This window comes from Acipenser ruthenus, chromosome 5 (genome assembly GCF_902713425.1).
Source record: "Acipenser ruthenus chromosome 5, fAciRut3.2 maternal haplotype, whole genome shotgun sequence".
In the NCBI taxonomy this organism is placed as follows: Eukaryota; Metazoa; Chordata; class Actinopteri; order Acipenseriformes; family Acipenseridae; genus Acipenser; species Acipenser ruthenus.
Window position 1 is genome coordinate 4,054,317 of NC_081193.1, and position 72,089 is coordinate 4,126,405.

Consider the following 72,089-nt stretch of genomic DNA (forward strand, 5'->3'; position numbering starts at 1 on the left):
AAACACACAACCCCGAGTGAGTGAAACGTGCATCTATATATACTGTTGTGCCAGGATTCAATTACTAATTAATTATTCACTTGAATCCCAGCATGTGAATTAATTATGTGCAACCTCGTGCTCACATATTAAATACTTTAAATGCACGTGAAGTGAAGTGCAATCCCCGTGCCTAAATACAATTATACATTTTAAGTAACTCGTGCTGCACAGACCCATTTATATCCCGTGCAGCCATATCTATACACCAACATTAACACACGTAACATACAACATATAACACACAAATACACACAGGGCGGGGCACATTGCCACAGGGACATGGAGAGATAAAGAAACATGTGTGGGGACATGGAGAGAAAGGGGAGTGTGCAATTTATTTTATTTAAAAAATCTATCAATATTACGACCTCACTGTGAGACCATTTTAAAGAGCAGTGGCGTGTATATACACAGATAATACAGTGTTTAAATTATTTTAATTTCAGATGACATTTTAGTGCAACCTAATCAACTAATTGCATTTCTTCTTTGATCAGCCAATACAGAAGAGAGGAGTCACAGGAAAGTATTTTATGAAGCATCCTAGAGCACTGTACACCAAATATCAAATCATATCGTGGGTTGTAGCTGTGCTTTCACCAAAGCTATCCTCAGTTTTTGAAAAACAATGTAAATGTTAAAAATCTAGCTAGAAGAATCTGATTGTTTAACTGCTTTTCCTGGGACCCAAGCTGTTTCATGCTAGCTTTTATACAATGAATGTACTCCTGGGACCCAAGCTGTTTCATGCTAGCTTTGATACAGTGACTGTACATTGTATTTCAACTGGTGCAAAAAGAACACAAATTTGACCCCAAGTAAATACCTCATATAGTAACAATACAGAAAAGACCAATGCGAATCAAGCAGTACCCTTGAAAAATGATGACGAATCCAGCCTGATGATGAGAAACTAAATTGAAGCATTGCTGTACTGTACCTGACGCTAGGAAAAGGTCTCAATCCAGACTAGGGATAACCAAGTGAGAAGGACATGCTGCGTACCCTTTATCAGGATAGATAACATACAGTAGACCTCTGAGATATCACAGTGGTCTGTTTACACCACTGACCATATTCTATTGTCTGGTTCATCTCTGAAATGGTTTCATTTCATACCTCCTCCATTGCGATTGTGTATGTTGCTGTTAGAGATGTTGTTCTCTTCAAGGTGTGATTGTTTTCACAGTTCAACGGGTTTGTGTCTTTCTTTTACTTTGGTCTGAGGATTGCCACATGTGTCTGTTGTCACAGACGGTTCTGGCACGTCCATTTTGTGCTATAAGTCATTAGATCCTTTTGCATGGAAGGCAAGGGTATGCGGTTCTTTGATGGACCCAGATTCAGTTAAAATGTTTTTTGCCCACTGTGAACAGGCTGGCTGTAGGGGTGACGTCAGGCCAGAAAGAAACACACAGGCAGACAGGCAGTCCTGTGGTTGAAATTTAGACACTGTGGCGCTCAGTATGTTTAATGAAACAAATAAAAGATTTAAACAAAAAACAGCACACAGCACTTGACGCCAAAATAAACAGACAAACGAAACGAACAGACACTAACAAACAGGGCATGAACACTAAACACAAAACAAGTGTGGTGCTGGAGCTTCCAGCACTCGTAGCAGTTGTTGTTATTATTATTATTATTATTATTATTATTATTATTATTATTATTATTATTATTATTACATTTACCTCCTCTCTCTCTCCCGAACTTTCGCCCTGAACACACAACCCCGAGTGAGTGAAACATGCATCTATATATACTGTTGTGCCGGGATTCAATTACTAATTAATTATTCACTTGAATCCCAGCACATGAACTAATTTGCAACCATGTGCTCAATTATTATTAAATACTTTAAATACACCAACATTAACACACCACACGCAACATATAACACACAAATGCACACAGGGGCAGGGCACATTGCCACACCCACTAATGATGGGAATGAGAATAAGTACATAAGAACATAAGAAAGTTTACAAACGAGAGGACTTGCTCGTTTGGTTGTTAGTAGCTTATTGATCCCAGAATCTCATCCAGCAGCTTCTTGAAGGATCCCAGGGTGTCAGCTTGAGTGTAGAGATGGGAGCCCAGTTATTATTTATTTTATTTATTTCTTAGCAGACGCCCTTATCCAGGGCGACTTACGTTTAAGTTTTTGCAGGTATCAAGTAAAGGCCCTGGTTGCCCACACCTCTGATGTAAAACACTGGATGCACAGGCCTGTCGTGGTGTTCGCAGAACCAGTCCGAGCTGTGCCTGGCGCAGAGTTCAAATCCTGTTGGGAATGTGCTGAGTTATTAGACATGAATTGGATGATTTAAACTAACCTGCATTGATTGAAATAATATGATATACTCTTTGCCAGTAATTATAATAATATTGAATATGTTCCTTTCAAAAAGATCTGTATACACAGTAGAAAACAATGGATAGCTGTTGTGTGCAGTCTGTGAAAGCACCTGCTGGAAGGAGTCAAACTTGGCAGGCTCTTATCATAAGTCCTTGTTAACATATTCCAGTTTATGAGAAAGTAACTTCTTTCATTACTTTACTTTCATTACATCAACACCAAAAAATTGGCAAAAGGCTAGGATGTCTTAACCTGCTTCAGCTGGATTTTGTATGAACAGAAAAAGGGGTCAGACTTAATTCAGTAAAATAATATTACAATTTCTAGGAGCTGAATTGAATTAGAACTACATGTTATAAAATCATTTAAACTGTTATACAAATAACTATTATTGTTGAAAGAACATATTAGTTAAAAACGAAAGAAGTTCAGTACTAACTGACACTGTCAGAATATTGTAATAATTGTACTGCGTTTTAAAGAATATGAAACCAGCATAAATAATATTGCAGCAAATTCTGAACAGGTTACAATGATTTGAACTAAGAAAACTGAACAAGTGTTAATGTTAGAAAAAAAGCTTGACTATGTGCACATTAGTGCACATACACTTGTGGAAGTCTGTAACCTTGAAAGAAGCAGGCATCGGGGAAACTAAACACGGAGGCTAGGTATTGCAAATTAGCAAAAGGGCAACCCTTTTTAGACAGAACGATATTTGAAACAAAAAAAACCTATTTGATTTGATTTTATCATGTTGTTACTAAGCATAGAGGTTTTAAATAAAGTATTCTGATCTAATAATAGTGACAAAACTCTCTGAAGAGAAATATGTTCAAAGTATTTTGATCTAATCAGAAACATACTATTTAAACTAACAAGTGTTTTTGCTTGTTTAAGGCTCTACTATAACAAACAGACTGTAAAAGCAGGAGTGAGCATTTAATTTAATCAGTTGAAGAATTAGTTCAGTTTATTTCTCCAACTAAACAAAAAATCTTTTAGACATTACAATATCCATTAAATTAAAGAATATAAATGTTTAGTTTATATAAAGGTTTTACTGCAATAAAAAACAGGAACTGTTAGGTTGGAATATTAGACAAATAAAGTGTAAACTGTATTCAATCATTTTAGTACACAAAAAAACTACAGAAAAATGGCCTTGCCCTTATTTGCTTGCAAGCAGAGCAGTGCTAGATATGGAAGGTTCTTTTTGGCAGTCAAAGTGAGATTTACTTGTAGTCCGCAGTTTTGAATCCAAGGTCTGTCTATAATAAGAAAACCTTGTAGTAGAAGGGAGCATTCCACGAATTAGGGGAGTTGTGTCCAGTCACAGTTCTTATCTAATAAGTAGTGACTTTCTTTGGGAGAAAACTGACTTCATACAGTGAATTTGGAGAAGTGCTTACAATGGTGTTTCATATTAATCAAAACAATAGTCTTGGCAAGAAGACAGGGTGTCTGAATCCTGCTTGAGCAGGCAACTTTTAGAAACAGAGAGAGGTCAGGCATAGTCAAAGAATGGCACAGTTAAACAAGACTGTCATACTTCACATGTTTATTATAGCTTAAATGAAAATAATTGAACTGACCACTGTATGCTTATTCAAAGGCAGTCTTTGTCCCATACTTTGTTAACACACATTTGTATATGAAGTTAAACTGGCCCATTAACAACACACTGAAAAGGTAACATAATATGCGGCTAGGAGGGTGTGACAGGCTGGCTGCAGGGAGGAACTCAGACCAGAGAGAGAAACCAACAGAGAGACGGTGGTGATGAGAAGCTGAGTGCAAATGGTAGCACTCAGCGTTTATTAACAAAGTAAAAGGTTTAAACAGAACACAAAAACAGGACACCGCACTTCACGCCAAAATAAACACGGTGAGTTTTAATTATTATTATTTGTTTATTTAACAGACGCCTTTATCCAAGGCGACTTACAGAGACTCGGGTGTGTGAACTATGCATCAGCTGCAGAGTCACTTACAACTACGTCTCACCCGAAAGACGGAGCACAAGGAGGTTAAGTGACTTGCTCAAGGTCACACAATGAGTCAGTGGCTGAGGTGGGACCTGAACCAGGGACCTCCTGGTTACAAGCCCGTTTCTTTAACCACTGGACCACACAGCCTAAATAAACAAGTATCGTGCTGGTCCTACCAGCACGTAATAGCAATTGATATTTAAACTTTAGCTTTTATTTCTCCTTCTCTCTCACCCGTTCTCCACTCTCGAACACCCAACCCCGAGTGAGTCAAACGTGCATCTATATATACTGTTGTGCTGGGATTCAATTACTAATTAATTATTCACTTGAATCCCAGCATGTGAACTAATTCTGTGCAACCCCGTGCTCACATATTAAATACTTTAAATGTACGTGAAGTGATAGTGCAATCCCGTGCCTAAATATAATTATACAATTTAAATACTCGTGCTGCACACACCCATTTATATCCCGTGTACCAATGACTATACACCAACATTTAGCACACCACACACAACATACAACATATAACCCACACATGCACACAGGGGCGGGGTACATTGCCACAGAGGGACATATATATTTTTGAGCCAACTTAATATAATCAAATAGAGCTGGTGTTACATATTAAAAACATCTCTCATATATACACATATACTTGTATTATATTATAGCAAGGATTCTGTGAACTTTGGTCCACCTGACTTTTTAGAAAAAGAAGGAGTTGGAAAAAGAGAGCAATGAAATCATGTTCCAATATTTTCTGGCAAGAAGTTATATCCAATTAGTTTTGAAAAAGGAATTGACCAGATCCTTCTAGAATGTATAATTAACTTAAAGATAAGGAATGTCAAGGCCAAGTGACGATTAGATTTACTTGGGACTTTTGATGTATTCAATGGAGGGAAAATCCTATAAAAACCAAGGTAAAACCCCAGTCAAGTATCGCACGATTTGCTAACTACAAGCTGTGTGATCCATGCTCTGAGGATCTCTGAAAAACCGATTGCTGTTTGGTCGTATTCACAAGTCTCTGCCTTTTGAAGACAGTTCTTATTTTTCAATATATCCTACACTACACTTCCATATACAGGAAGGTAAGCATATATTTGAATTTAATATCTCTTTTATATTGATGCATTGCTATAAGGTATAGCAATTATGTTTTAGTCTTAAGAGAGTGATGTATATATATATATATATATATATATATATATATATATATATATATATATATATATATATATATATATATATATACATATATATATATATATATATATATATATATATATATATATATATATATATATATATATAATGTTCTAGAATTTAGCAGTAGGCGTTTTTTAGCTTTTTTCATTTTATAGCCTAGGAGCTAAATATATGATAACCATATTCGTATTACTGTTTGGTAGTACTAATTCTGTTAAACCTGTAAAGCACTGGATCACCCAGACTGTTTTTTACTTGGGATTTACGGTGGTCTGCGCAACCAACCAATCCAATTTTTAAAGCATTTAATAAACTGAAAAGAGCACTACTACTGTATTGTCTGAAAATTCATTTCAGACAATAATACCTAAATTAGATACAGGTTTAGTTTAAGATGTTTGTAGACCATAAACTTTTCACAGAAACATACATGAGTAAAATATTTCCTTAACATAATTAAGTCAATACACAACTATTTTTTGCAAATTCTATTCAATAGTACTCTGTATAACAATCATAGTTACATCGTATTCAGGACTATTTACTGTGCTCTGTCACTGATAAAAGTTACTTATTACACATAAACATGCAAATACCTTGCTTCTTTTATTTTTATACTTCTGATCTAGATACATAATCCATCAAGGCGTTGAAAGTTTAAATTACTTTCATGAACAACATTTAGTTGTCTTTTTTTAGGAGAATTAAATCTCTACTACAGTACTATCTAGTCATGTCTTAAGCCACCTGGACTCTAAAAGTTTCATTACCTTCTCTGAACAGCATTTTGTTCATTCAGGAGATTTAAGTAAATATTGTATAGGTTAATAAGATGCCAATGGTATCATATGAGCCTATTTCATATTCAGATTAGTAGAAATACAAGTTACATGCTAATTGGTTGCTATATATATGTGCGTCTTAACAAACATATTAAACAAATATTTTTTTCTTTTTCTGTGCAAGTAAGTATTTTATCTTTAATAATTTAGATAATGTTTATTTATTACATTTTGTGAAAGATTTCACTGGTTAAGGTTCTTTTGCACCCTTTAAAATCAGACGCAGACACAGAACTGTACTTTTTAAAGCAATGTCGTGCAGTTTTATTATTAACATAAATAAAATAAACAAACAAAACCCTAACTCCCACATGGGGTACTAAACAGTCCCAGCTTCCCTGATGAAAGAAGGAAGGGCATTCCATAATTTAGGAAAAAGTCCTTCCTCCAGTGTTAATTTTGTTGACCCTAGGAACAACCAGCCCTGCATCCTGTGATCTCAGAGTGTGGTTTGGAAGATACGGGGTCAGTAACTTCTGCAAATAACTAGGTGTTAATCCATTCAGGGCCTTGTAAGTTAACAGCAAAATCTTAAAATCTATTCTATACTGCACAGGGAGTCATTGTAAGGAGGCTAAAACGGGGTGATATGCTCACTTTTCCTGGTTTTAGTCACAGTTCGAGCAGCAATATTCTGAATGAGCTGTAAGCGAGACACACCTTTTGGGTTACCAGAGAGATGTGCTTAACAGTAATCAATTCTAGATGAAACAAAGGCATGCATTAGTGTCTCAGCATCAGATACAGAAATAATTGGTCTAAGTTTGGCTATATTTCTCAAATGGTAAAAAGATACTTTCGTAATTTCTCTAATAGAAGTCTCACATGATCGCTCAGGATGAAAGATGACCCCCACATTTTTCATTAAGATTTAATGAAAGATTACTACGGTCAAGCTCCTGTAATCCCACATGTTTTAGCTGGTTCTGAGAGCCCACTAGCAAACCTCTGTTTTATCTGAATTTAGCATTAAATAATTCTGAGACATCCAACACTTGATATCTGCAAAAAAAGCAGCAAGTAACTCCCCAGGAGAAGTATTTCCTGGCTTTAGGGACAGATATAGCTGGGCATTATCTGCATAGCAATGGAAATTCACTCTGTGTGTGTGGATAATATCACCTAATGGTACAGCATATATAATGAAAATAACAAAGGACTATAGAGCCATGTGGAACACCACAGACAACTTCAGACCTTTCAGATTTTGCCTCCCCAACAGAGACTAACTGAAATCTATCTGAAAGATAAGATTTGAGCCAGGACAGGACAAGGCCAGACAGTCCCGCTGTGTTTTCAAGACAATTCAATAATATGGAGTGGTTTACAGTATCAAAGGCAGCAATTGGATCTAAGAGAATTAAAACTGATGGAAAGCCCAAGTCAGAGCTTATCAGCAGATCATTTACAACTCTGACAAGGGCTGTCAAGATGCTATGTTGTCTCCATGGTTTACATACAGTCTTGTATATCACAGGACTGCTACTGAACACTTTAACATTTTGTTTTAATGTGTAAGCATGTATAGCCCACTGCATAGCAGCACCAGTCTTTCAGAGCCTGTTGGATCCCATGAGAAGAGGGTTGCGTCTAGCGCCTTTGCCGTGATAGCCAGAATGATGGAGATGCTTTCTGACTGCTAACAGTGATATGCCTGCAGTTCATTCTAGAATTGAAGCCTATGGAACCTGCAGATCGGAAGCATGTTTACTGCCAATGTGTTTTGTGAATGGAAAATAACATAAGATGTTAACATTTTCCTTTTTGCTATTGAACTGGGATGAAACAAAACAGTGCAGTTTCCTATTCCACTTCCAGCTTTGGCCGTCCTCCTTTTTCCTTCACATACAGTAATAACCTTTGATAGAATCCGTCTTCTTAGCAGGCGGAGAGCTCTGGCTGCAGAAATAATGACACTTTGACAGAAAGGTAAGGATAATGGAACCCTGCTGAAAACACCAATACAGCCCCTCTTGGAAATCATTCTCACTTCTTTTGTGTTCTGAGAGCAGGATAAAAGACTGATGTCACCTGTAGATGTTTTATTATGGCCGCACTGCATTGGAAATCATTCCAGCTTATGGAGTTTACTACAAGAAATGACATATATCAAGAAAAATAAACTTAATGGCAGTAAAACAAAATACCAAATAGAAACGGGCCAACTGGATTTTCAAAGCATTTATTTACTGTTTTCAAATTTATAAAAAAATATAAATATTATTAATAAACCAATAGTGGTATATATAAAAAAAAAAAAAAAAACACTGTAGAAACCATATTAAGGCAAACTGGGCAGAATTCGTATTTTGAATTTTAGTGATTGTGGACAGGCTGGCTGTAGGGTTGATGTCAGGCCAGGAAATGAATCCACAACACACAGCAACTGCAGGCAAAACAGAGATGCAAAGGCGCTCAGTGTTTTAATAAACAAACAAATAAAAGATTTAAACAAAACACAGAACACTGCAGACAAAACAAACAGGGCATTGGCCAAAATAGACAGACAAAACAGACAAAACAAAACCAAACAAGTACCTTGCTGGCCCCAAAACGATAAAATTGTTATTTTCTTATTAGTTTACTGTCCTCTCTTTCTCTCCCATTCTCCTCTCAAACACACACAACCCCGAGTGAGTGAAATATGCACCTATATATACAATTGTGCCAGGATTCAATTACTAATTAAATATTCCTTGAATCCCAGCACGTGCATTCCCCATGCCTAAATACATATTACAAATATACATTTTAAATCACTGATGCTCCACATAGCCCCATTATATCCCGTGCACCAATACTTATTCACCAACATTAACACACCACACGCAACATATAACACAAAATACGCACAGGGGCGGGGCACATTGCCACAGTGATGTATTACTTATTATTATTCATTTGAATTTCTTTGCAATTGACTTCAGCATATGACATTAATTAAATTGCCATAGAACCCGCCACTCTGTGAAAAGGCCACATACTGAAGATATTTTTCTAGTGGCACAAGGCATTGGCTTACAGGCATGGGGTGAATATGACTTAATCTGGCAACTGAATAAAAATAATCACTTTCAGTAACATTTTATGTCTGGAAGGGCAGTGAAAACTCAAACGTTCTGACAATGGAGTAAAAATAGTGTTTAAGTAGTATTGTTGTCAATCTGTAGAGTACCATTAGGGTTAAACAAAGTGTTGTTGTGGCGTCTTAAAAACAGGCCCACTGTAAGTAAAAGTATGTAAATACAAAAATGAATAAATCAAAAATACAGCCCTGCAGCTATAACCATTTTTCAAAGCAAAATATTATTATTAGTTTATTTAGCAGACGGCTTTATCCAAGGCGGCTTACAGAGACTAGGGTGTGTGAACTATGCATCAGCTGCAGAGTCACTTACAACTATGTCTCACCCGAAAGACGGAGCACAAGGAGGTTAAGTGCCTTGCTCAGGGTCACACAATGAGTTAGTGGCTGATGTGGGATTTGAACCGGGGATCTCCTGGTTACAAGCCCTTTTCTTTAACCACTGGACCACACAGCCTCATGTCTTTAGAAAGATAGAAAATCTTCTTTGCTATAACGCGGGTCTCGGGGAACACAATATCAACGAGTGTTAAACAGGAGAGGTGGTGGGGGGCACCGCGGGACACATAACGACACACATTTGTAATACAACTCCCTCTCTGTAATGCACATATAGTGAAGCAAAAATGTAACTTTTTCTTAAGAACATAAGAAAGTTTACAAACGAGAGGAGACCATTCGGCCCATCTTGCTCGTTTGGTTGTTAGTAGCTTACTGATCCCAGAATCTCATCAAGCAGCTTCTTGAAGGATCCCAGGATGTCAGCTTCAACAACATTACTGGGGAGTTGGTTCCAGACCCTCACAATTCTCTGTGTAAAAAAGTGCCTCCTATTTTCTGTTCTGAATGCCCCTTTATCTAGTCTCCACTTGTGACCCCTGGTCCCTGTTTCTTTTTTCAGGTCGAGAAAGTCCCTTGGGTCGACATTGTCTATACCTTTTAGAATTTTGAATGCTTGAATCAGATCGCCGCATAGTCTACTTTGTTCAAGACTGAATAGATTCAATTCTTTTAGCCTGTCTGCATACGACATGCCTTTTAAACCCAGGATAATTCTGGTTGCTCTTTTTTGCACTCTTTCTAGAGCAGCAATATCCTTTTTGTAACGAGGTGACCAGAACTGAACACAATATGCTAGGTGAGGTCTTACTAATGCATTGTAAAGTTTTAACATTACTTCCCTTGATTTAAATTCAACACTTCTCACAATATATCCGAGCATCTTGTTGGCCTTTTTTATAGCTTCCCCACATTGTCTAGATGAAGACATTTCTGAGTCAACATAAACTCCTAGGTCTTTTTCATAGTTCCCTTCTTCAATTTCACTATCTCCCATATGATATTTATAATGCACATTTTTATTGCCTGCATGCAATACTTTACACTTTTCTCGATTAAATGTCATTTGCCATGTGTCTGCCCAATTCTGAATGCTGTCAAGATCATTTTGAATGACCTTTGCTGCTGCAACAGTGTTTGCCACTCCCCCTATTTTTGTGTCGTCTGCAAATTTAACAAGTTTGCTTACTATACCAGAATCTAAATCATTAATGTAGATTAGGAATAGCAGAGGACCTAACACTGATCCCTTTGGTACACCACTGGTTACCTCACTCCATTTTGAGGTTTCTCCTCTAATCAGTACTTTCTGTTTTCTACCTGTTAACCACTCCCTAATCCATGTGCATGCATTTCCTTGAATCCCTACTGCGTTCAGTTTGAGAATTAATCTTTTATGCGGGACTTTGTCAAAAGCTTTCTGGAAATCTAAATATACCATGTTGTATGCTTTGCAGTTATCCATTTTCAATGTTGCATCCTCAAAAAAGTCAAGTAGGTTAGTTAGAAACGATCTCCTTTTCCTAAACCCATGCTGACTGTCTCCCAGGATATTATTACCATATAGGTAATTTTCCATTTTGGAAAATAGTTTCCATAAGTTTACATAAAATAGAAGTCAGGCTTATTGGTCTGTAGTTATCTGGTTCGGTTTTGTCTCCCTTTTTGTGGATCGGTATTACGTTTGCTATTTTCAAGTCTGTCGGTACAACCCCTGAGTCTGTTGCATGATCTTGGTTAGCGGTTTGTAAATAACTTCTTTCATTTCTTTGAGTACTATTGGGAGGATCTCATCTGGCCCAGGGGATTTGTTTATTTTAAGAGCTCCTAGTCCCTTTAACACCTGCCTCTGTTATGCTAAAGTTATTTAAAATTGGATAGGAACAGGTCGACATGTGGTGCATGTTGTCCGTGTCCTCCTTTGTAAAAACCTGTGAAATATGATATGCCCAGTTCATTCATTACAATAGGCAATATTCATTTAGGGCATTTTTGTTTATCAGTACTGGTTGTGTGTAAGTTTACCTACTGGCCTACAATATACTGTCAATTACTGATATATTATTATTAATTTCCTTTTTGATTTTTTATTATATAATCACGCACCTGACTGCACTTAGGACCCAAGGTGGGGTTCTAATAGCTGTGGCACCGGGAGTGAGACTACAGAGCGGTGGCAGAATGAATGAGCTGAACACGTATTATATTATTACTGATTAATATAGTAATACTCTTGTGCATTGCAAGCTTGGAATAGCCTTATGAAAGCTGGTCAGATTTAAGAAATGAGAATACCTACTGGCACAGCGCCAGGACGGGCACTGGAGGCTGGGTAATGCACAGAATAGCGCCATCAGGGCTGGTGCATGAAAACGGGAATATGCAGCCAGAAGAGAATGTGCAAGTGTAGTATAAATCTCCCCCTATAGCCGGAATGTAGTGTGGAAATATACCTCTGCATTGTTGCTGGTGTTAACCGCCTCACATCAGTGAGTGCTGTTTTGTGGATTGTATTTCTTCAAATACTTTTTGTATTTCCTCATCCACAAAAGCAAAACTTTTGTTACAAAAGATATTTCCTATAATTATTTGTTTTCGAGAAATTTCTAGAAAGTATACATTTCCATTGGGGTATGTAAACTTTTGACTACATATAATATATATATATATATATATATATATATATATATATATATATATATATATATATATATATACAGTGTCTTGCATAAGTATTCACCCCCCTTGGACTTTTCCACATTTTGTAGTGTTACAACCTGGAATTAAAATGGATTTAATTAGGATTTTTACTATTTGATTTACACAACATACTTAACACTTTGAAGGTGTAAAATATTTTTTATTGTGACACAAAAGTTAATTAAACAAAAAAAAAGATATTTGTTGGTTGCATAAGTATTCACCCCCCTGAGTCAATACTTGGTAGAAACACCTTTGCCAGGAATTACAGCTGTGAGTCTTTTTGGGTAAGTCTCTACCAGCTTTGCACATCTGGATCCTGCAATTTTTGCCCATTCTTCTTGGCAAAATTGCTCAAGCTCTGTCAAGTTGGATGGGGACCGTTGGTGAACAGCAATTTTCAAGTCTTGCCACAGATTCTCAATCGGATTGAGGTCTGGGCTTTGACTGGGCCATTCTAAGACATTCAGGTTCTTGTTTTTAAACCACTCCAGTGTAGCTTTGGCTGTGTGTTTAGGGTCATTGTCCTGCTGGAAGGTGAACCTCCGCCCCAGTCCCAGGTCTCTTGCAGACTGAAACAGGTTTTCCTCTAGAATTTCCCTGTATTTGGCTCCATCCATCTTGCCCTCAATCCTGACCAGTTTCCCAGTCCCTGCCGATGAAAAGCATCCCCATAACATGATGCTGCCACCACCATGCTTCACTGTGGGGATGGTGTTCTCAGGGTGATGAGCAGTGTTGGCTTTGCGCCACACATAGCGTTTTGCGCTAAGGCCAAAAAGTTCAATTTTGGTCTCATCAGACCAGAGAACCTTTTTCCACTGTTTGCTGTGTCTCCCACATGCCTTTTGGCAAAATCCAAACCTGGATTTGATATGGGATTTTTTCAGCAATGGCTTTCTTCTCACCACTCTTCCATAAAGCCCAGCTTTGTGGAGCGTCCGGGTTATAGTTGTCCCATGGACAGTTTCTCCCATCTCAGTTATCTCCAGCTCCTTCAGAGTTACCATTGGCCTCTTGGTTGCTTCTCTGACTAATGCCCTCCTTACCTGCTCACTTAGTTTTGGTGGACGGCCTTCTCTAGGCAGAGTCGCGGTTGTGCCATATTCTTTCCATTTTTTAATAATGGATTTAACGGTGCTCCGGGGGATGTTCAAAGTCTGGGATATTTTTTTATAACCCAACCCTGATTGGTGCTTCTCCAGAACTTTATCCCGGACTTCTTTTGATAGCTCCTTGGTCTCCGTGATGCTGTTTGTTTAGATATGCTCTCTAACAAACTCTGGGGCCTTCCAGAAACAGGTGTATTTAATCTGAGATCATGTGACACTTTAAATGCACACAGGTGGACTCCATTCAACTAATTATGTGACTTCTGAAGGTATTGGTTGCACCAGAGCTTATTTAGGGGTGTCACAGCAAAGGGGGTGAATACTTATGCAATAAAGACTTTTCAGTTTTTTATTTGTAAATAATTTTGAAAAATATGTAGATTTTTTTCCCCACTTCGACATTATGGACTATTTTGTGTAGATCAGTGACAAAATATCCTAATTAAATCCATTTTAATTCCAGGTTGTAACACTATAAAATGTGGAAAAGTCCAAGGGGGGTGAATACTTATGCAAGGCACTGTATACATATATACAGTGCCGGAGAGGGAGGTGCTGCCAGTCCGAGTGCCAGAGAGGGAGGTGCTGCCAGCATTGCCACTGCTGACTGCACGTCCGGAGGAGCCGGTGCCAGCATTGCCACTGCTGACTGCACGTCCGGAGGAGCCGTGCCAGCATTGCCACTGCTGACTGCACGTCCGGAGGAGCCGGTGCCAGCATTGCCACTGCTGGCTGCACGTCCGGAGGAGCCGGTGCCAGCATTGCCACTGCTGACTGCACGTCCGGAGGAGCCGGTGTCAGCATTGCCACTGCTGACTGCACGTCCGGAGGAGCCGGTGCCAGCATTGCCATGCTGACTGCACGTCCGGAGGAGCCGGTGCCAGCATTGCCACTGCTGACTGCACATCCGGAGGAGCCGGTGTCAGCATTGCCACTGCTGACTGCACGTCCGGAGGAGCCGGTGCCAGCATTGCCACTGCTGACTGCATGTCCGGAGGAGCCGGTGCCAGCATTGCCATGCTGACTGCACGTCCGGAGGAGCCGGTGCCAGCATTGCCACTGCTGACTGCACGTCCGGAGGAGCCGGTGTCAGCATTGCCACTGCTGACTGCACGTCCGGAGGAGCCGGTGCCAGCATTGCCACTGCTGACTGCACGTCCGGAGGAGCCGGTGTCAGCATTGCCACTGCTGACTGCACGTCCAGAGGGGCCGGTGTCAGCATTGCCACTGCTGGCTGCACGTCCGGAGGAGCCGGTGTCAGCATTGCCACTGCTGGCTGCACGTCCTGAGGAGCCGGTGCCAGCATTGCCATGCTGACTGCACGTCCGGAGGAGCCGGTGTCAGCATTGCCACTGCTGACTGCACGTCCGGAGGAGCCGGTGTCAGCATTGCCACTGCTGGCTGCACGTCCGGAGGAGCCGGTGTCAGCATTGCCACTGCTGACTGCACGTCCGGAGGAGCCGGTGCCAGCATTGCCATGCTGACTGCACGTCCGGAGGAGCCGGTGCCAGCATTGCCACTGCTGGCTGCACGTCCTGAGGAGCCGGTGTCAGCATTGCCACTGCTGGCTGCACATCCGGAGGAGCCGGTGTCAGCATTGCCACTGCTGACTGCACGTCCGGAGGAGCCGGTGCCAGCATTGCCATGCTGACTGCACGTCCGGAGGAGCCGGTGCCAGCATTGCCACTGCTGACTGCACGTCCGGAGGAGCCGGTGTCAGCATTGCCACTGCTGGCTGCACGTCCGGAGGAGCCGGTGTCAGCATTGCCACTGCTGGCTGCACGTCCGGAGGAGCCGGTGTCAGCATTGCCACTGCTGGCTGCACGTCCGGAGGAGTCAGTGTCAGCATTGCCAGGGTTGGAGTGCACAGCATTTTTGCTGCCGGAATACCTTGCCCCGATGTCAGAGGTGAGGACACCCCAGCAGAAGAAGGAGGAGGTAAGGAGACCTCCACCAAAGGCCCGATCACCAGCCCGCCGCCAAGGATCCATGAGGGGAGGGGGCTTGTGTTTTAAGGAGGGGAAGTGGCTGATTGCAGCCATGTGTTGCATTGCACCCTGCTGACTTTTTGAGAACAAAAAGAGACTAAGGTGGGGGCAATGTAACGATCTGTGCGTGTGTGTGCTGTTCTGGTTGCCATGGTTCCTGTGTTCTTGTGTTATTCTAAGCGACTTGAGATGTGCAGGTCTGCACATGATAAGGTGCTATATATAAATCAAAGTTGTTGATTCCTGTGAAGCTGACAGAGCTGTGGTCTCTGTGTGGGTGCTGAGATAGCGTCCAGAGAAATAAAGAAGGGATTTGAAAAATATACACACACTGTACACTAAGTAGAATTTGTAAGTTGTTTACATGCTGGGGCAGATTCTCTAGGGATTTAACGGCTTATGGCCCATGACACTTTTCAATTTCAAAGAGGAATGCTGTGAATGCTGTGAATTATTTATTTAGTTTGTGTTCAAGACTTTGACCTTCACTGTAAGGTGGTATTTATTGACTCACCCTGATCTAAGGATTGAAGTAACACAGTGTGATGATTTAGTATGAGTTGCTATTCAAGAAGCATTATTTTGCATCAACTGCAGCCTGCTAAATGAAGCTGTTCAATGAAGCATCTAAGGAGACAACAAACAGAGAATTGCAATAATCCACCCCAGAGGGGAGAAAAGCATGAATCCACACTCCATGTCAGATTGAGAAAGCACAGGGCTCAACCTTGCAGTGTAACATATCTTCATATCTGTCAAGCATGAGGCAGGCTGAGAGGAAGCACAGGACTTGTCAGTGGGTGTACCAACTGAGGGGCTCTTTTGTTTTCTGTGTTTAATAATGTGTTGCGTTCAGAAGGTGAGACATGAGAGGACAGGAAATAACTCAATCTTCCTGACTGGACCCGAGTTTCTTATGTTATTAACATTTTGGGCCTAAACTTATCTAGGTGCATGTTTGCCAGCAGAACAAATTGTGTTACTGACTATTTGGAATTAGCAGATTTGAGAATCTAGCTAATGAGTCTTATATAGTAAATGTCAGTTATTGGTTTCCTTATACGTGAAGTATACATTTTTAAGTAAAGTATGTAAATAAATAAAATAAAATACAGCGAAAGATGGAGAATTTTCTCCTCGGGGAAAATCGTAAATGGAAAATTCTGTAGTTTCCTGACTCCTCACGGAACTCTTCCAACATTCAGCACTTTTTAAATGTACTATTATTACCAGATACTTGGGAGGCTGGAAACATCTGCATCATTTGTGCAATATTATATAATACTAACATTTTGGAGGGTTTAGCTAAATAAAACAGATAATGGAGCTAATGTAAAATCAAATAAAGGAAAAATTGTGATTTACTTAATGATGGTAATATAAATTAGGTAAGATTTACTGGAATTGTTTAGTTAGCATTCTGTACCGGTACATAAATAGAAATGATTAATAAAACATATTCACAATCTACAAAGAGTTGGGCCATTTATATTGTGTGAATGTTGAAAGCAAGTAAATGCTTCATCCAAGATACTACGTGATCCAAGCTTTGTATACTGTACCAGCAAAATGAATTTCAAACTCATTCCAAGACTCATTATAATTATAAAATGGACGATCTGGGCTGGCTGTCTTTGAGGAACTGGCATGACATTTAATTATCTATAATTAGAAAAGTAATACATCACAGTTTCCAATAATACGGGTAAGAGTATCTGCCTTATTTATTTCTTGCATATACAAGGTTTTTTTTTTTTTTCTTAATTATTTCACTGGTCTCTTACAAGCGCTTGATTAGTGCAGAATAAGGGGGATTTAATTTGAGGAACGGGGGTGCATATGTAACATGGAATTAGAGACATAAAGCTGGACAGCTTGAGATGAGAAGAGCTGGACAAGACATACGACGTAAAACACTCTGAACTCTCACGTCTCACCGGGTCAGTGCAGCATCCCCAGGCAGCTTGGCTGGCAACTGAGCGGCGTGGAGAGTTAGGATAAAGAGTCTTGGTTCCGTGTTGGAGAGACAAAAATAGAGAACCCCCCCCCTCCCCAGGGGCCCGGCTCGGCAGGTGGGGACTCGGCCAGCCAGAAGGGGCAGAAAGGTGCACGGACCTGAAAAGAAACTAGGTAGATGGGATAGCAAGGTTGTGGCCTTGGTGAGGCTAGTGCATGAGCTGCGACAGGATAGTTGTGGCCGGGGGCCCCTCTAGCCAGCAAGGAACCGCCGGGGACGGCAGTGACTTGGGCAGGAGGCCGACCCGGTCGGTCGGGGGAGTGAAAATCACTTTCCCCCCCCCCCCCAGAGGGATCCCTGTGCGGACGGAGTGGTATTAGAAATAAGAGGAAGTGGAGTAGGAGGGAGGAGGAGGACAAAAACAAACACTTGATTGAAACTGAACTACAGCGCCCTCCTCAACGTCCACCGAATTACACCTAAAGGTTAACATGTAAAGAAGTTGACTGGTACGTGAACTGCAAACAATACAGTTCAAAGATGAACACCTTACCATTTAACTAAAGAGCAAGCTCTGTAGTAGAGAGGTCAGTACTCGTCCTGTGCTGATGTCAGTATTCTCAGTATTATTAATTGTTTACAAATCCAGTAGACATGTTTAAAACATGAAGCTATATGCAAATTCTGTTCAAGCTGAGAGGGCTCTCAGGTTCTTAGCTGCTGTGGATATTTTAAGATGCTGGTGTTTATCCCTGTTAATTATTTCTATTATTACTGGAAATCTTAGCGATTAGAGGTTAATGTGTTCTTTTTTAGCACTGCCAACGTTCTCTCGGATAGATATTTTTCATTAAATAGACCAACAATGCAGAACTGTTGCTTTTGGAATGCTTTTACATAATAGGCCTACAAACTTTTAGTACCAGTATTAATATTTCTCAAAACTGCCAGGATTTGTAAAAACTTAGTGTATGTGGCCCACAATCTACAGTGTGTGTATATATATATATATATATATATAGAGAGAGAGAGAGAGAGAGAGAGAGAGAGAGAGAGAGAGAGAGAGAGAGAGAGAGAGAGAGAGAGAGAGAGAGAGAGAGAGAGAGAGAGAGAGAGAGAGAATAATACATTGGCTTCAGTAAGTTACAGGAAAATAATTCCATCTCGGGTTTACGGCCTCAAAGTTTATGACGTCACATAAACCCGAGATGGTATTATTTTCCTTTAACTCACTGAAGCCCATCTATTATTTTTTATAATACATGGAGATTATCTGTGATAAAAAAAAGACAATAAACAGTGTTAAGGTTCAAATTGCAAGTACTTTTAATGAATAATAGTAATGTAAATTAAGTCAACCTTAAACAATCTTAAATATAATTTTCTTTTTAATAATTTGGGAATGGTGAATTAAACTGGGTAGATAATGAACTGCAAAAAATAACATTTTTAAGGAAAAGGTGTTTCAGTGGGGTATGCTTTTATTTTATTTTTTTAGTCGCTGTCAGAGTCGAAGATTATTTGTCTCGTTCGCTTGGTTGGTGCTGCCGTTGGTGGAGGATGATTGTAAATCTTCACAGAGACAGATTTGTTAAAAGTGCCTAAAAACACGAATTGTGGGTGTGGTCGAGTGATTTAAAATGAGACATTTTGTTTGAAAGTGGTCGGGGTGCACAGGAGTCAGATATGGGTCAAAGATCAGAATGATTCTTGCAATCGTTAACCAAGGGGGCGTGATTGACGGTACATAAGGGGACGTAGCGAGGTGATCTGTTCCTTTGTTATGGTTAAAGCTGAACTGGAAGGAGAACGTAACTGTGATCATGAGTGTTTTGTCTTGTCTAAAATCGACTTGTTTGTTGTTATTAGACAGATTAACATGATCTGGAGCTGTCGCTACAGGCCAGCACAAACCCGGACAACACTGCACCTGTTCACGATAAATTGTATTTTCACCACGAGTACTTAATGATTTAGATTCTGGTATAGTAAGTAAACTTGTTAAATTTGCAGACGACACAAAAATAGGAGGAGTGGCAAACACTGTTGCAGCAGTAAAGGTCATTCAAAATGATCTAGACAGCATTCAGAACTGGGCAGACACATGGCAAATGACATTTAATCGAGAAAAGTGTAAAGTATTGCATGCAAGCAATAAAAATGTGCATTATAAATATCATATGGGAGATACTGAAATTGAAGAAGGGAACTATGAAAAAGACCTAGGAGTTTATGTTGACTCAGAAATGTCTTCATCTAGACAATGTGGGGAAGCTATAAAAAAGATGCTCGAATATATTGTGAGAAGTGTTTAATTTAAATCAAGGGAAGTACTTTACAATGCTTTACAATGCATTACTAAGACCTTATCTAGAATATTGTGTTCAGTTCTGGTCACCTCGTTACAAAAAGGATATTGCTGCTCTAGAAAGAGTGCAAAGACGAGCAACCAGAATTATCCCGGGTTTAAAAGATATGTCATATGCAGACAGGCTAAAATAATTGAATTGGAGATTAGATAAAGGGGCATTCAGAACAGAAAATAGGAAGCACTTTTTTACACAGAGAATTGTGAGGGTATGGAACCAACTCCCCAGTAATGTTGTTGAAGCTGACACCCAGGGATCCTTCAAGAAGCTGCTTGATGAGATTCTGGGATCAATAAGCTACTAACAACCAAACGAGCAAGATGGGCTGAATGGCCTCCTCTCGTTTGTAAACTTTCTTATGTACTTTTATTCTTATGTACTACAGCACTCACTTTGGACTTGTGACCGTGTTTGTGTTAACTGTGTGTGTTTAAATACTGTGTTTATTGTTTCAGGACTGAACCCGTGGATTTAACTGAGCAGTACTGTGGCGGAGTGCCCCACCTCTTTGTTTATTATTATTTATTTCATGATTTATTTGTAAATATAATTTATGTAAATGGCAGTGCTATTTGTATTGTATTATTATTGGTGGTGGTATATATGTATTGTGTTTTGTGCAGACGGACGAAGGCCATCCGTCATTGTTGTTTACTATTTGAGACCGTTGAAAAAGCCGTTCGCAAAGTGTAGCTGGTGTGGATGGGGTTGAATCCCCTTCCCGGTAAAAGCTTGTGGGAATGTGGTTGGCGCCTTAATAGGGTCATTGTTTAATGGGCAATTAAGGCGCCAGCCACAGATATAGAAGACCCACTCCAAGCTCATTATTGGAGGGGTGTCCGACAGTGGAGAACAAGTGAGGAGTTGGAGGTAAAAGAGAATTCAAAGTAAACAATTGCTATACTTGTTTAGTTCCATTTGTTTGTTTGTTTGGCCAACGTACACTTTTGTTTTGTGTTTGTTTAAATCTTTGTTTTATTATTTAATAAAAGTGCTGAAACACCGTAGCGTTTCAGTTTTTGCCCCTCCATTCCTTGGTTTGACTCTGTTCCGTGACGTAACCACTCCTGCACACTGCAACCACTGTCACAAATACACATTGTTGTGTATTGCCAGTTCTCATTATTATTTACTGTTGTCATCAGACTTGGGATTATAAATAAACCACCATTTCACCAGTACTGTGTTGTTTGTCATTGTCTTGAGCACTGCATCACCTCTACACCTGGGCATTGCAAACCACTTTGCCACAGTCAAGTATAATCTTCTAGACGAATATGCCATTTTGAAGTCAATACTGCAGTATTATGCCCTTTTTCCGAATGGCTCAGGTTGCAAATATAGCCTTCATCCATGTATTATTTATATGTAATCTAAATAAGTGCCCCTGAACAGTTTAAAAATGTAATATGCAATATTCTGATGTTACGTAAGCATATGCTGAAGGATAAAGTACATGCAATCAACAATACATTTTGTGGTTCTGAGCTAATCTTCTCAAACAAGTAATGAGGGAACATGCATCTGTCTGCCTAATTGTCTTGTAATTTAAATTAAAGTTAAATGTGCAGAACAGTTTTTTGATGAAAAGGTATCCTGTGCTGGAACACCTGAATAATCTTATCCCAGAGGATCAAAATCCAACCATGTCAATGATGTTGCACCTTGTTTTGGATGCCAAGCAAATTTGGTCATTAGCAGAATACTTGTTTAGAATTTATAAAGAAGGATTTTTTAAAGGAATTTGAAATACAAATGAAACAGCAGACAAAAGGCTATAAGCTCCTTCCTCCAAATCGCTGTTAGCATGGATTTCTGAACTGAGGTTTCAGAAATGATGGTAGTCCATAGGTAATATGAGCTAATGACAAAAGCAATTAAATGATGGATGCATGATCATTATTTATTTGCCAGCAAACAATGAAGGGAATGTAAATAGGGTTCCACAGGTGTTTGAACAACTGACAACACCCTGCGCTGTCAGCCTTAAATGTGATCTCTCTCTGTACTTCACAAGCTGGGACTCTGAGCTCAATTAAAACAATACCTTCTTCCCCATTTTTTAACATGAACAAATAAAGTTGAAATAGCTGTTGTGCACTGCACCACTCATAGATACTGAGCAACAGCACAGAGCATTGCTGTACCTGTCTCAGCTGCTTTGAAAATCTGGTTGAAACTTTGAACATCTTAAAACAGGAGCGCACACAGACACATAGAACTATGAATATCAAGCTGTTGACATATGTGCTTACTAGAAATGTCAAGAGTCCTACTCAAGCTGAAGTGACACAGAGAAAACGTGCAAATCAGTTCTGACTTGCAGACCGATGATATCATTCACCAATCCAGTGTCTCTCTGACCAGACACTGCAGCTGATATCACTCACTGATCCAGTGTCTCTCTGAAGACACTGCAACTGATAGATCCAGTGTCTCTGAACAGACACTGCAGCTGATATCACTCACTGATCCAGTCAGTGTCTCTCTGAACAGACACTGCAGCTGATATCACTCACTGATCCAGTGTCTCTCTGAAGACACTGCAACTGATAGATCCAGTGTCTCTGAACAGACACTGCAGCTGATATCACTCACTGATCCAGTCAGTGTCTCTCTGAACAGACACTGCAGCTGATATCACTCACTGATCCAGTGTCTCTCTGAACAGGCACTGCAGCTGAATCACTCACTGATCCAGTGTCTCTCTGAACAGACACTGCAGCTGATATCACTCACTGATCCAGTGTCTCTCTGAAGACACTGCAACTGATAGATCCAGTGTCTCTGAACAGACACTGCAGCTGATATCACTCACTGATCCAGTCAGTGTCTCTCTGAACAGACACTGCAGCTGATATCACTCACTGATCCAGTGTCTCTCTGAAGACACTGCAACTGATAGATCCAGTGTCTCTGAACAGACACTGCAGCTGATATCACTCACTGATCCAGTCAGTGTCTCTCTGAACAGACACTGCAGCTGATATCACTCACTGATCCAGTGTCTCTCTGAACAGGCACTGCAGCTGAATCACTCACTGATCCAGTGTCTCTCTGAACAGACACTGCAGCTGATATCACTCACTGATCCAGTGTCTCTCTGAAGACACTGCAACTGATAGATCCAGTGTCTCTGAACAGACACTGCAGCTGATATCACTCACTGATCCAGTCAGTGTCTCTCTGAACAGACACTGCAGCTGATATCACTCACTGATCCAGTGTCTCTCTGAACAGGCACTGCAGCTGAATCACTCACTGATCCAGTGTCTCTCTGACCAGACACTGCAGCTGATATCACTCACTGATTCAGTGTCTCTCTGAACAGACACTGCAGCTGATATCATTCACTGCTGATCCAGTGTCTCTCTGAACAGACACTGCAGCTGATATCACTTACTGATCCAGTCAGTGTCTCTCTGAACAGACACTGCAGCTGATATCACTCACTGATCCAGTCAGTGTCTCTCTGAACAGACACTGCAGCTGATATCACTCACTGATCCAGTCAGTGTCTCTCTAAACAGACACTGCAGCTGATATCACTCACTGATCCAGTCAGTGTCTCTCTGAACAGACACTGCAGCTGATATCACTCACTGATCCAGTCAGTGTCTCTCTGAACAGACACTGCAGCTGATATCACTCACTGATCCAGTCAGTGTCTCTCTGAACAAACACTGCAGCTGATATCACTTACTGATCCAGTCAGTGTCTCTCTGAACAGACACTGCAGCTGATATCATTCACTGATCCAGTGTCTCTTTTCAGTAAAGAACAGACTCGATAATAAAGAGGAAATGCAGCTGAGACACACCCAAAGCTATAAACACTGATGGGCTAATGTGACAACAAGACTGATATTTATTTAAGAAGGTGGTGTCAAAATCAGTCAGCGAGGGGAGAATCAACGCGCTCAGTGGCTTTGGGATACTGAAGCTTTAAACAGGGTAAACCCACAGTCAAGACCACAAGGGCTTCCTTTAGAGAAAGCTTCCTAAACTCCCTGAGGGTGAACCATTGACCGTACAGTGAAATCTGGGGTGAAAAAGATGAAGGTATGCTGGTAGTAAATTGTATAGTCATCCCACTGTAGGCAGACACTGAGTCTGGGGGTAAGACATACCTGTCTTACAGTGTGCAGTGATGTTTTGTATTATTTTAAAATACAGAACCTACAGTTTGTAGCACACACGCCTGCGTAAAATAGTTGACCCTGACCGGACTGTTTGTTAAGCACAGGCTCCAAAGTAATTACTTTGTTTGGGATTTTCTGGTGTTGGTGGCAGTAAAATGGAGGTATCCCTTAACAATGAAACACCTTGCAACCACGTGTCGTCGAATCTGTGCCACAGCGATATTGACAGTGTTGTTTCAAGTGTTTCCAATTTTTTGTCCCCCGATCTGGTGCTCTACAACTATGGGGTCATATAAAGAAAGAAAACCTGCGAAAAGAACACAGGCAACTCCCAGTCAAATAGAAAAGAACACAGGCAACTCCCAGTGAAATGGAAAAGAATACAGGCAACTCCCAGTCAAATGCTGAATTGTGTTTTCAGATGAAGACAGAGGAGAAACATTGTTAATTATTGCAAAAATGTGCCCTCTTGTGTTCCTGTCGTGTATAAGCTGAAGACTGTCGGTGACAATAATCAATCCTGGATGTTCTGCAGCAGCTGCAGCAAATGATTCTGTTTCTATGATTCCTCTCATTTCCCTACAGTACGTCTGCCTTCTCACTGTTCAGTGGTTCACAAACGGAAATATTCTCGCAAGTGTTGCGCTAATGCAATTGTGCGCTTTGTTACTGCTAGCCACTTATCGAAAGAACTCCATCATTTCTAAATAGAGCCCCCAGTGAACGGAGGGTTTGGAACACTGGATTCGGTTAAAAGAAGCCGCACGCCCAACACTCCTGAAAAAAGGGATGCTAGTCAAATCCATCACTATATAATACGTTTTCCGTTTATATGTTTAGGTTTTTTGTTTTATGTTAATGTGAGAACCAAACGTACCTGTTTCGGAATTAAAGTTTTTCGCAAAGAAATTGAAGTATTTGAAATGAAGGTAAGCATGTTCTCTACATTTATTTTATAGTATCTATAAAAAACGAGTCATTAGTACTTAAAGTTAACAACAACAAATTACCAAAGCGTAAATTTACATGACATTGTTGCTTTGTTTGCATTATTATGTAATGTTAACAGTTAAACATGCATTTATTTAAAATATTTTTATCTGAATGCAGTAAACCCTGGAAATAATTAGTTTTGCAAGATGCGTTTTAATGATATATGACATTTGGAAGTTTTTCAATTAGTAAATGCATGATAGCTTACAGTAATAACCGGTGTTGGATCAAGATCGCGTTTGCAACAGTGCGCGATTAATATCAGAGCCAAACCGTAGCTTTTTATACTCAAGCGCTGTTTCATGGTGGCAGCTTCAACATTTTAAATAGATTTTCCGATAGTAGTTTAAAATAAATATATTTATGAATAGAAATGTATGTAGAAAAATAATCAGTTTGCATATAATTAACATTACAACAGAATATCATTAATTGAATACCACACACTGTGTTATGAATATATATATATATATATATATATATATATATATATATATATATATATATATATATTAAACGTGTTTGCACAGGTGTCCTCTTGTTTTGAGACAAAACTAATTACATTTCATGTAAATTTGTCCATAAATATTGCGCTCAGATTAACAGTAGTAAAACAATTACAAACAAAAGTTTGAATTGTATTTATTTTGTATTTTTTAGAGCTGAGTGGAGTAAGTTTATAGTCTCCTATTTGCAGACACAGTCAGGGAGGGTCATAACTGGAGAATTGCAGCATTGTGTTAATCAGACATTCTGCCAGTACCTTACAACCAACATGTTTGAAGTATGTTACTGATGGTCTCATTGGGTTGTGGTGATCCCATGACTTTGATCTTGGATAGTGCTGCTATTGTACCTTATACAAGTATTACATCTTTGGGAAGTTTTAAAACTAATCTGTTACTAACCGCTGTTGTATTTTTGAAGGTGTGCAAGTAGTTTCTAGTTAATGTGCAGTTAACCCTGGACATTGAGAAACAAGCCTACCTGAAGTCTCAGCTCTCAACACTAGAGATTGGGGGTTCAGCATTGCTCATCTAGTTAGAATCTGAAGAGAATATAATTGGTAGAGAACAGCTGGAGGTTTCTATTAATATGCACAAATAGAACAATATTGTGAATAATTTTAAAAAAAGGGCTATTTATTGTCCATGGTTGCTTTTATAAAAGGCAAACATTTCAAATGTGTCATTCAGCCAGCAAAAACGACTGAGAACATCAGCAGCAGTGAATTATAGATTGGGTTTCTCCATGACAACGAGATTAACCCCTGCTCTTCTTTGAAATCTCTTTAATTTCCACAAAGGAGACGCTGCTTGATCGTAATACTCCACCCTGATTTCACTTACTAGTGAGATTAATATTGCATAGGATTTGTTACCCCATTGTGTACACAGAACTCAGTTTACTAGTGAGATTAATATTGCACAGAGATGTGTTACCCCATTGTGTACACAGAACTCAGTTTACTAGTGAGATTAATATTGCATAGAATGTGTTACCCCATTGTGTACACAGAACTCAGTTTACTAGTGAGATTAATATTGCATAGAATGTGTTACCCCATTGTGTACACAGAACTCAATTTACTAGTGTGATTAATATTGCATAGAATGTGTTACCCCATTGTGTACACAGAACTCAGTTTACTAGTGAGATTAATATTACACAGAGATGTGTTACCCCATTGAGTACACAGAACTCAGTTTACTAGTGAGATTTATATTGCATAGGATTTGTTACCCCATTGAGTACACAGAACTCAATTTACTAGTGTGATTAATATTGCATAGAATGTGTTACCCCATTGTGTACACAGAACTCAGTTTACTAGTGAGATTAATATTGCATAGGATTTGTTACCTCATTGAGAACACAGGACTCCGTGTGACCTATATGCAAAGGCATCACAAAGGGAAACCTGTATGTGCCTTTCATCTGGTGACGGACAGCTCTTGTTGCGTGTGAACTGCACAGCGCAGTCAGACAGGATCAGTGGCTTTCAGTGCTGACAGACAGGCAGTGTTTAACACCTGTAGTTCAGCATTCGTCATGTCTGATGTCTTTTTATTTAAATCAGACCATTCATGGGTGGTTAATCTGCATACTAATTGGTGTAATTACTGCAATTCACTTAAATGAATTACTGTTATCACTACCTTTGTCAAAGAAAGTTAAACACAATCACTGCTGCCCACAGAACGCCTTGTACTCATGGCTATGGAGATGTTCTAAAAGGGGGGGTACTGACTGTGGTAATGGTAATATGCCAGTGAGGAAACAGACACAATGCATTTCCCCATGCTATTAAAGCCATTGTGGAAATTAATAAAATATCCATTGCTTACGATGACCATATTGTGAGCTGTTTGCATTATTGTGGGGATTTCAGCTGCATAGATACAGTTTCAGTGAGGCATAATCTTCAGTCCCAATTCAGCATAGTTTTAAAGTAGGCTTATTGGATGTTAGTTGTTGGCTGTAGAACCAAATATTATAAAGACAAATGAGGGGTGCAGCTGTTGACTTGAACATGTAGAAAACTGTACAGTATTTGTCATGTTCCGTACATATAGAATGTAATGTTTTTCCTTGTGGTAAAACCTCTTGCATGATGCTCACACATTATTCATATCTTACAAAGTCAATGATTATTAAGATGATGAGTGACAATGTATGGTATACTGACATGGAGTCAGACAGTTTTATAGAGTACTCAAGGTTGTTTCAGCCAGAGCTTGGATAACCATTCATTTACAGACGTGCTCAAATTTGTTGGTACCCCTCCACAAAAAACGAAAAATGCACAATTTTCTCTGAAATAACTTGAAACTGACAAAAGTAATTTGCATCCACCATTGTTTATTCCATATTTTGCTTTTGATTTTTTATTCAACATAATATTGTAAATAATAAAACAAATGAAAATGGCATGGACAAAAATGATGGGACCCCTAACCTAATATTTTGTTGCACAACCTTTAGAGGCAATCACTGCAATCAAACGTTTTCTGTAGCTCTCAATGAGACTTCTGCACCTGTTAACAGGTAGTTTGGCCCACTCTTCCTGAGCAAACTGCTCCAGCTGTCTCAGGTTTGATGGGTGCCTTCTCCAGACTGCAAGTTTCAGCTCTTTCCATAGATGTTCGATAGGATTCAGATCAGGACTCATAGAAGGCCACTTCAGAATAGTCCAATGTTTTGTTCTTATCCATTCTTGGGTGCTTTTAGCTGTGTTTTTTGGGTCATTATCCTGTTGGAGGACCCATGACCTGCGACTGAGACAGAGCTTTCTGACACTGGGCAGTACGTTTCGCTCCAGAATGCCTTGATAGTCTTGCGATTTCATTGTGCCCTGCACAGATTCAAGGCACCCTGTGCCAGGAGCAGCAAAGCAGCCCCAAAACATAACCGAGCCTCCTCCATGTTTCACTGTAGGTATGGTGTTCTTTTCTTTGAAAGCTTCATTTTTTCGTCTGTGAACATAGAGCTGATGTGACTTGCCAAAAAGCTCCAGTTTTGACTCATCTGTCCAAAGAACATTCTCCCAGAAGGATTGTGGCTTGTCAATATGCATTTTAGCAAATTCCAGTCTGGCTTTTTTATGTTTTTCTGTCAAAAGTGGAGTCCTCCTGGGTCTTCTTCCATGGAGCCCACTTTTGCTCAAAAAGCGACGGATGGTGCGATCAGAAACTGACGTACCTTCACCTTGGAGTTCAGCTTGTATCTCTTTGGCAGTTATCCTTGGTTCTTTTTCTACCATTCGCACTATCCTTCTGTTCAATCTGGGGTCGATTTTCCTCTTGCGGCCGCGCCCAGGGAGGTTGGCTACAGTTCCATGGACCTTGAACTTCTTTATAATATTTGCAACTGTTGTCACAGGAACATCAAGCTGCTTGGAGATGGTCTTGTAGCCTTTACCTTTACCATGCTTGTCTATTATTTTCTTTCTGATCTCCTCAGACAACTCTCTCCTTTGCTTTCTCTGGTCCATGTTCAGTGTGGTGCACACAATGATACCAAACAGCACAGTGACTACTTTTCTCCATTTAAATAGGCTGAATGACTGATTACAAGATTGGAGACATGTGTGATACTAATTAAAGAAACTAATTAGTTTGAAATATCACTATAATCCAATTATTTATTATCTTTTCTAAGGGGTGCCAACAAATGTGTCCTGGCCATTTTAGAATATCTTTGTAGAATAAGCAATAATTCATCTCTTTTCACAGCTTCTTTGCTTTATTCTATGACATACCAAAGGCATGCAAGTGTACATGATAAAATAGCTTTTAATTTCATCACTTTTCAGGAGGAATGAAGCATTATTTCAATGAGCTGTAAGGGTACCAACAAATTTGAGCACGTCTGTATATACAGCAACAGCCCAACAAGAATACATACCTTTAACCAAGTAGATATGCTGCCAAACATGTAATTATATTATACATGTAGTTATTCCTACAGCCCTGGATTAACTTGTATCCCAGTTGAATAAGTTGTGTTAGATGTGCCACAGTTTAATTTAAAATCAACGTCTTGGTTTAGTTATTAAAGTTCCAGTTCTGACACATTATAAGTGAATACCAAGAATATTCACTATCTGTGCTGGAAAAGCTACCTCGTAATTGTCACAACTTTTCCCTTTTTATTTCAGAGTGTTCAAAGTGTGAAATAATGGTGTTGCGGAGCCTGGTAACCTCTGCAATGATTATGTATTGGCCTTCGGGCTGTGTTTTACTAATGCTGACCTCGTGTAAATATTCTTTCAGTACTCAGGAGCAGCAGATAGAGTATACTGTTACTGGCTCACTGGTGTGAGTTGTATTGTGTAGATTAACCTAGAATGTTACATGTTCACGCTTCTTTTTATACACCAGGGACTATATGTAAACAGATTATATTCATGAACAAACAAGCCTTCCGTTCACATGCTAATGAAGGGCCACAGACACGAGTGAGATCAAAGAAATGAATCTGTTTCACAACAAATCCTCCTTGCTGGACTACTGGCATTCATGTGATAATAACATTATTGTTATTATTATTATTATTATTATTATTATTATTATTAATTAGCAGATGCCCTTATCCAGGGCGACTTACAGTTGTATACAAAAACTACATGTCAAGAATTACAGTACAATTAAGAGCAAGATACAAAATACAATGACTTCAGTCCTAAGAAGAGCAAATACAAAACACAATTCATGAGACTGTGAGGAACAAGTGTACCTTGTACAAAGGCTTTTATTTGTATTCAGCTTGAAACTGATTACTGTCTGCAGGAGACAGAAGCAGGAATACTGAAGTACTGTTTGTCAAATGGCTAGAACAGAGGGAGCAATCTCATTGGCTGACGAATGTTCCAACCTGTGCATATATGTCACCACATCAGCATAGCTTGGAATTTCTAGAACCAGACCCGACCCCCAAGTGACCTGCAATTGGACATTAAAACCTGCAGACCAGCGACAGTCGTTGTACAACCCGCAAAATAAAATGTGTATGTAAGATCATTGAGGTACGTAGGGCTCTTAATTCAAGTTACACATTATAGCATTTTAAATTAACCAATGTTGTTGTTTTCTTTTTTTGTTGTTGATTCAAAATGTAATTTTAATAATTTAGGTCAAATTAATCATTGTCCAAAATGTTCTCAAGGTAGGGGGATACCAATTCATCAATTCACTCTGGAAGGGGTGGGATAGGGTGTGGGGAGGACAGTTTATATGAGCAGTTGTTCAAATATGCTTATATTACACTAAAAAGTTTTATACCACAAGCGTGGGTATATCTAGCGTGGGATACATTTTTGTTTTTCCACTTAAGTGGAATAACATGCTTAGTGGGACCAGTTTCAAACATGTCTTTGCTTCCATTCCAATCCAGTGGGGTGCTGCTGAAATTGACTAAGCTCAAGGTTAAAAAAACCAGTCAGGGTTGGAAATGAATCTGCACCGAAGCAGAGTCTGTTGAAAATGAAAGTAAAGCCCTGCCAGGTAACATAATCCTTCAATTAATTGATTTAATATACAAAACTGACCCATTCAATTGCTATTTATTACTCAATTCATCCTGCAGTTTAGAAAAAAGAAAAAGGGTTTCTATGTGACAACATTTCTACGAATTTCTGTGCTGAATATGTGCTGAATTCTTCACCCTTGTGTGAATTCTATATCGATTTGTGTGATCGCAGACACGCAGAATCCTGGAGGGACTGGCGATTAAACTTGTTAGCTTGTGCTTAAAAATAGTGTAGCGTTGTAAGTAAAGCTGCACGCAAAATGAAACTCAAGTAGGTGAGTAGAAAAACGTTCTTATTACATGTAGTCGTATAATGTTTCATACATGCTAACATTCTGAGAATTTAATATTAAACACTTGAACACTTAACTTGGTGTGTTTTATGGTTATACATTAAAGTTTGGAGGGGCCCATCTTTCTCTTCTGCTTCAGCTTTTTATATTAGGCTGCCACACAAGGCACTGGCCATCATACCCTATTGTGAACGCAATATTATAAACAGGTGTGACAGCATATAAGCCTGTGTAATGTGGACTAATCTGTCGACACACTGTAATAATGCACAATGTGTTTTCAAAGGCAGCATGTGGCACTGCAGCCAGGGTGAGCAGTCGACATGAACGGAAAGGGGTGGAGGAAAGAATAAGGTAATTGATGAAAATAGAAATTCGGAGGTTAATGGTTTTTTTTTTTTGCTTGAATACACCCATCTCACTGGCTAGCTGCCTAGTTGAATAATATAAATGCATCTGCTTCACTAGTGGACCTGCCTCTTTTAGCACAGCAGACAGCATTGTGGTCTCATGGGGACCAGGCTTTGATCCCCAGCCACTACTTTCATTTTGTTAAACAGATTATATACAGCTCACAAAGTCATCCCATAAATTTTACCAACCCTGCACTTCACTTTGTTTTGTACATCTCATATGTGCAGATTTGATTAAACATTCTATATTTATTCATTACGATACACTGTGTATATATATATATATATATATATATATATATATATATATATATATATATATATATATATATATATATATATATACAGTGCGGTACAGTCATGGCTCCCAATTGCCCCATAATGTCATTACACTAACACTCGTCTTCTCATTATAAGGTGGAACCAGGGGTGAAATTCTGCCGGTACTCACTGGTTCTCAGTACCAGGACTTATTTTGATGCCGGTACTGGCTACCAGGATTTATTCAATCTGCTTTTCTTCCACCGGTCATGCATTCCGTCCACTCACACAGTCCACTAACGCAACGTTTCTCAAATGCGCTTTCATTCAGCACAGTTCATGCTGCTTGTATTCTGTTTCCTCATACTGCTTCTGTTTCGTTAGCTGCTATTGGCCACCTTTAATGGCAGTATAATCACTGCATGTTGATTGGCTGAGCTTTTATTCTGATCAGATTTCATTTTGGCATGAGTCACAAATCTCCGCCCATTTCGCTTTGTGTCAGTGCTCATTCGTTGATCAACGAGAGAAGACCTTAGCAGTGCAACGTGAAAACAGCCATATGGAGTAAATCATTATTATGAAGTAATAATTATTTTCTTTAGTGTGGCAGAGAAACTATCTGAAATATTCGAAATGAACATTGCTGCACATGAATTTGAAGGCAAAAATCCATGCCAGTGTTTGCCATAAATTACATAATTGATAAATATTTGAAAAAATGATCATAATGTGTTTTGCCTTGCACCGATTTACCACGTTGCCATGTGTCTTTTGCCACTTTGTTTCTTGTGCAGAAAACACAATGCCAGGGATAAAATAAAATAAAAAAAGTCTACTTTTATACTGTTTCTGCCTGAAAAAATATTTTTCTGGAATAGATCATGGTAATTAATCTACACAGAAACACAACAGATAAACACACAGACTATATTATTGTAGGATAAGTAATAAGTAAAAAATAAATTAAAAAAAGAAACAGGGATATATGTTCTAATCCAAGGCTATTATTGTAGCATGGCCAGGTCCTGTTGTAGGTGAGTGCCCAGGGTCTGGAAAGTATGGGGATGATTGCTGAGAATACTATGGAGATTAAAATGGCCAAGTCCATCATTAGTAGTAGTAGTGTCTGTTACATAATACATTTGAGGGTTTTTTTAGCCCCTATTGTGCATTGTTAGACTTAGACCTATTTGTATCATTTTTTCATAGCGCAGTTGTTTTTTTATACCATTTTCTATAACATCATCCCCTTTTTTTAGGATATCTTGAAACAAAACTCCCTCTCTACAGCAGTTACTGCATAGTGTAATACTTCTTAATGCTTGTCATTTAAGGTTTAACTTAAGTGTTATATTACAGTACATGACTGAGTGATACAAGCAGAGGGTACACAACGCAAGACCTGCTAAGCTGGGAGGGGGTGGGGGGGGGGGGGGTGGGGGGGGGGTGTGATCAAAATATTGAATGAAAGACTATATACCAAAATAGCATGACCAATTTGTACGTTGTTTTTCCTAGATATTGTCTTTTCTTTTTCCACATGGTGACACCTCTCTATCAATAGGCTAATATTGACTGAAATGTGAGTCAAACAGTTTCCATGTGTCCCAGATAGCACCTTCTTCCTGGCACAAGAATATCCCTCATTCATTGATCCAGAGGTAAATATTTTGAGATGCATCAGTGAGGTTTCTGAAGCAGCGAAACCACAGATGGGGTGGAAGACTTGCTCAGCACACATGAGAGGAGAGAAAATAGTGCTTGAAAATTGCAGTTCATTACATTGTCAGGAACAATAAGGCAGCTCCTTCTGGCTTTTGATTGCAGTAGATAAGTCGAGGGATTGGATGCTTCGCAAACATATTCTAATGTTTGTCAAGCTAGACATCTATATTTAGTGTACAAAATGATGTGTGCTCACATGAAACTAAACAAATGTTATTACAGTATCTTAAGGCATTGCAATATGTATTATTATATGATTGATCTCACACTTATCTCCAGTAACGTGTGCTTCCACAATACTGGTTGGCAGATTGTCGGAATACATAGAACACCCCAGGAGGCGGACTGCTGCTCCCGGTACTGCTGCTGCTACCGGGAACTACTGTGCTATATACGTATCCTTATTTAGATTTGTATTATATGAGAGAAGCTGTCATTTACTTCATGCTAATGTTGGACTAGGCTTTCATCAAGATAAAATGAGATGGTAGTGGTGGGGGCCAACCAAGACGTAGCTTCACTGTAATATATGAGCCTTCAGCACTTGGTAACGTGGATTTCCTATTGGCCCGCTGTTGATGGCTGAAGTGTAATGCTGGTTCCAGGGATCTGCCTATTTGCGGTCTCCCTGGTGCATCAGCATGGCAACCAATTTATAGATTTATGACGTGGCTTATTCTATTAGCAGTACAGTTGGTCAGTTTGAGTGTTGCCTCATGAAAAATAATGAATATTGTATAGTGTATTTATTCTGTTCTTTTTTAAAACAGCACATTTTGCCCCATAAGCAGTTTTATGAATGTCACAGGTCCAGAAACACCAGTTATATGGGAGTTTAGTCAGATCATGACTGAAACTGATATGCAACAGGGAGATGCAACTTTTATATATTACATGATAAATGTCAGGGATTTCCATAGCAAGTTATACAGTTATGTGAGGGACAGGCTCAGTTTTTACACAGTAAGTTAGGGTGTTTTTAGCATAAACATTTTGCTATCAGTACATCTGCATCAAACCATTTAGCAATATCTATAGCCCATTGTCATTTCATTCATTTACAAAAGGTATAAAAGTAATGCTAGGTGTAATGGTGTAAAACCTGCACATACACACAGTTTCAGGTGCTGTTCACCAACAGGGATGAGCTCACTTGGCTGAAGTATATGGCAGGTATTTTGCAGTATTTCCAACTTCCAGCCTCTGGAGCTGATTGATTCAGTGCTCATACTGTGCTCCGCTCCCTACAGCAAACTGGAGAGGATGATTCTCTTCAGAAGAACACTGCTGTTTCCCAGTGTTCATGCTGCAGCCTTCAGAGTGCTTGAGAAAACATTGAGAAATGACAAGGGGTCAACGGCAGAGTCTGCATCAGCATACAGCGCTGCCCCCTGATGGTCAAAAGCAACAATAGCACTCTAGAAAACGTGACCGCTGTGTTACTGTGAGAGGTACACTTTGATAATATACTCTGTGATTGAGGCGGATCGTCTCTATTGAAACATAATTTATGAGCATTTAAGAATCGTCCAGATGGCAGTAATTACTGTAATTTAAGCAGGAAATTTCAAGGTCATTAATTCAATTTTGACTGACTTTCTAAATTAGTCCAGCCTTGATAAATGAACTAGCTTGAGACTAATGTTCTATTTAAATCCAACATTCTATTTAAATATTAAGCAATGTTAAAATAGTTTGGCTTCTTAACTGGTCACCAAGGGAACGAAAGACAAATGGCTTAAGAAAGGTGCCTGCTTCTCTTAAAAAAATACACATCCTTTTTTAGTGTTTATTGGCAAGTAAGACCGCGTACTTCAGATCATTCTAAGATTTAGAGTTGCGGATGTTGTTTCTGACTTTTCTATCTGTATATGATAGTATGTTATGCTTGATTTTTACCCAACAACAGTGTTATATCAATTTCAATGAATTCATTCGTGGTGTTAATGAAATGTTTCTGTCCTTGTTAAAGAAACCACGTCTCATCAACCCCTTCACTGCATGGAGGTTGCAGCAATAAAAAAAAAAAAAACCTGGGTAAATTATGAGAGACAGCTGACCAACAAATGGTTAATGCACACTTTTGGTATAGTGTAGAATTGAACATAAACCATACTTTAGTTGATAAGGGGCTATACTAATATTCAATTTGAATCATAGCCAAACATTTCATTTGAATTAATGTGGCAAGATTAATACGTAATGATACACAGAAGGTAGTGTCAACTGGATTTGGTCCAGGGGTCAATTACACATTTTCCATTCATAAAGATTAATACTTAATGATACATAGAAGGTAGTGTCAACTGGATTCGGTCCAGGGGTCAATTACACATTTTCCATTCATAAAGATTAATACTTAATGATACACAGAAGGTAGTGTCAACTGGATTCGGTCCAGGGGTCAATTACACATTTTCCATTCATAAAGATTAATACTTAATGATACACAGAAGGTAGTGTCAACTGGATTCGGTCCAGGGGTCAATTACACATTTTCCATTCATAAAGATTAATACTTAATGATACACAGAAGGTAGTGTCAACTGGATTCGGTCCAGGGGTCAATTACACATTTTCCATTCATAAAGATTAATACTTAATGATACACTGAAGGTAGTGTCAACTGGATTCGGTCCAGGGGTCAATTACACATTTTCCATTCATAAAGATTAATACTTAATGATACACAGAAGGTAGTGTCAACTGGATTCGGTCCAGGGGTCAATTACACATTTTCCATTCATAAAGATTAATACTTAATGATACACAGAAGGTAGTGTCAACTGGATTCGGTCCAGGTGTCAATTACACATTTTCCATTCATAAAGATTAATACTTAATGATACACAGAAGGTAGTGTCAACTGGATTCGGTCCAGGTGTCAATTACACATTTTCCATTCATAAAGATTAATACGTAATCATACACAGAAGGTAGTGTCAACTGGATTCGGTCCAGGTGTCAATTACACATTTTCCATTCATAAAGATTAATACGTAATGATACACAGAAGGTAGTGTCAACTGGATTCGGTCCAGGGGTCAATTACACATTTTCCATTCATAAAGATTAATACTTAATGATACACAGAAGGTAGTGTCAACTGGATTCGGTCCAGGGGTCAATTACACATTTTCCATTCATAAAGATTAATACTTAATGATACACAGAAGGTAGTGTCAACTGGATTCGGTCCAGGTGTCAATTACACATTTTCCATTCATAAAGATTAATACGTAATCATACACAGAAGGTAGTGTCAACTGGATTCGGTCCAGGGGTCAATTACACATTTTCCATTCATAAAGATTAATACGTAATGATACACAGAAGGTAGTGTCAACTGGATTCGGTCCAGGGGTCAATTACACATTTTCCATTCATAAAGATTAATACTTAATGATACACAGAAGGTAGTGTCAACTGGATTCGGTCCAGGTGTCAATTACACATTTTCCATTCATAAAGATTAATACTTAATGATACACAGAAGGTAGTGTCAACTGGATTCGGTCCAGGTGTCAATTACACATTTTCCATTCATAAAGGCCAAGCTGAAGTAACATAAAAGCTTACTTCTGTGCAAATATCCATCAAGCTAAATATCATGAGCAAACACAACCCTGTAAACTACACTACACCTAGTCAAGCACAGACCAGATATCACGAGCAAACACAACTCTGAAAACAACACTACACCTAGTCTAGCACAGACCAGATATCACGAGCAAACACAACTCTAAAAACTGAACACTACACCTAGTCAAGCACAGACAAATATCACAAGCAAACACAACTCTGGAAACAACACTACACCTAGTCTAGCACAGACCAGATATCATGAGCAAACACAACTCTGAAAACAACACTACACCTAGTGTAGCACAGACCAGATATCATGAGCAAACACAACTCTGAAAACAACACTACACCTAGTGTAGCACAGACCAGATATCACGAGCAAACACAACTCTAAAAACTGAACACTACACCTAGCCAAGCACAGACAAATATCACAAGCAAACACAACTCTGGAAACAACACTACACCTAGTCTAGCACAGACCAGATATCACGAGCAAACACAACTCTGAAAACAACACTACACCTAGTCTAGCACAGACCAGATATCACGAGCAAACACAACTCTAAAAACTGAACACTACACCTAGCCAAGCACAGACAAATATCACAAGCAAACACAACTCTGGAAACAACACTACACCTAGTCTAGCACAGACCAGATATCACGAGCAAACACAACTCTGAAAACAACACTACACCTAGTCTAGCACAGACCAGATATCACGAGCAAACACAACTCTAAAAACTGAACACTACACCTAGTCAAGCACAGACAAATATCACAAGCAAACACAACTCTGGAAACAACACTACACCTAGTCTAGCACAGACCAGATATCATGAGCAAACACAACTCTAAAAACTGAACACTACACCTAGTCAAGCACAGACCAGATATCATGAGCAAACACAACTCTAAAAACTGAACACTATACCTAGTCAAGCACAGACAAATATCACAAGCAAACACAACTCTGGAAACAACACTACACCTAGTCTAGCACAGACCAGATATCATGAGCAAACACAACTCTGAAAACTGAACACTATACCTAGTCAAGCACAGACAAATATCACAAGCAAACACAACTCTGTAAACTACACTACACCTAGTCTAGCACAGACCAGATATCATGAGCAAACACAACTCTGAAAACTGAACACTATACCTAGTCAAGCACAGACAAATATCACAAGCAAACACAACTCTGTAAACTACACTACACCTAGTCTAGCACAGACCAGATATCATGAGCAAACACAACTCTGAAAACTGAACACTATACCTAGTCAAGCACAGACAAATATCACAAGCAAACACAACTCTGTAAACTACACTACACCTAGTCAAGCACAGACCAGATATCATGAGCAAACACAACTCTAAAAACTGAACACTATACCTAGTCAAGCACAGACAAATATCACAAGCAAACACAACTCTGGAAACAACACTACACCTAGTCTAGCACAGACCAGATATCATGAGCAAACACAACTCTGAAAACTGAACACTATACCTAGTCAAGCACAGACAAATATCACAAGCAAACACAACTCTGAAAACAACACTACACCTAGTGTAGCACAGACCAGATATCATGAGCAAACACAACTCTAAAAACTGAACACTACACCTAGTCAAGCACAGACAAATATCACAAGCAAACACAACTCTGAAAACAACACTACACCTAGTGTAGCACAGACCAGATATCATGAGCAAACACAACTCTGGAAACAACACTACACCTAGTGTAGCACAGACCAGATATCACGAGCAAACACAACTCTGAAAACAACACTACACCTAGTGTAGCACAGACCAGATATCATGAGCAAACACAACTCTGGAAACAACACTACACCTAGTGTAGCACAGACCAGATATCACGAGCAAACACAACTCTGAAAACAACACTACACCTAGTGTAGCACAGACCAGATATCATGAGCAAACACAACTCTGAAAACAACACTACACCTAGTGTAGCACAGACCAGATATCATGAGCAAACACAACTCTAAAAACTGAACACTATACCTAGTCAAGCACAGACAAATATCACAAGCAAACACAACTCTGTAAACTACACTACACCTTATTATAACAGCAAGAGAAAATTATAACAGCAAGAGAACATTCAAAGATGAGGTTACATGTCTAAGAGACACAAATGGCACAAATAGACAAAGAAAAAAAAATAGCAAATATATTAAATAATTACTTTTCACAGGTTTTTACAAAGGAGGTCACTGACAACATGCCCCACATGTCGACCTGTTCCTATCCAGTTTTAAATAACTTTATCATAACAGAGGCAGAAGCGTTAAAGGGACTAGGAGCTCTTAAAATAAACAAATCCCCTGGGCCAGATGAGATCCTCCCAATAGTACTCAAAGAAATGAAAGAAGTTATTTACAAACCACTAACCAAGATCATGCAACAGTCTCTTGACACAGGGGTTGTACCGACAGACTGGAAAATTGCAAACGTAATACCGATCCACAAAAAAGGAGACAAAACCGAACCAGGTAACTACAGACCAATAAGCCTGACTTCTATTTTATGTAAACTTATGGAAACTATAATAAGATCTAAAATGGAAAATTACCTATATGGTAACAATATACTGGGAGACAGTCAGCATGGTTTTAGGAAAGGGAGATCGTCTCTAACTAACCTGCTTGATTTTTTTAAGGATGCAACATCGACAATGGATAATTGCAAAGCATACAACATGGTTTATTTAGATTCCCAGAAAGCTTTTGACAAAGTCCAGCATACAAGATTAATTCTCAAACTGAACGCAGTAGGGATTCAAGGAAATGCATGCACATGGATTAGGGAGTGGTTAACATGTAGAAAACAGAAAGTACTGATTAGAGGAGAAACCTCAAAATGGAGCGAGGTAACCAGTAGAGTACCACAGGGATCAGTATTAGGTCCTCTGCTATAACTAATCAACATTAATGATTTAGATTCTGGTATAGTAAGCAAACTCGTTAAATTTGCAGACGACACAAAAATAGGAGGAGTGGCAAACACTGTTGCAGCCGCAAAGGTCATTCAAAATGATCTAGACAGCATTCATAATTGGGCAGACACATGGCAAATGACATTTAATAGAGAAAAGTGTAAAGTATTGCATGCGGGCAATAAAAATGTGCATTATAAATATCATATGGGAGATACTGAAATTGAAGAAGGGAACTATGAAAAAGACCTAGGAGTTTATGTTGACTCAGAAATGTCTTCATCTAGACAATGTGGGGAAGCTATAAAAACGGCCAACAAGATGCTCGGATATATTGTGAGAAGTGTTGAATTTAAATCAAGGGAAGTAATGTTAAAACTTTACAATGCATTAGTAAGACCTCATCTAGAATATTGTGTTCAGTTCTGGTCACCTCGTTACAAAATGGATATTGCTGCTCTAGAAAGAGTGCTAAGAAAAGCAACCAGAATTATCCCGGGTTTAAAAGGTATGTCGTATGCAGACAGGCTAAAAGAATTGAATCTATTCAGTCTTGAACAAAGATGACTATGCGGTGATCTGATTCAAACATTCAAAATCCTAAAAGGTATAGACAATGTCGACCCAGGGGACTTTTTTGACCTGAAAAAAGAAACAAGGACCAGGGGTCACAAATGGAGATTAGATAAAGGGGCATTCAGAACAGAAAATAGGAGGCACTTTTTTTACACAGAGAATTGTGAGGGTATGGAACCAACTCCCCAGTAATGTTGTTGAAGCTGACACCCTGGGATCCTTCAAGAAGCTGCTTGATGAGATTCTGGGATCAATAAGCTACTAACAACTAAACGAGCAAGATGGGCTGAATGGCCTCCTCTCGTTTGTAAACTTTCTTATGTTCTAGTCTGGCACAGACCAGATATCACGAGCAAACACAACTCTGAAAACAACACTACACCTAGTCTAGCACAGACCAGATATCACGAGCAAACACAACTCTGAAAACTGAACACTACACCTAGTGCAGCACAGACAAATATCACAAGCAAACACAACTCTGAAAACAACACTACACCTAGTGCAGCACAGACCAACTCCAGTTATTCAGGAACAGGCAGTATTTCAACTGTTTCCACAGTGAGGGCTCCCTGGGAGGTTGCATGTTTGTGTCCTGATCTCATTGAATCATCTGCAAGAACAGAACTGTAATTAAAGCTTATACCTGCCATGCTTTCTGCAGAGAAAATATGTCATTTACGATTTCCAGCTCTTTCAGCACGCTGTAACTTCACAAAAAGACAATCCTCATATAATGGTAACACTTTCAATCAATCAATCAATCTTTATTTTATATAGCGCCTATCATAGTGGACCACCATTATTATTATTATTATTATTATTATTATTATTATTATTATTTATTTATTTTTTTTATTATTTATTTCTTAGCAGACGTCCTTATGCAGGGCAACTTACAGTCATAAACAAAAATACATTTCAAGAATCATAGTACAAGTATTAATAAAATTAAGAGCAAGATAAAATACAATGACTTTGGTTCTAGTAAGTACAAGTATGACAAAATACGATTCAATTACGGAGCAGATAACAGTGTCAGTGATAGTTACATCAGGATATAATTAAATACAAAATACTACAGATTAAATAACACTTGTGACAGATTACAGTACTCTAAAGTACAGGATTAAATGCAGTAAAATCGGGAGCAGATAAGAGCAAGTAAAGCGCATTTAAGGAAGAGTGATAAAGTGTCCAGAGGGAAAAGAGGAGTTCTACAGGTGCTGTCTGAAGAGGTGAGTCTTGAGGAGGCGCCAGAAGGTGGTCAGGGACTGGCAGTCCTGACATCTGTAGGAAGGTCATTCCACCACTGCTGGGCGAGGGTGGAGAAGGAGCGGGCTCTGGAGACAGGGGAGCGTAGAGGAGGTACAGCCAGTCTTCTAGTGCAGGAGGATTGGAGAGGTCGAGTGGGGGTGTAGGGAGAGATGAGGGTCTGCAGGTAGCTGGGTGCAGTCTGTTCAAGGGATCTGTAGGCGAGTACAAGAGTCTTGAACTGGATGCGAGCGGTGATCGGGAGCCAGTGGAGTGAGCGGAGCAGTGGAGTTGCGTGGGAGAAGCGAGGCAGAGAGAACACCAGGCGAGCAGCGGAGTCCTGGATGAGTTGGAGAGGACGGGTGGCGGACGCAGGGAGGCCAGCCAGGAGGGAGTTGCAGTAGTCTAGGTGGGAGAGTACCAGGGCCTGGACCAGGAGCTGGGTGGCATAGTTGGTGAGGAAGGGTCGGATTCTTCGTATGTTGCTCAGGAAGAATCGGCAAGTGTGTGCCAGAGTGGAGATGTGCTGGGAATAAGAGAGGCAGGGGTCCAGGGTGACTCTGAGGTTCTTAGCTGAGGAGGAGGGAGAGAGTGTGGTAGATTCCAAAGGAATGGAGATAGAGAGATCAGAGGAGGGGGAGGAGGAGGAGGAGGGAAAGAAAAGGAGGTCAGATTTAGAGAGGTTGAGTTTGAGGTGATGCGTGTGCATCCAGGAGGAGATAGCAGACAGACAGGTAGAGATACGGGAGGGGATGGTGGAGTCAGAGGTGGGGAAGGAGAGGAAAATCTGAGCATCATCAGCATAGAAATGGTATGAGAAACCATAGGATGTGATGAGCAGGACCAGGGAGTGGGTGTAGAGAGAGAACAGGAGAGAACCCAAGACTGACCCTTGGGGGACTCCTGTTGAGAGAGGGTGAGGTGTGGAGGTTGCTCCATGCCAGATTACCTGGTAAGTGCAGTTGGAGAGGTAGGAGGAGAACCAGGCCCGAGCAGTGCCAGAGATTCCCAGGTCAGCGAGAGAGGACAGTAGAATAGAATGATCAACAGTGTCAAAGGCAGCAGAGAGGTCGAGGAGAATTAGGACAGAGGAGAGAGAGGCACCTCGGGCAGAGTTTAGTGAGTTAGTGAGAGACAGGAGGACAGTTTCAGTGGAGTGAGCAGATCGGAAGCCAGATTGGAGAGGGTCGAGCAGAGAGTAGTTGGACAGGAAAGCAGAGAGCTGCCGGTGTACAGCCCGCTCGAGGGTTTTGGAGAGGAAGGGTAGGAGGGAGACAGGACGGCAGCTGTGGAGGGAGGTGGGATCGAGGGTAGGTTTTTTGAGGAGGGGAGTGATAGAGGCTTGTTTGAAGGCAGAGGGAAAGAGACCAGAAAGGAGAAGGTGTTAAAAAGTTGTTAAAGAGGGAGAAGTGTTAAAGAGTTTGCGGATATCTGAGATATCACCATCAACAAAGCGCTTTACAAGATGCAGTAACAACAAGAAAATCCATAATACTTTAAATACAGAGAAATGCAACATGATATACAGTAAAAAAAATGCATAAAACAATACAGTGAAAATGTTACATTACGTGTCTCAATTACTGTGTATTTACATAGTAGTTGCTTAGTAAATACATGTGTACTTACACATAATTACAGTGTTATTATGCATAGTTATAATGCACTTATATAACCCTAACCCTAAAATTAGTATTGTATCGTTACATGTATCAGCAACAAGAGTAAGCACATTGTAACTGTATAAGTACACATGTATTTACTATGTAACTACCATAAAATAGGTTTCGTAATGGGTTTCAATGCTTTACACATTGTTGTTGTTTTTCCAGGTTTTACGTGAATGCACATTCCCGGTACGAAAGCTCTGTTTAAAGGATGAAGTCCTTGAAAAAATAAAAATAAAAATGTAACAAGTAAGAAATTATTTAAATAGATTGTTTTGAATTAAAAAAAAAAAAAGTTGACTTTGAAACTTGAATTTTTACCTAGTTAATGACTCATTTTAAAGCATTTCACAGTATGCACAAGCCATCAAAAAGGGTCCCCTTACATGTTTTGGTTCCCAGTCCAGCTCTCTGATTGCGGTTCAGAATGAAAGGGACCTTTTAAACTGATTCATGTTGGTAAGCTCCTGAGTATAGTGCAGAAACGATTATCAATCAATGGATTATCAATGGACAAATGTAGTATTGGTATATTACACATCGATTAAGGAGGGCAGTTATATATTTATGAATAGACTTTACTGGATGGTGACATACAAGAACATTTAACCCTTTAATAATGTTACAAAGTTACCGCCACCACACTGTCCAGTGACTTCACACTTCACATCAGCAGGGTTATAAATACACTGCATTTTACTGTGCTGGTGACCACCATAATCTATTGTTATTTAGTAGTTTCTAGAATTATTTTTCATAATCTGCCTAAAAAAACATATGAGTATAAAGACAGACAGATTCACGGCCCTCATATAGCCACATTATTGCTAAGCAACAGTTTAATGGTTTAATCAATAAGTGAATAGCATCAGCAATCTCAGGAGGGGGCAGTGAACCCTGATTTAAGTCAACCGACCAGGTCCTTAAATTGAATATTGCTATGTTGATATTGTTACAGCTGAACAATTGTATCCCATAAACAGATTAACACTGTGGTAGCAAAAGTGTAGAACATGGAAATAACGAGAGCATTGAGACCACCTGCTCTTAATGGTTAGCTAGTCTTTACATGAAGGTCAAAATAAAGAGGCAGTTTACTGCACAATGGTCTGCTTTGCATTGCAGTTGAAAAACATTCAGATGTTTAATACGCTGTCTTATTTTACAGTAAAAATTGTTTATATATTTTTTTTTCAGGAAAACTGAGCACAGTAGTTATCAAGAAGATGTGGATCAAAGTCAGTCATAATGTTTACATATTTCTTCAAAAGAAAAAAGCCGATATTTTGGGCCCAAAAATGATTTGATGGAAACGCACAGCTTTCTGTTGAACAACACTGGGACAATGAATCTCACAAACTGCACTGCTCCTGAACCCACTGTTGCGCACCAAACAAAAACAGGCACAGAAAAAATGCTTATTGCCGTAACACTGGGCATTCTAACATTCCTCACAACGCTGTTGAATTTTGCCGTCATCGCAGCCATTTGCACAACCAAGAAACTGCATCAGCCCGCCAACTACCTGATTTGCTCTTTGGCTCTTACTGACTTTCTGGTTTCAACCTTAGTAATGCCGTTAAGCATCGTGTACATTGTCATGGAAAAGTGGTCCCTTGGTTACATAATCTGTGAGGTGTGGCTTACCGTGGACATGACCTGTTGCACCTGTTCAATTTTACACCTGTGCGTTATCGCACTAGACAGGTACTGGGCAATCACTAATGCAATTGAATATGCTAGGAAGCGCACAGCGAAGAGAGCGGCAGTGATGATAGCTGCAGTCTGGGCTATATCTGTGTTCATTTCAATGCCGCCTTTGTTTTGGAGGCACAGCTACAGTACCAACCACCTCACCCACTGTATCATTGAGCACAGCCACATTGTGTATACAGTTTATTCCACGTTTGGGGCGTTCTACATTCCGCTGACCTTAATTTTAATTTTGTACTACAGGATTTACCATGCCGCAAAGCACCTCTACCAAAAGAGGGGCTCAAGCAGACACCTGAGCAACAGGAACACTGACAGCCAAAGCTCCTTTACCAACTGCAAACTCTCCCAGACTTTCTGCATGTCTGATTTCTCTACTTCAGATCCAACGATGGAGTTGGATAAAACTAACGTTACAATTCAAATCCCCCCCTTTGAGACCGTAACCGAGCTGTCCTGTGAGCGGCAGCAGCTTTCAAGCTCCAGAGAGCGCAAGGCAGCCCGGATCCTCGGGCTGATACTGGGGGCTTTTGTCATTTGCTGGTTGCCGTTCTTCATCAAGGAACTGCTTGTGGGACTTCAGCTCCTAACCGCATCTCCTGAGGTCTCTGACTTTCTGACCTGGCTCGGCTACGCCAACTCTCTCGTCAACCCATTGCTCTACACAAGCTTTAATGAAGATTTTAAGTCTGCTTTTAAAAAACTGGTCAGATCCAAAGAGCATTCATGAAAAAAAATATATATACTGTGTATATATATATATATATATATATATATACTGTGTATATATATATATATATATATATATATATATATATATATATATATATATATATATATATATATATATGGTGGCCTGTTACTGTAACATCATGACATCTTGCATATTTATTGGAATGTTTTAATTGTTTTTTAATAGTCTATAGTAACAAAATAAATACAAACTTGAAATGACTGTACCTTCATTAAGATGGCTGCAGCCTGCAAGCAGTCTATATTTAATAATACAGCTTGTCATTGATGCTGGAGAAGCTTCTGTTGCTCATATCATGGTAATATATAGTAAATCTGTATAAAAGGATCACCAACGGCTTAGGGTATTGATATTTACATGGCAAACAGTCATAAAACAAATGACTTTTGTCAGGTATCAGACTCTGGTGCTGACAGCATTTTAAAAGCACAGAAATGAATCACAAAAAAACTTATTACTAAATCAATTTACAGATCCATTTGAAATGTGTCTTTTTTTCCCCAGTAGAGGTCACTATAAACCAATGAATGATGAATTGAAGTTCCAGGATGTCTGAATCCTGTTTGTTTTTTTCAGTGGGTTGGTGAGTCTCTCTGTCATATTGCTGCTTTCTGTCACCTCAGTATCAAGGAGCCAGAGCGTCAGAGCTCTGAAAACTTTCAATATTTTCTGTTTCTATTGGTGTATATTTAATAATAATAATAATAATAATAATAATAATAATAATAATAATAATAATAATAATAATAATAATAATAAAAGTCCCTGTGACTCTGAATTTATGGTTAGCAGTTGTTACATGCAGCCATAAAATGAAGGACTAGACTAGAACTACTAAGAAGTGGATTCATCTCAACGCAGGTAAGGCAGCTTATCAGACTAATAGAATAACTGGTGAAATAGTAAAGAGTGTAAATCAAGGGAGGTTATGATGAGGCTTTATTATACACAGGTTACTGATTCACACGGTGATTAACACTCTGGAAGCATTATTATTTATTTATTTATTTGACAGATGCCTTTATCCAAGGCAACTTCCAGGTGTTACAGGGCAGTACAGGGTTACAATGCAAGATTAATATTTAAATACAGTCTAGTTTACAGTACATCCACACTATGATGAGCATCTATTCCATACTGATACAATATTTCAATAGGGGATTGAAAAACAATCTTTTACAATCTGATAGTGACTTTAAGATTAGGATTGATGTAAAGGTTTGGGGTAGAATTGTGTTTTATGGTTAGGATTTGGGTTATGTGAAGTTCCTTGTGAAGGCTGTGGATATTCCTGGAGTATAGAAGGCATGTATTTAATGCCTTACTGCAGCACTGAAGAGCTTTCAGGGAAAAGCACCAAGACTAATCCCAGCACTAAAAGGTCATGAGTTATGAGGGTAGCTTGAGGGAACTGAACCTGTTAGTCTAAAAAAGGCTAAGACGAGACTTGAGTGGGTGTATGGATGAGTTTGTCAAGCCACGTTGTTGCTACTGATTATTTAGCAATATTTAAGCACCTTCTGTATGCGATTCCAGGATCCATTAGCAGTTAGGAACCCAATGAGTATTGAATAGCCTCCTCCTGTTTGTAACATGTCCTATTATGTTGTACGAGTTCCAGATGCATTTAGATAGTCTGATAAAGTAACAGGTAAACAATGATAAGTGTTGAATCGATAAAAAAAATAATTCAGTTTTCGAGTGCCGTTGGGTACAAGAAACTGTGGATTGTTTTCTTACCGATTCAGCACTTTGAGTTGTTTGTGCCACTGCAAAGATTTCTTTCTAATTGATACTTGTTTGATAATGAGATTCAAATGATTTCATTTGGACATTTTATTTGTTTTTTTGCTCTTGTTACGCTTCAAACATTTCATTGAAATCCCACACAGACAAAGCTGGCTGTTGTAAGTGAAGATAGTAGTGAGGACCATTCGGAGGCCCTGAAGTGCAAAACACAAACAATAAAAAATACAAAACACTTGCGAACAAAAAATAAAACAAGCAAACACAAAATAAAACACAAGCCAACAAAAAATAAAACAAGCAAACACAAAATAAAACAAGCAAACACAAAATAAAACACAAGCCAACAAAAAATAAAACACAAGCCAACAAAAAATAAAACAAGCAAACACAAAACACAAGCCAACAAAAAATAAAACACAAGCAAACACAAAATAAAACAAGCAAACACAAAATAAAACACAAGCCAACAAAAAATAAAACACAAGCAAACACAAAATAAAACACAAGCCAACAAAAAATAAAACAAGCAAACACAAAATAAAACACAAGCCAACAAAAAATAAAACAAGCAAACACAAAATAAAACACAAGCCAACAAAAAATAAAACAAGCAAACACAAAATAAAACACAAGCAAACACAAAATAAAACACAAGCCAACAAAAAATAAAACAAGCCAACACAAAATAAAACACAAGCCAACAAAAAATGAAACAAGCAAACACAAAATAAAACACAAGCCAACAAAAAATAAAACAAGCAAACACAAAATAAAACACAAGCCAACACAAAATAAAACACAAGCCAACAAAAAATAAAACAAGCAAACACAAAATAAAACACAAGCCAACAAAAAATAAAACAAGCAAACACAAAATAAAACACAAGCCAACAAAAAATAAAACACAAGCCAACAAAAAATAAAACAAGCAAACACAAAATAAAACACAAGCCAACAAAAAATAAAACACAAGCAAACACAAAATAAAACAAGCAAACACAAAATAAAACACAAGCCAACAAAAAATAAAACACAAGCAAACACAAAATAAAACACAAGCCAACAAAAAATAAAACAAGCAAACACAAAATAAAACACAAGCCAACAAAAAATAAAACAAGCAAACACAAAATAAAACACAAGCCAACAAAAAATAAAACAAGCAAACACAAAATAAAACACAAGCAAACACAAAATAAAACACAAGCCAACAAAAAATAAAACAAGCCAACACAAAATAAAACACAAGCCAACAAAAAATGAAACAAGCAAACACAAAATAAAACACAAGCCAACAAAAAATAAAACAAGCAAACACAAAATAAAACACAAGCCAACACAAAATAAAACACAAGCCAACAAAAAATAAAACAAGCAAACACAAAATAAAACACAAGCCAACAAAAAATAAAACAAGCAAACACAAAATAAAACACAAGCCAACAAAAAATAAAACAAGCAAACACAAAATAAAACAAGCAAACACAAAATAAAACACAAGCCAACAAAAAATAAAACAAGCAAACACAAAATAAAACAAGCAAACACAAAATAAAACACAAGCAAACACAAAATAAAACAAGCAAACACAAAATAAAACACAAGCCAACACAAAATAAAACAAGCAAACACAAAATAAAACACAAGCCAACAAAAAATAAAACAAGCAAACACAAAATAAAACACAAGCAAACAGAAAATAAAACACAAGCAAACACAAAATAAAACAAGCAAACACAAAATAAAACACAAGCCAACAAAAAATAAAACAAGCAAACACAAAATAAAACACAAGCCAACACAAAATAAAACACAAGCCAACAAAAAATAAAACAAGCAAACACAAAATAAAACACAAGCCAACACAAAATAAAACACAAGCCAACACAAAATAAAACAAGCAAACACAAAATAAAACAAGCCAACAAAAAATAAAACAAGCAAACACAAAATAAAACACAAGCAAACACAAAATAAAACACAAGCCAACAAAAAATAAAACAAGCAAACACAAAAGCTCAAAATAAAACACAAGCCAACAAAAAATAAAACAAGCAAACACAAAATAAAACACAAGCCAACACAAAATAAAACACAAGCCAACAAAAAATAAAACAAGCAAACACAAAATAAAACACAAGCAAACAGAAAATAAAACACAAGCCAACAAAAAATAAAACAAGCAAACACAAAATAAAACACAAGCAAACAGAAAATAAAACAAGCAAACACAAAATAAAACACAAGCCAACAAAAAATAAAACAAGCAAACACAAAATAAAACACAAGCAAACAGAAAATAAAACACAAGCCAACAAAAAATAAAACACAAGCCAACACAAAATAAAACAAGCAAACACAAAATAAAACACAAGCCAACAAAAAATAAAACAAGCCAACACAAAATAAAACAAGCAAACACAAAATAAAACACAAGCCAACACAAAATAAAACAAGCAAACACAAAATAAAACACAAGCCAACAAAAAATAAAACAAGCAAACACAAAATAAAACACAAGCCAACACAAAATAAAACACAAGCCAACACAAAATAAAACAAGCAAACACAAAATAAAACACAAGCCAACAAAAAATAAAACAAGCAAACACAAAATAAAACAAGCCAACAAAAAATAAAACAAGCAAACACAAAATAAAACACAAGCAAACACAAAATAAAACACAAGCCAACAAAAAATAAAACAAGCAAACACAAAATAAAACACAAGCAAACACAAAATAAAACACAAGCCAACACAAAATAAAACAAGCAAACACAAAATAAAACACAAGCCAACAAAAAATAAAACAAGCAAACACAAAATAAAACACAAGCCAACACAAAATAAAACACAAGCCAACAAAAAATAAAACAAGCAAACACAAAATAAAACACAAGCAAACAGAAAATAAAACACAAGCCAACAAAAAATAAAACAAGCAAACACAAAATAAAACACAAGCAAACAGAAAATAAAACAAGCAAACACAAAATAAAACACAAGCCAACAAAAAATAAAACAAGCAAACACAAAATAAAACACAAGCAAACAGAAAATAAAACACAAGCCAACACAAAATAAAACACAAGCCAACAAAAAATAAAACAAGCAAACACAAAATAAAACACAAGCCAACACAAAATAAAACACAAGCCAACACAAAATAAAACAAGCAAACACAAAATAAAACACAAGCCAACAAAAAATAAAACAAGCAAACACAAAATAAAACACAAGCAAACACAAAATAAAACACAAGCCAACAAAAAATAAAACAAGCAAACACAAAATAAAACACAAGCAAACACAAAATAAAACACAAGCCAACACAAAATAAAACAAGCAAACACAAAATAAAACACAAGCCAACACAAAATAAAACAAGCAAACACAAAATAAAACACAAGCCAACAAAAAATAAAACAAGCAAACACAAAATAAAACACAAGCCAACACAAAATAAAACACAAGCCAACACAAAATAAAACAAGCAAACACAAAATAAAACACAAGCCAACAAAAAATAAAACAAGCAAACACAAAATAAAACAAGCCAACAAAAAATAAAACAAGCAAACACAAAATAAAACACAAGCAAACACAAAATAAAACACAAGCCAACAAAAAATAAAACAAGCAAACACAAAAATAAAACAAGCAAACACAAAATAAAACACAAGCAAACAGAAAATAAAACACAAGCCAACAAAAAATAAAACAAGCAAACACAAAATAAAACACAAGCAAACAGAAAATAAAACAAGCAAACACAAAATAAAACACAAGCCAACAAAAAATAAAACAAGCAAACACAAAATAAAACAAGCCAACAAAAAATAAAACAAGCAAACACAAAATAAAACACAAGCAAACACAAAATAAAACACAAGCCAACAAAAAATAAAACAAGCAAACACAAAATAAAACACAAGCAAACACAAAATAAAACACAAGCCAACACAAAATAAAACAAGCAAACACAAAATAAAACACAAGCCAACAAAAAATAAAACAAGCAAACACAAAATAAAACACAAGCCAACACAAAATAAAACACAAGCCAACAAAAAATAAAACAAGCAAACACAAAATAAAACACAAGCAAACAGAAAATAAAACACAAGCCAACAAAAAATAAAACAAGCAAACACAAAATAAAACACAAGCAAACAGAAAATAAAACAAGCAAACACAAAATAAAACACAAGCCAACAAAAAATAAAACAAGCAAACACAAAATAAAACACAAGCAAACAGAAAATAAAACACAAGCCAACACAAAATAAAACACAAGCCAACAAAAAATAAAACAAGCAAACACAAAATAAAACACAAGCCAACACAAAATAAAACACAAGCCAACACAAAATAAAACAAGCAAACACAAAATAAAACACAAGCCAACAAAAAATAAAAAACAAGCAAACACAAAATAAAACACAAGCCAACAAAAAATAAAACAAGCAAACACAAAATAAAACACAAGCCAACAAAAAATAAAACAAGCCAACAAAAAATAAAACAAGCAAACACAAAATAAAACAAGCAAACACAAAATAAAACACAAGCCAACAAAAAATAAAACAAGCAAACACAAAATAAAACACAAGCAAACAGAAAATAAAACACAAGCAAACACAAAATAAAACAAGCAAACACAAAATAAAACACAAGCCAACAAAAAATAAAACAAGCAAACACAAAATAAAACACAAGCAAACAGAAAATAAAACACAAGCAAACACAAAATAAAACAAGCAAACACAAAATAAAACACAAGCCAACAAAAAATAAAACACAAGCAAACACAAAATAAAACACAAGCAAACACAAAATAAAACACAAGCCAACAAAAAATAAAACAAGCAAACACAAAATAAAACACAAGCCAACAAAAAATAAAACACAAGCAAACACAAAATAAAACAAGCAAACACAAAATAAAACACAAGCCAACAAAAAATAAAACACAAGCAAACACAAAATAAAACACAAGCAAACACAAAATAAAACACAAGCCAACAAAAAATAAAACAAGCAAACACAAAATAAAACACAAGCCAACAAAAAATAAAACACAAGCAAACACAAAATAAAACAAGCAAACACAAAATAAAACACAAGCCAACAAAAAATAAAACAAGCCAACACAAAATAAAACACAAGCCAACAAAAAATGAAACACAAGCAAACACAAAATAAAACACAAGCCAACAAAAAATAAAACAAGCAAACACAAAATAAAACAAGCAAACACAAAATAAAACACAAGCCAACAAAAAATAAAACAAGCAAACACAAAATAAAACACAAGCAAACACAAAATAAAACAAGCAAACACAAAATAAAACACAAGCAAACAGAAAATAAAACAAGCAAACAGAAAATAAAACAAGCAAACACAAAATAAAACAAGCAAACACAAAATAAAACAAGCAAACACAAAATAAAACACAAGCAAACAGAAAATAAAACAAGCAAACACAAAATAAAACACAAGCAAACAGAAAATAAAACACAAGCCAACAAAAAATAAAACAAGCAAACACAAAATAAAACAAGCAAACACAAAATAAAACACAAGCCAACAAAAAATAAAACACAAGCCAACAAAAAATAAAACAAGCAAACACAAAACACAAGCCAACAAAAAATAAAACACAAGCAAACACAAAATAAAACAAGCAAACACAAAATAAAACAAGCAAACACAAAATAAAACACAAGCAAACACAAAAGAGAACTCACAACGGAAATGAGGCAGTGATCAACTAATTCAGTGATCAACTAATTCAGTGATCAACTAATTCAGATGAACCTGATTGAAATAATTGTTAAAACAACATCACACGTACATCTTATTCTTTCAATCACATTTATTTGAAACTTGCTATAACATGATATTTAAAATCCACATTGTCAACTGAAACAGGAGTAGATATTTTAAGTTTGGGTTCAATTAGGTTACTGACACCTCAGTTGGAATGACACAGGAGTACTTGTGAACCACTGCTTTAGCACTAGTGACACAGGTATAAAATGCTGGATAGTGGCCCTCCAAGACTGGAACTGAGGAGCAGTGAAATAGAAACACCTGACAGCCTTGATCGTAAAGACAGCCTGTGATCGTAAAGAAGAATAAGGTCTTGCGTGCATTGGCTCCTGGCACTGTTACTAACACTGGAATTCTGCTCTCAATGACATGCAGGGCGACCTCTTGAGCAGGGCTGTCAAGGAGGGCCACAGGGTCTGCTGATTTTCCTCAGTGATTTAATTGGTTTAGTCATTGAATTAGCTGGATATATTTTAACACCTATCCAGACCCTAATATGTTGTACAGTATATGCAACTGTACCTTGAACCAAATGCACAATACCATCCACTCTAAAATGCTTTGCAAAACAGATTAAAAGTGTCAAATGGCGTAAATAATGAGTTCAATTAAGTAATTGATAGCAAAAAGTGGAACGAAAACCAGCAGATGCTGCAGACCTCCAAGAACTGAGTTGGCAGCACTGCTCTTCAGTATTCCAGCATTAGCAACAGCTTGTATGAGCCTGAGACTGGAAGTATTGCAACATTTCCACAGGTGTTGGACAACGGGAATATGGAATCACAAGTGAAATCTATGGATGGTCTTGGCTGCATGTCCTGGGGCAAACATGCAAATATCCTCCAGAGAGACTCTATCCTTTCACTCTGAAATCTAAAATGGTATGTACTTCAATATATGAGCACAATACATTATTTATTTTCCCTATTGAAGTAAAGGGGCGTTGACACTGGACGCAGCGCGGCAGTGTCGTGTGGCAAAAGCAATGGTTTTCAATGAAGGCGGCTGCGTGCAGCGGCAGAGCGCCGCGCAAGAGATCAAATATTTTCAACTTTTGCCACGCCACGTCGTGACGTAACCTTCCAACAGCCAATCAGGGAAAAGTAGGAGGTTACTTTGCGAGGAAGAAATAAAAAAATAAAATTGAGGAAAAGCTGTTGGCTTTAATTTCATATTTCCCGGCGTTGTATAATAATTAATAGTTACCGAGATATTAATAAAAAAGCTGCAGCATGGAGGTCTGTGGGTGTACAAATGGGATTACCGAGTGAATATTAAATATACATAGTTACGTAAATGAGATAATATATATTTTTTGTGCTAAACTCCACATTGAATATAGTTATGCACCTGCTACTATAACGTATGCATTTTTTTTGATAAATTAACTGCAGACAAACTTTTAAAAGATAAAGCAAAACGTTTTATTTCGTTACAAGTTTTATAAAAAAAAAAATATAATGTTTCGCTCCTCAGTTTTGTCTTTTGTCAGTGTCTTCAGTTGTGTCAAAACAGTTTTATTTTCCCTCTGGCATTTACTGTTTGTTGCTCGGCAACCAAAAGCCACTGTACCTGCAGCCGTGACGTAACAACGGACCGCCCACTGCCTTTACCCTGCCGCGTTTGGTGTGAACAGCAGTGCAGCACGGCGCGCAAGCAGGCGGTATGCGCGCCGCGTCCGGTGTGAACGGCCCTTTACTTAAGTTTTATTATTGAAAACGATTGTGAAATGATATAGAAATAAAGCAATAAATTAAAGTAAATGTAAACAAAAATCACACCTTCACAGTCCATCAGGTAGTCTGCCCAGTAACCCATTATTCTAGACTCATCCCTGCACCTGTTACTTCCCACTGGGCTAAACTCCACTCTAAAAAGATTTTCCATGTCAACAGGTGTCACCTTCCCTAACTTTTTGATGTTTGGACGTGAAGCCAAACTGCCAGTAGATTTCCTCCTAGGGATTGAAGATGTGGAGCCTACCGCAGGAGCCATTGAAGACTGGGTTGCCGAGCACCAAGATGGGCTGAGGGCTGTGTACAAAGACACTAGGCAGCGGTTGGAGTATACAGTAGCACAGCGAGGGAGATTGAATAATGACAAGGTAAAGGATACATTTTTACCAGAAGGGCAATTGGTGGTTGTCAAAAATCATAGTGTCAGGGGACGCAATAAGATACAAGATGTTTGGAGTCCTGTTTTATATAGGGTTGTGCGTACACCAAAGGATCAGGGTGCTGTATACACAATCTGGCGAAGAGGGGGTCCGACAGGTGCATCGTTGTGAGTTGCGGTCGGTCCCTTGGTCTCTGTCAGAGGATGTGGTTGGGCCGGTTCTAAGTGATCCAGATCCGGGTTTGAGTTGCCCAAACACCCCTAACCATTCTAGTTCCATCTTAATAGAACAGGATTCATTCTTCTTGGTTGAATTATATAATCCAGCTGAGGATCCCCTGCCACCCCCTCCTGTCTTGATCAATCTGCCTGAAGCCAGTAGAGAAGCGGTGGAACCGTCATGCCAAACTGTGAGAAATACAGCAGGACAGCACACTAACCGGCATCATCTTCCGAGGTCGGCCTTACCTGGAGGTACTGGTATGGTGGGGAGTGTGAGGGTTGCTAATCTTCTGGAGCCTGGCTTAGACAGTCTAAACCATAGCATTTTATTCAGGCCATGGCAGTGAATGTACTTATTTCACCGATGGGACATTAATGCATTTTGGGGGGTGGAATGTAGCAGGTGGGACATTACAACCCTGGGGAGGTGGCTTAGCCTTAACTAATTAGATAAGTTAATTATCACCTGATTGCTTTTACCTATAAAACGCCACGTCTGGCTGCCTTTAGGAAAGGCTGCTTAGTTTCTTTAATCCTCTCCTCCTGGTCTGCTGTGTTTTCCGATCGGAGTTCTATCTGCGGCTTGGTAAATTGGCTGCACCGCTTCACCCAGTGCAATTTTATTTATTTGTTTAATGGGTTATTTGTTTTAACGTGCTTTTTAATCTTGCCTCCTGTTTGTTTAGGACGGGTGTGTCTGTTTGTGTGTACCGTCTGGAGGTATTGTTTGTATTTTATATTATTATTATTATTATTATTATTATTTATTTCTTAGCAGACGCCCTTATCCAGGGCGACTTACAATCGTAAGCAAAAACATTTCAAGCGTTACAATACAAGTAATACAATAAGAGCAAGAAATACAATAACTTTTGTTCAAGTAAAGTACAAGTTTGACAAACCACAATTCAATAATACAGCAGGTAATAGTGATAGTTACATTGATTCTTTATGAACTGTGGCTGGTATTATTTTGTAATGCTTGTGTTTGTGTTTGCAGAATTCTGGAGTGCCAGCCACTGTTTCTCTTACCGTTGTTCTGTATTTTATTTTATTGTTCAACTGTATTTATTGTATACTGCTTCTTTTGACAGTCTGTTTATTTATTTTCTTTTACTAGTGTACGCTCTTATGGTGCCACGCTCACGGACTTAACGTTAAGATTAGACGATTCTCGTTGAGAATACCCTTACCAAAGCGATCAAAGATTGTTTTACTCTGGTTGTTGGAACTCAGTTCCTCCGACTGTTATCAACTGGGATAAATTGTCACTTTAAACTTGGTTTAAACATTCTCGGCAGATTTCATGAGCATAAACATACCTTTGTTTGGTAGTAAAGAAGATTCTGTCTGATACCTCATTCAATTCTTATTTCACTCGATAATAAAAACTCTGTCTGCTGTCTCTGTTACCCTTCATTCATTTGAGGGGGATCTCAAGGTTTTATTATCTTTTCAACCTCCAGCCAGAGGTTACATACAAGTATATTAAAAAAACAACTGTTTTTCAAAATCTTCTTGAAGACATATAAACAAAGTTATACGCTGATAGGACTTTTCAAGTTCTGTTTTATACTCTTCAAGAGTGAAGGGCTTGTTGGTTCCTGGAATTGTGTTGACTTCTCTTCCATCAGGAAACAGTCGCACATATGTTCCCTCAAGTGTTGACTTCTCTTCCATCAGGAAACAGTCGCACATATGTTCCCTCAAGTGTTGACTTCTCTTCCATCAGGAAACAGTCACACATATGTTCCCTCAAGTGTTGACTTCTCTTCCATCAGGAAACAGTCGCACATATGTTCCCTCACACAGATCCTTATTGAAAGCTTTGGGTTTTTGGGTTGCGGCTTGTAGAACCTTATTTGATGAGCTCTGTGAGTTGACAGAAATTGCCATGGTTTTCCCTCTTTTTGGTTTCATGGTCCCATCAGCACAGCGAGTCATAACTCCTACATTTATCTGGATGGATAAATATTATAATTATATATATATATATTGTTATACTAGTGGGGTCTAGTGTATGTGAATATCTCCTGTGTTTGTATTGTCAACTGTATGTATTGGTTGTGTTTTATGTATTGAAACCCCCAAGCACTCCCTCCTCTGTCTCTGAAATTGTTACATTTGTGTGGCGGGAAGGAGCCTTGTTATATAAACTCGGAGCGGGAGTATTGGCGCGCTCTGATTCCCAGCTGCGTTAGGGTGAGGTACTGTACTGCGGGACTGTGCTGCAGTATGAGTGTACTACACGGAGGGCCTTGCAGTGCTGAATACAACCTCTGTACTGTTACATTGTTTTCTTAATAAACGGTTAGTTTCAGTTAAACTGGCTGAGTCAGTGCCTTATTTTCTGCCGCCGGATAAAGCAAGCCTTTGGTCTCCATCCACCCTCCAACGATCTGCGAGACTCGCGCAGGAGGTAACAACTGGTGTCAGAAGTGGAGATCGCACAGAGAGGGGAGATATGGACGAATTAAAGGCTATGCTGGTGCAGTTGCTACATAGTCAGAACGAGTTAAAATCTGATATACAAACTAGCACTAAGGCGGTCCAACAGATTTGCAAAGTCGAAATTGCAGAAACTGCAAGCCAACTCCGCGACGAAATGGAAGAGGGTCACAGAAAAATCGGGGAGAAGTTGGAAGGCTTCGAGTACAAATTACAAGCGGTCCGCAATGCCGCTGTTGGCGAACAGAACCTGCTGAAGGAGAGGATCGAGCAGCTAGAAAGACTGCCGACTACAGCGCTCTCCAACCCCGCTGCACAACAGAGCCCGCGGACCTCGCTTCCTGCTGCTGCTTCAGGGTCTGCACAACAGAAAGTTAAACCAAGCAAGTTTAACGGGAAAATGGACTGGGCAGCATACTACGAGCACTTCGAGACGGTCAGTGCACTAAATGGCTGGAATGACAGTGAGAAGCGTGCCCAGCTTGCTATCAGTCTAGACGGAGATGCTATGACTACACTTACCTTGCTGCAAACGGAGGCTGCGTCCGATTATAGGGGGCTGGTGGATGTCCTGGCTCTGCGCTACGGGCGATCGCAGAAGGAACTTGCCAAAGCCCAGTACGACACCAGGAAGAAAAAGCCAGACGAGTCCCTTGCTGACTTTGCTCAGGATCTACAACGTCTCTTCGCGCTTTCATTCGCTGACGTGCCGGAGAGCTGCAGAGATGCTTTGCTCGTCGATAAATTCATCAGCTTGCTGCCGGACCGGGAGTTGAAAATCCGACTGAGGGAGGGGTCTTTTCGCACACTCACCGACGTACTCAATCGAGCGATTCAGCTAGAGTGCATCTACGCAACCGTTGGTGAAAAGAAGCCAGTTCAGCACATCGTTCGCCGCACTCAAAACCAGAATGACTCGACAACTGGTGAGTCTGCTTGCAAGGGAATGGGAGGTAACAATGATCTGGTTATAGGGGAGGTGTTGGCAAATTTGGTTGAAAAATTGGACGCCATGGGGAAGGCTATAATTGATTTGGGCAACTCTAAAACGGCTAAATTTGATGGCGAGTGTCACTATTGCCATAAGCGAGGACACATAAAAAGATTTTGTCAGAAATTCAAAAGAGATCGAAATAAGGAGGGTGAAACGGGGGACAAAGCAATGTCTGCAATTGATCAGGGAAACTGTTAAGTTCCCAGGTTGCGGGGCTGAACCTGGGAAATAATGTAAAGGAGGCCTCTAAAACTGTGTTTAAGGTTGGGAAACTGGGGACTGCGTGTGGTTTGGTTATCCGCTGTGTCATAGAAGGGTTGCATGTCGATGCCGTAATAGATACCGGATCAAATTTGACTGTCATGAGTCCCAAGCTATTCGAGAAGATAGCACCAAAAGTATCAGATTGTAGTGCTCCGGAGACTTGCAACATTAAGACTGTAACCGGAGATGTTACGTCAGCAACTAGGACTGGCGAGCTAAAATTTCTGATTGGACAATACTCCTTTCATCACAGGGTCTGGGTAGCTGATATTACCGACGAGTTGTTAATGGGTTTGGATCTATTACAGGCACATCGTGGGATTTTAGATATGCAAAGAAATGTACTGTCACTGAATGGCACAGAGCTTGCATTAAGCCACACGCAGACCGAATCAGAACCCTCATTTTGTGGGCGTGTTGTAGCGGGGCGTAGACTTACTGTTCCTGCAGGCTCTGAGATACTCGTAGCGGCCGAGTTAGACTGCGAAAGAGCTTGTATCTCGCAGTGGGGCGTAATCGAAAATTATCCTAAAAACAAAGACTACCCTGACATCTTAGTCGCAAGATCTGTAGTAGATCTAAAGTCGAAAACGGTGCCCATAAGGCTGTTAAATATCTCCTACACCGACAAAGTGATTAAAAAGGGTCAAGTGTTAGCTGAATGGGAAGCAGCAACAATTGTACAAGCCGAGAGCGCTGAGTGCTGCTCACGCAGCCAGCCAACACCCAGTGGTGATTTTAAGAATTGCCGTAGACTAAAAAGTGGTTTAGTTCTCAGAACACTGCCTGACTACTTAACAGGTTTGTGGGAAAGCAGCAGAGCTGAGCTAAACGAGGAACAACAGAGACAACTTAAAGCATTTCTGATTGAGCACCACAATATGTTTTGCAAAGATGAGGATGACTTTGGTAGGACTGCATTGGTAAAACATAAAATAAATACTGGCAATGCAACACTAATTAAACAGGCCCCTAGGAGGATCCCAATAGCTAAACAAGGGGAGGTGGAAAGCATTGTTAGAGACCTCAAGAGGCAGAGGGTTATTGAGGACTCCAGTAGTCCATGGGCCTCGCCTATAGTACTAGTGAAGAAAAAGAATGGCAGCACTAGATTCTGCGTAGACTATAGGAAGCTGAATGAGGTTACTGAGAAAGATTCTTACCCTCTGCCGAGGATTGATGACACACTTCAAGCAGCGAGTGGTTCTGTGTGGTTTTCCACACTTGATTTAAAGAGTGGGTATGGGCAGGTGGAGGTCGACAAAGCTGATAGAGCGAAGACGGCATTCACAGTTGGGCGGGGCTTGTACCAGTTCAATGTGATGCCCTTTGGTCTCTGTAATGCGCCAGCCACCTTTGAAAGGCTTATGGAGAGGGTGCTGGTGGGCCTGCCATGGGAAGTCTGTCTTGTTTACCTTGATGACGTGCTGGTGCACGCACGCACGCACATTTTCACAGGCATTAAGTAATTTAGAACAAGTGTTTGAGAAACTCAAGAAAGCTGGTTTAAAACTGAACCCTGCTAAATGTGAGCTGTTTAAAAAGGAGGTGGCTTATCTTGGACACATAGTTATGAACAGGGTGTTGCTACAGACCCCAACAAAATAGCAGCAGTTAGCAACTGGCCTAGGCCAGTAAATGTAACTGAGATACGCCGCTTCTTGGGTTTATGCTCCTACTATCGGAAGTTTATTGGGTCGTTTGCAGACATTGCTAAGCCGCTGCATGCTTTGACAAAGAAGGGACAGATGTTCTACTGGAGTGAAGCATGTGAGAGTGCTTTTATTCACCTCAAACAGGCTTTAGGCTCTGCCCCTTTATTAGGTTACCCTCAATTTAACCTCCCATTCACCCTGGACACAGACGCCAGTGACGTGGGAGTTGGAGCTGTCCTTTCACAGGTCCAGGATGGAGTGGAGAGGGTCATAGCTTACTACAGCCAGACCCTGACAGCACCGGAGAGGAACTACTGCACCACTCGCAAAGAACTGCTAGCTGTGGTAAAAGGTGTCATGCATTTCCATCATTATTTGTATGGCCGACCTTTTGTTGTACGTACTGACCACTCTGCTTTACAGTGGCTTTTCAGGTTCAAGCACCCAGAGGGCCAGATTGCAAGGTGGCTGCAACACCTGCAGCAGTATGAGTTTAAGGTGTTACACCGGCAGGGCGTAAAGCATGGCAATGCTGATGCTCTCTCTAGGCGGCCCTGTTCTGTTACTAATTGCAGCTTCTGTTCGAGAGTAGAGCAACGGGAGTGTAGCAAGGTGGGAGGGGAACATGCTGCCACGGTTGAGAAGGGCTGTGAGGGAGGTGCTGGAAAAGGGGACTACCAGAAGGGCCAGTGCGAAAGTAATACAGCTACAGAGCCACTGTGCCGGTTAACACGTGGAGCTGCTGCAAGGCAGACTGAGCAGCTTATTGAGGGTCACAGTGCTGAAGAGCTGAGGGCTGCACAACAAGCTGATTCTGATTTTCATCCTCTGTTTGGCTGGAAAGAGAATGGGGGTCGTCCACGGTGGGAAAGTGTGTCACACCTCAGCTCAGACGTCAGAGCATACTGGGCTATTTGGGATAGTATAGAACTAAAAGACGGGTTACTGTATCGTAAGTGGGAGGCTCCCTCGGGTGGGCGCTGCAGGTATCAGCTGTTAGTTCCAGGGTCCCTGCGAAGTGAAGTGCTAACCCTGGCCCACAGCACCCGAGCCGGTGGGCACTTTGGGGTAGACAAAACCCTGGGGAAGGTAAGGGAATGCTTCTATTGGGTAAAGTGTCGGCAGGACTGTGAGAGGTGGTGTAGGAAATGTACAGACTGCGCAGCGAGGAAGGGTCCACGGAGGCGGGGCCATGCTCCAATGCAGCAGTATGTAGTGGGGGACCGGCTCCAGCGTGTAGCAGTCGACATCGCTGGCCCATTTCCAAGGTCTGAGTCTGGCAATCAGTATCTGCTGGTTGCTATGGACTACCTAACTAAATGGCCGGAAGCCTTCCCCATTCCTACCCAGGATGCCAACACAGTGGCCCAGACACTGGTCTCTCAGATGTTTACTCGGTTTGGCGTGCCCGGTGAACTGCATTCAGACCAGGGCCGCAACTTTGAATCAGAGATTTTCTCCAGGGTGTGTCAGCTGATGGGTGTGCGGAAAACACGCACCACGCCACTAAGACCTCAGTCTGATGGCATGGTGGAGAGGTACATACGCACTCTCAAAAACCAGTTAGCCCTGTTTGTAGATCAGAACCAGCGGGATTGGGATACTCACATCCCCTTACTGTTGTTCGCCTATAGAACGGCTAAACATGAAATGACACAGGAGCTCCGTTCACCAGTGAGGCTGGTTTATGGAACTCCCGATGCGTCTCTTAGCTTTGAGGATCCCCTGGACTATGCTGATTGCCTGCAGCAGTCTCTCGAGCGGGTTCACCGGTTCGTAAGGGAAAACTTAAAATCAGCTGCTGACCAGGTAAAGCGGCGTTATGATGTAAGAGCTGTGGCTGACACTTATGAAGTGGGAGACAAAGTGTGGTTTCATAACCCACGGAGGTACAAGGGTAGGTCACCTAAACTGCAAAAAGATTGGGAAGGGCCATATACAGTGTGTAAGAAAGTAAATGATGTGGTGTATGGCATTAGGAAAGATAACTGGTCCACACCTAAAATTATTCATCAGGACCGCCTTTGGAGGTACAATGGGGAGTAGCCCTGTAGGTTAAAATAAATAAATAAACCCATACAAATGGGAGCAATGTGGTGTTAATGCAATCTGGTGTCATCGGGACGATTGACCCTTAAGGAGGGGGTATTGTTATACTAGTGGGGTCTAGTGTATGCGAATATCTCCTGTGTTTGTATTGTCAACTGTATGTATTGGTTGTGTTTTATGTATTGAAACCCCCAAGCACTCCCTCCTCTGTCTCTGAAATTGTTACATTTGTGTGGCGGGAAGGAGCCTTGTTATATAAACTCGGAGCGGGAGTATTGGCGCGCTCTGATTCCCAGCTGCGTTAGGGTGAGGTACTGTACTGCGGGACTGTGCTGCGGTATGAGTGTACTACACGGAGGGCCTTGCAGTGCTGAATACAACCTCTGTACTGTTACATTGTTTTCTTAATAAACGGTTGGTTTCAGTTAAACTGGCTGAGTCAGTGCCTTATTTTCTGCCGCCGGATAAAGCAAGCCTTTGGTCTCCATCCACCCTCCAACGATCTGCGAGACTCGCGCAGCGACCTGCCCGGGGTAAGCCAGTGAGTAAGCCGACCGAGATGGACGGGCAGGAGGTAACAATATATATATTATATATATATATATATATATATATAATATATATATATATATATATATATATATATATATATATATATATATATATATATATATATGTGTGTGTGTATAGTCTATATTACACCTCATGATACAAAATATATATTATTACATGAACACATGGACAAATCCAAAGTGCTTTGATGCCATAACAGATTACCATATATTCCATTTAACAATGTTATTTTAAATATACCCATATTATATATCTTTACCAAATTTCATTTCATAACAGTATTTTTAAAATATTATACTGTGATACAAAGCTGTAAAGATACAAACTGAAAAAGCTTTATGCACCAAAACATTACCAATTTTACCTACACTTTCTTGTCAGTGTTTGACTTTAAATTCTTGTTTGCCAAAAAACAATTACTTCTTTCATTTGTTTTCATATTCCGGTATTCCAGAAATCTTTACAGGGTTGGGGACTGGCTTTCCCTGTTTGCTATAATAATAATAATAATAATAATAATAATAATAATAATAAATAAAGGATATACAGGTTATGTTGAAACAAAAAAACTTAGCATTCATTACTTGTGATGTTGACCCTTCAGCATTGTCATCTGCTGGACTCTGTGGTAGGAACTGCAGTTATTTTCCAGTTACTTCAGAACGACCTGCTACCGTTACCCAAATTCTTTCCACAAAAAGGAGAAAACATCCTAATCTAGAAAAAAGTTTGACCCTTAGTATTAAATTAAATACAAATTACTGTGTACTTGTGACAGAAAGACAACGATTCTTGGTGGTAAATCTCCCTCCCGACCTGTGAGGGCGCTAAGTAACGGGAACAGAGTACTCTGGACTACATGGCCTGACACTTCATTCCTAGGGTTAAAAGGAAGTCTGTCATTTAGAAAGGGGGCGGAGCTTCAGTGCATTAAACTCATCGACCCGAAAGGAAAATGATGTGGCAGCCGCGGATTGGAGGAGCGGCTGCAATCGTTTACCAAGGGGTCATGAGTGACGGTATAATTAGGGGACAAAGCAATGTAATGTGGTCCTTAGTTTTGGTTAGAGAAAACAACCTGGAAGGACCTGTGTTTTGTGTAACCGTATCGTGAGTGTTTGTTTGTTTGTTTGTTTGTCTCTAATTGTGTCTTGTTATTAGTAGATGGCTAACACGTTCCAGAGCTGTCGCCAAGTGCCAGCACAAACCCGGAACATCAATTCACAAATAACTGTATTTGCACCACGAGCACTAATTCACTCACTAACGGACTTGTGTATGTCTTTCGTGTGGGTGTATAAAGAACAGAACTATTACTTCGGGACAAACCCAGGGATTACAATTTAAGTAATACATGCCATTGTATTATTTAGCATCATTTATTGTTTACTGTTTGTTTTGCCGTCAGGCACTGGACATACAAACCCATTAAATGACACTGCATCTGGATTATAATTGTCTGTCTGTTCATTGATCATCTGCACCTGCACACTGTTAACCATTTTGCCACAGTACTTCATAAATTTAGTCAAGGGTGATGACAAGAATGCAACGCGACTTGCAAATGGACCTTAAAAATAAAAAACGCCTGTTATACAATACGCTAAATACTTGCAAAGTAGCTCAGCACACCTAGTACTTTGCAGGACTGGCCGAAACCGCTGGTATTGCCATTGCAGATATGAGCAAAACAACACACACCAGCACACAATAAGCACGATAATAAGCATTGCAAATTGCATTTCATGAGAGCAAAGGTTTATGGTTTTGTTCTTGTAACAGTGGATTACACGACGATTAAAGCAAGCTGTGACAAAAAAAAAATAGCTAACTAGCGATTTTCAAATATTTGCATGTTCAGACTGGAAAATCATAATATGTAGATGCATTTTCTCTTTTTCTACAATAAATGCGTGGACACATAATGTATCTATTTATCAATTTTCATCTCTGTGAGGTTCTGGACCAAATCAAAATGTGACACACGTTACCACATACAAACCCAGTAACTTGATGGCGGGTACTGTCTGGGGTAGAAACAACATACCTTTGACAAGCAAAATAAATAAATAAAGTAAACAAATACATAAATAAATACACCATAAGAACTCGGCTTAATAAGCGGGTGGGTCAGAGTTGACTTGGTCCAGGCCTATCCTTAATTTCTATATTCCTCTGTGATTTTTTTTTAAAACACGTTTATCGTGACTGATCCATTACTTACCTGCGACTTTTTTTGTCCTTGTATCCCAAACCAAAGAATGCACGATCCCACTCGAAAATATGTGCATGTAATTAATTTGAATATTATTTAAAGAATTATACGAGAGAAGATAACCATAAACGTACGCCCACTTATACAATAAATGGAACGGTCCAGGATAATAGTGGGTTTTTTTTCCCACCAATCAGAGATCTGATCTGTTTTTTCCACACCCAAAACCTGCCCACTCATTTCTGTTGTGAGTTTTCTTTTTTGTTTGCTTGTTTTATTTTGTGTTTGTTTTATTTTTTTGTTTGCAAGTGTTTTGTATTTTTTATTGTTTGTGTTTTGCACTTCAGGGCCACCGTAGTACGATGTTTTAGATGTAGAATATGAAAATGGCATTAGAAAAATAAAAATGCTAAAAACAAAGGAATGTGAACCAGCAACAGAAAGTAAAGTTATTGATGGTTTTGCTAAATCTAAAACATGTGAAATTCTAAATATCCACGCCAGCTATCGGTTTTCAAGATGCAATGTAAATGTAAGTGGGCTGTAAGCTTGTTTGAACAGTGGTTAATCTTAACAAATGCAAAAGCTCAGTTTACATCTAACGTCCGTGTAATTGATGGAAATTTACAGTGATGATGAAATTGCTGTTATTCCTGAACCTGTCCAGAAGAAATAGGAAATACAAATTAGAATGAGGGAAGTTTATGTGGAAGTGAATTTGTAATTATGAAAACTTACATTATGTTAATGTATAATTGTATTACTTTTCTTTAACAATATGAAATGCTAAACTGAAATCGCAAGCCCTTTCTAAGTGCTATGTTTGAAATGTGTAATACTGTAATTAACTAATTGTTGAAATGATTAGCACGTATTAAAATGGTATTCACTTTTCTGTTTAATTGTTTTGACTGTGGTTTCGTTGACGAATCAACAGATTTCTGTGGATTTGTAGCATAAACTGTGGATTTGTTAATCACATTTGTTAAACACTATACTATCAGTCACAGTATTTAGCAAATGTAAATGTAAAAGCAAATGTAAACAAAAAAGAGAAGAGTTCAAGCATAAGAAAACATTAAATTATATTAATTTTACTCATTATATACTATTTGATGTTTTAAATTAATTATCAAAAAGCGACAACATAGGCCACACATGCAGCCTGCGGCTTTCCTACAACCCTGAACCCGAACTCCAGTTGTGCCGACCGGGTTGTCCAGCATGAATTCCGAAAATCAATTAACTGCAAGAATAGCTTTGTTTTACTTTGCATAAACTTTAATATATTTATTTTAGTGCAAAAGTGTTTATAGGCTACCTAAAGTGGCAAATTCTAATATATTTATTTTATTGTAGGGCAGCTGTGTGGAGTAGTAGTTAGGGCTCTGGACTCTTGACCGGAGGGTCGTGGGTTCAATCCCAGGTGGGGACACTGCTGCTGTACCCTTGAGCAAGGTACTTTACCTAGATTGCTCCAGTAAAAACCCAACTGTATAAATGGGTAATTGTATGTAAAAATAATGTGTAAAACATAATGTAATTGTATGTAAAAATAATGTGATACCTTGTAACAATTGTAAGTCGCCCTGGATAAGGGTGTCTGCTAAGAAATAAATAATAATAATAATATTGTCCTTGATGTTTCAGGCAAAAAAGCTACAAAGTTACGGAAAGTATTAATTTATTGGAAACGACGATAAATTTGGAATGAGTATTAATTTAAGGCCACTAAAGAGTGTTAGTTATCCGTACATGCAGGGGTTAATTTGTAAACTAAAAAGGTACCAATTCTATAATGAAGTTAGAGGGATAGCATTTCTTCTAACATATTCCACTAAAAAAATGCAGGTGCTCATATGTGCAGTCAATACACAATACATTTATGAATACAAAATAAGCCTTAAAAAAGATAACCGATAAAATATAACCAATTGATCATAAACAAAGAAGCTGAAAATACTGAAAGCTTTGTACCCTCTGCTTGTATCACTCAGTCATGTACTATAATAACAGTTAAGTTAAACCTTAAATGACAAGTATTAAGAAGTATTACACTATGCAGTAACTGCTGTAGAGAGGGAGTTTTGTTTCAATATATCTTAAAAAGAGAGGGATGATATACAAAATGTGTATAAAGAAAACTGTTATGAATAAATAATACAAAAAGGACTAAGTCAAACAATGCACAATACGGGCTGAAATACCCTTCTATTTTTTAATGTACCAGGCACTACTCTTAAAAAAATGACTTGTCCGTTTCAATCTCCATTGTATTCACTGAAATCCTCCCTGTATTCCCTCCCTGGGTACTCACCTACAACAGGACCTAGCCATGCTACAATAATAGCCTTGGATTAGAGCATATTTTATATCTTTGTTTTTTGCGGATTACATATCCTACAATATATTCTGTGCGCTTCTCTGTTGTGTTTCTGTCTATTATTATTATTATTTGTAAAAGCATACCTGCATCTGTGTCCCGATTCTGACTCGCTTGCCAAATCTGAAGCAGCACTTTACTTAGGTTTTTTTTATTTTTTTTTATTTTTTTTTTATAAATTTTAGTTGCAAATTATTTTTTATTATTTTCTCCCAATTTAGAATGGCCAATTATTTTTTAAGCTCACCTCACCGCTATCACCCCTGCACTGACTCGGGAGGGTGAAGACAAACACACACTGTCCTCCGAAGCGTGTGCCATCAGCCGACCGCTTTTTTTCACACTGTGGACTCACCATGCAGCCACCCAAGAGCTACAGCGTCGGAGGACAACGCAGCTCTCGGGCAGTTTACAGGCAAGCCTGCAGGCGCCCGGTCAGACTACAGGGGTCACTGGTGCGCGGTGAGCCGAGGACACCCTGGCCGACCTAACCTCCCTACTCTCCCACACATCACTTTCCATTTTATAAATTGGTACAAGACAACGCATGTTGTGATAATTATTTCTAATATTTAACAACTGTGTAATTTATGGCAGACACTAACGTGAACTTTTGCCTTCAAATTCATGTGCAGCAGTGGTCGTTGCAATATTCAGAGAGTTTTTCCGAATTTAAGAAAATAATTACTCCATGCTGCTGTTTTCATGTCTCACAAGTCTTCTCGCGTTGATCAACCAATGAGCACTGACACAAAGCAAAATGGGCAGAGATTTGTGATGCATGCCAAAATGAAATTTAATCAGAATGAAAGTTTGGCCAATCAACATGCAGAGATTATACTGACTTTAATGGTGGCCAATAGCAGCTAAGAGAGAGAAGCAGTTTTTTATATATAATATATAAAATATATAATATTTTAATCTTGGATTAAAGACATGTTTAACCTTGAATTCATTTTAAACAAGGATTAAACGTAAAACCTGTCTTAAAGTTTTGTACAACGTGATTAAAATATAATCCTTGATTTAATCTGGGCTAGTGGTTGATCCATGTTGGTGCAATTGACCCTTAGAAGATTAGTAGAATTCATCAATGAAAAGATCAAAGGGTGCTGTCACAGAAATGTTTTAATGCAGAATAAACTGCTGCATAACAGAGTCTCTTTTAGAGCCGCAGCAGCACGTTGGTAAACCTCACAGAAACAATTCTGGACCAAATTTCTGTCAGCCAACATCCAAGCACACAGAGTCCTGTCCAAATCCTCAACATGCAGAGGGAAGGCCAGTGGGAAGGGCTTAGGGAACAAACACAGCCGGGCCCAGAACATCCAAGAGTTACACTGTAAGGAGATATACTCATACATTATACAGCTCAGGGTTAAATACACAGATTCATATTGATTTACATAGCCCATCTCCAGCGCAACCAAAGGGAAGAGGAGGTAGAACAAACAACAACCTGAGATTACAAGATACGAAGCAGAAAAGCTAACCCTGGCATTTAATGTAGTGCCTCTTTAAAGAACATGCTTTTTCAAAAACCAAGGTTTCTGTTTTTCCAAAACAGGAAACAAGGACTTAAACATAATTTTAAGGAATTTTAAGGCAAGGAGATAAATGACTTTTGTAATATAATTGTGTTATGTATTGCATTAAAATGAAAAAGCCCCTTGGTTTGTATTTTCTTTTCAGGGATGCCTTGCAGACAAGTCTGAGGCAAATGTTCCTAATACTCGACAGAAACATATTTAGTCTACATTTACCAAATGGCTTGGATAAATTAAACGCTGTGATTGGCTGGACTTCAGGCCACTTGGATATTCAGCATTTGTATATGTTTGTGTAGACTATACACAAACAGAAATGAAATCAACTCGTAAAAATTTAGGATAACACTATGTAACACAATTTTTGTTCCTGGGTAGTAAGTGTTATTTCCTAATTGCTTATGCCTCAAAAGTATAGAAAATGGCTATTATTCCCCACAAACTTTGCTTTTGTGACCAGGACAGTGATATTTTGAAATTTACCTATTTCCAATGAGAAAACGGGCGAATGTGTCTTTTCGTTCACATAAAGTCAGAAAAAAACAACATATGAATCCAAATTAACATGTATTTATACTAAAGTAATACAAAAATGACTACAAAAGATTTAGAAGTGAGTAGTTTTTCGAGATTTACGATTATACTGTAAATCACTTTCACGAATCAGACCCCAAATGTAGTCTCCCATCATGTTCTTGTTATACTGTCCTTGGTAGCGGCGTTCAAAGTCCAGTATATCCTGGTGGAAGCGCTCGCCTTGCTCCTCCGAGTACGCTCCCATGTTCTCCTTGAATTTATCAAGATGAGCATCAAGGATATGGACTTTGAGGGACATCCTACAGCCCATTGTGCCGTAGTTCTTCACCAGAGTCTCAACCAGCTCCACATAGTTTTCGGCCTTGTGATTGCCCAGGAAGCCCCAAACCACTGCGACAAAGCTGTTCCAAGCCGCTTTCTCCTTACTAGTGCGCTTCTTGGGGAATTCATTGCACTCCAGGATCTTCTTTATCTGTGGTCCGACGAAGACACCGGCTTTGACCTTTGCCTCAGACAGCTTAGGGAAGAAGTCTTGAAGGTACTTGAAGGCTGCCGACTCCTTATCTAGAGCTCTGACAAATTGTTTCATAAGGCCCAATTTGATGTGCAGTGGTGGCATCAGCACCTTCCGGGGGTCCACCAGTGGCTCCCACTTGATGTTGTCCCTCCCCACAGAGAACTCGGTCCGCTGTAGCCAGTCCCGCCTGTGGTAGTGCGCCTTGGTGTCCCTGCTATCCCAAAGGCAAAGATAGCAGGGAAACTTGGTAAAACCGCCTTGGAGACTGTCACAAAGACGGCCAGAGTGGGTGGCGTCAGACCGGAAGCAGGAAGGAATACAGAGACAGTGGTTGTGATGAGCTGAGTGCAATGGCTGCACTCAGCGTTTATTAACAAATAAAAAGGTTTGAAACGGTACACAAAACAGGACACGGCACTTGCGCCAAAATAAATAGACAAACGAAACGAACTAAACAGTGCACAGACAGACGAACAAAACAAAACGGTGAGCAGATACAACTAATTTACGTTCTTACTTTGTTTTATTTTCTCCTTCTCTCTCTCCCGTTCTCCACTCACCGAACACCAACCCCTAGTGCAAGAAACGTGC

General features: G+C 39.0%; 1 protein-coding gene across 1 annotated transcript; it reads left to right on the plus strand.

Annotated features, from left to right (window-relative positions):
* The first annotated feature begins 24,740 nt into the window (after positions 1–24,740).
* Positions 24,741–46,369, plus strand: LOC117403420 (5-hydroxytryptamine receptor 1E). The gene is made up of 2 exons (XM_034005548.2): positions 24,741–25,075; positions 45,124–46,369. The coding sequence occupies exon 2, from the start codon at positions 45,233–45,235 to the stop codon at positions 46,367–46,369; it is 1,137 nt and encodes a 378-aa protein (XP_033861439.2). The 5' UTR covers positions 24,741–25,075; positions 45,124–45,232.
* Positions 46,370–72,089: the final 25,720 nt, after the last annotated feature.

Bases quoted from the DNA above. Each gene is read 5' to 3' on its own strand.
- LOC117403420 (XM_034005548.2), top strand. From the start codon at position 45,233: ATGGAAACGCACAGCTTTCTGTTGAACAACACTGGGACAATGAATCTC.